This window comes from Helianthus annuus, chromosome 11, assembly GCF_002127325.2.
Source record: "Helianthus annuus cultivar XRQ/B chromosome 11, HanXRQr2.0-SUNRISE, whole genome shotgun sequence".
Classification (NCBI taxonomy): domain Eukaryota; kingdom Viridiplantae; phylum Streptophyta; class Magnoliopsida; order Asterales; family Asteraceae; genus Helianthus; species Helianthus annuus.
The window spans coordinates 42574080-42646168 of NC_035443.2; the positions used below are offsets into that span (position 1 = coordinate 42574080).

A 72089-nucleotide genomic window follows, 5' to 3' on the forward strand; every position below is an offset into this window, starting at 1 on the left:
CTCTCTTCTCTCTCTCTCTCTCGGCGATCTAGGGTTTCATGAGATCTATCACCAGATCCGTTTGAATCTATCACCAGATCCGTTTGATGAGCAGATCTAGGGTTTCATGAGATCTATCACAAGCTTTATCTGGCAACTTGGTAAGAACTGATACCGTTTAATGAATATATCTGGCAAGTTATGATGTTTGACGGTAGTTTCTATATGCTTTTCAGATGTCGAAGGCACCAAGGGATCCACAGATTTGAACAAGGGATCCACAGATTTGCTGGAGAATGGCCGGAATCAGGTGATTGTGTGTCCATTTGATTTACTCTCACAAAACTTTATCAACCTTTTCTCTCTCTCTCTCTCTGGCGATATGAACAGATCTGTAAGGATTTCACCAGATCTAGGGTTTTACTTCCATTCGATTTCAATTCCATGACCCCAACCTATGACGGTGTGGTGTGCAGTGTTAAAATCCGCTGATTAGGGTTCCGGCAGTGGGATTGTCGAGCAGATTGGTGGAAAATGAGACGAGCATCTGGCTGTAGATGGTGGTTGAGGTAGGTTCCAACAACCCGGTTCTGATTTATCGGCTGCATGTACGTTTTCTGACAACGAAGGTAATTCTAGCAATCTTTTTTTTTCTTATTTTTGTAGGTCATGTGCTTCAGATTTCGTTAGTTCTAGAAACTGATGTTCAAAATTTGTAATTTTGAGGTTTGTATTGCTGATTTCAATAGTTTAGAAACTGGTGGCGTGTTTGTGCTGGTTCGACAAAGCCAGAAAGCGGGGGCGACGGCTAGGGTTTCGATTAGTGCTCTCGGTCCGATGTTCTTCACGATAGAGATCCACTCGATATGGTAAAGATGGAATTCCAGCATTGCTTGGGGTTACAGGTGTGCTTGATTTGGTGGGGTTGAAGTTGAACGTTTACTTGAGTCCTTTATGTATTTTTCATTATTATTGTTAATCTCATGTATGCATTATGCAATCTACTACCTGATGTTCTTGATTCTTAACTGTTTGGTCTGTTCATGTCTTGATTTGCTAACATTACTTGCATGTGTTGAAAAATATGGTTGCAGGGGATATACTAGCAGCAGCTACCGCGGAGGATATTAATATTGCTGTGAAAGCAGCACGCAGAGCTTTTAAATGTGATGAAGGAAAATAATGGGCATCAGCTTCTGGGGCTCATCGTGCAAAGTATCTTCGTGCCATTGCTGCAAAGGTAAGGATTTTCTGGATGATATTCTAAATTTGGGCTCAGTTTGTTTTCTAAAGCTTTCAGTTAGTTACGCATAGGTTACTGAGAAAATGGATAAGTTCACTAAGCTTGAAGCCATTGATTGTGTAAAACCACTTGATGAAGTAGCCCCATCGTACAGCCATATAATCCTATATTTTCCAGCCCTAAGCCACCGATTGCACATACCTTAGTTTTCTTTTACATATAGATAATTTTTTAACTATTTAAAAATGAAGGAGGGAGACTTTTAATCACATTGCTAGCTGGTTAGAGTGTGATATACTTATCGCCTTTTGTGTTCATTTAGTGCAATGTGGGTCGCTTAGGTGGGTTGGGTAATAGGTCAAGACTCAAAACGATTCCAGATTACCACCTTTATTTGTGATTTAGTTATCTGATATTTCGCTTACAACGGAATTGGGAATAGATAAATCTATCTTTATTAATCTGGTTGTGACTTGTGAGATCTGATTTGGTCCTGTTCAGCAGGTTGGGTAATGGGTTCACGTTGAAACGGGTTATATTTCAGTATGGGTAGAAACTGGTCAGGTAGGGTTGGATTTGAAAAGAAGAAAGCATTTAGATTTTTGAAATGCATTAAAATAGACTTTGGGTGACCATATGGACGCATGTAGTTTGGGTAATGGATCAACCTGATTTCAGGTTGAAAATAACGTCATTTTTCAGTAAATGTCGAAACAGGCCAGTAAATGGGTCAAAAAGTTGTTTTACTAACTGATGAAACATGAAAAGGGCTGGTCAGGTTGGCTCCTTTTCTCTGTCAAAGGGTGTTTTTACGTCAATGGCCAAAACGGCTTATAAGTCGGTTCAAATACGAGTTCCAAAGATTTTAGACGCTTTAAAACATGCTTGAAGATTTACTGTATGTTTTTGTAAAATTTATGTGGGACAGTTTGTTGCAGCTTGAAACTTATAGAAAAGTAAAAGACTTAACTTTACAAGCGGACCATTCGACCCGTTATGAAGGTGGTTCAAATTCTTGCACATAGGCATAATATTTATCTCCCTTGAATTACTTGTGTCTTTAATCAACTGTATATCTTCTTTATAATAGTTAATAATAAACAAATCTGAACAGTTTTTCATGCACCTGTGGTCATACATGCTTCTAAACCGACCCCCGGGACATCTTAAATAGTTATAACGTAGACTTTATAGCCGTTAATAAGCAATTTTGAACAGTTTTTCTTACACCCGTCGTCATACGGGTTTCTAAGCCGACTTTCGGGACCTCTCGGTTAACAACTGACGTTTTAAATTGCAATGAAAACCTTTGGCTGATGTAGACTTTTTTACGTGCGTTTTAGCTGAAGTAATCAGGGATTTCAATGTGTTGGAGGATATCAAGTTGTGGCCCTTCAAAGTTTATACAATGGCCTGCTGACACACCAAAGATAGTCGTCATTTTAGTTTTTGGCTGAACTAATTTCTTCAATGGTCGTTGCTTATTTTAAAGATTCAAAGCATCAGTGCATTCTTGTGTTCGAAATAATTGTGTAGTTTATGAGTTCCGGGTAGGTCTGCAAAATAATTGTGTAGTGTGTATTAGATAATATAATGTTACTGGTTCTCCTGGTATATGTTTTAAGTTTAAAACTCCAAATAAATTATTAATTTATAAATCTCTCACTATATGTGTTTTGGCAATTGACAAAAAATGTATGCTTGCTTGCTGCATTTAACTCAGTCTCAGACTCACACATATTGCACATGAGCACATCTTTAGCTTTGTGTTTTGTTTCAACATTTTTTGTAGTCTTAGACTTCATGGTAATATGAGGTACTAGCTTACAAGTTTGACAACATTGATCAACTTGTAACATCGGTTTGAAACCCTTTAGGCCATCTGTAATGGTTAATGCCCCCTAAGTGGCGTTTTCCACTACATCAACATTATAATACCCTTTTAAAAATATGTAATGGTTAACGCTTCTTAATGCTCTCATTCATTATTACTTTCCAATTTTGTTTCCTCCGTTGGGCATTATACCAAAAATGCCCCTCCTTTTTCATGCCCTTATAAAGCCCACGAGGATGGTGTTGGGGGCATTATCAATCCACTTCATGCCCATATAATGTCTATTACTCATAGTCTTATGGGTAATTAAATCTGTTTGAAACCCTTTTTGTCCAAAATTTTTATCTTATCTATAATTAGTGTGTCAAGATCCTGTAGCAAGCTTATACTTCTAAGTTATCTATTTGATTAGCTTTTCTAAGAACTTTTTTAGAAATGAGAATTTGAGTATATTATACAAGGCATGTACCAAAGCTCTAACCATTGTGCTTGATTTTGGATATTTAACTAGCATATAATAAATTTACAAGAAAATTTGAATTCTATGAATCTGTTGTACATGTCTTTGTAAGACTTTCTTCTTTTTCTATATTCGTGTTAATTATATAAACTTAAATGAATAAGTTTAAATGAGATATGTGGTAAATAGGACTCATTTAATACATTAAAATATAACTAATTTAATTGGAGTACTTCAAAATTTCATGTGTTTTTTTTTTCAAAATGTACAAAAAAGTTCTTGTCGAATTACTAAAATCTGATTCTATGAAAAGAGAAAGTTGATATTATTAAAAGAATGCACAAAAGAAGAGTTGTAAGAGAAAATGAAATTCAACAAGTCTCCTCTTTAATTTAAAACAAGCAGAAGATAAATCACTTTAAATCTATGTTATCTAATCTTTAGATAGTAGATTTTAGAATTGCTTAGCCTTATATGAAACATAGATATTCAACTTAATACTTATGGCATAGATAAACCATACAGATGTTACGAATAAGAAAACCAAATGAGTATCTCAATATGTCGTCACACAATTTTCTTTGTTTTCTCCTAAAGACGGTAACCGACCGTCACACAATAACCACCAAACGCCATCACGAAACCACCAATTGCCGCACACCGCTGATTCTCCGCCGCCGAAGAAGGCCGCAACTGACCCTCACGTTCTGCTACATTGCCACCATTGTCGTCGCATGCCACATCAGAAACTACATCCCCGTACATAGCTCTAAACTCACCAGCCTAAGTGATATGTTTCCCGCCGCATTGCGCGGGTAAACGACTAGTATATAATGATTCTATTTATTTTTGTTATTCAAATTAACGAACTCTAATTATTTAATGAGCCTATCTTATAAAATAGTTGTGCATCTTACACAATAAAAACAATCATGCACATGATCTTACATTTTCAACGTTTTTTACACCATTGAAACAATATTTTGGTGTAGGATACAGAATGTGTAGGACTCAAAGACTTTTAAATAATTTTGCGACTCATAATAAAATATGTGTAGGAAACAAAATTTTTAAATAATTTTGTCACTTCTAATAAAATTTGTGTAAGAGCCAATACATTAATGATGGTGAAGGAGGAATTTATGGATGCATTAATAAGATTTGTGTAACTCTTTAAAATATTTAGTAATATTCTACATCAAAATGTCTATGCTACCCTTAGTAATTAAAACATTAATTAAAAGTGGACAAAAATGATATATTGATTCACAACCATTGATCAAAAAAATATATGGCCTAGATTAATTCATTTTTTCTTCTTTTAAGAAGATTCTTCTCAAATGAACCTCCCCATATATATATATATATATATATATATATATATATATACATATATATATATATATATATATATATATATATATATATATAGGCCAATTAAGTACAATACGGCTTAACGTACTGTTGGAAATTTAAATATTATGAATGGATATTAATTTAGTGAAATTATTATTATTTACTAGACTATTCATATGAAACATAAACTCTTAAGTAGAGTTTTTATGTCAATTTATTAGTTTTTATTAGAGTTTATGTCTCTAATAAATCTCTAATTAAGTACTAGACTCTTCATATGGAACATAAACTCTTAAGTAGAGTTTTTATGTCAATTTATAAGTTTTTTTTATTAGAGTTTATGTCTCTAATAAATCTCTAATTAAGTGAGATTTTTCTCTACCCCATGTCTTTTGTATTAAAAGTAGGCTATGTGCCTAACTTGATGGGTTTTCATATATAAAACTACAAGAGTAAGAATACAAGAATGGGACATAAAGTTAGTACCCGTTGCCTATGTTGAGCTAGTAAGCCCAGAAGGAAGAAGGAAGATATCGTTGCTTCTATGAAGACGAAGTACTTGATGACACATATGTTGGGAACATATAGAGATAAGTTTCTCTACATGACTCAACTACAAGTCTATTCTTAATTTCCAAAAGGTCTAACACTATGTTTTTATCCGGTGTTGTTGGTGCATACGTCTGTCGACTTCGTCTTGTATCGAGTCTTGTATGTTTGTAATTAGATCAAGGCACGTAAATCAAGAAATCATGTAATTTCGCATGAAGCATGTAATTTCGCATGAATTTGAACATGTGTAATTCTGCACGAAATTACATTGTAATTTCGTATGGAATTCTAATTTCGCATGAAAGTGATTTCGTGTGAACTGGTTCATGCGGAATTACGTTGCCTATATATAGTCATGATCTCATTTCATTTGGTACGAAATTAGAAAGGTGTTTTCGGAGCCGAAGTGTCATTTCGCTGTAAAACTTTGTCAATTCAATCAAAAAGATATTTAAAGTGAATATCTAGCTGAATCAAACTCATTATGTATGTTTCCGCCTTTCATATTGAGCAGAACGCCTCTGAACGACTCGTTTTGGGTCCGTACACGATCCTACAACTGGTATCAGAGCACAGGAGGAGGAATTCTACCGATTTCAGCTTGATTTCATCAGTTTCTCTTACTTCTACACCTTTTCTAAATTGAACAAGATTTCACGGTTAAAATGGTTTGAAATTCACACAATATAAGCGAAACAGTGTTTTAACAAAGCCTTGAGAGAATTGGACCTTAATTTGATCTAAATCTGATAAAATTTGTAATTTCGCTAGTAAATCAGATCGAAATGATGACATCAGCATAATTTCGTTTGAAACTGTTCCCTAATTTCGCACGGAATTACATTTTAGAGTTAATTTCGCTTGAAATTACACCTAATTCCGCGTGACATTGTAATTTCGTTTGAGTGATTCCATACGAAATTATAATTTCGCTTCAAAAGGTTAATTTCGTTTGAACCGGTGTATAATTTCGTACGAAATTAAGTTTCGTTTGGCCAGTTCATATGAAATTCCTAATTTCGTTTGAAACATCTAAATTCGTTTGAAGGCGTTTTTGCAGGTAATTTCGCTTGAGAAGTAATTTCGCTTGAAAGTTTCTGAGTTTGAGATTTGTTACTAAATCATGGAAGAAGAATTCTATAACGCATTTGCTACATGCCCGACTACTCCGGCTGCCATTGCTCAAAGCATGAATATGGAAAATGAAACCGGAACTTTACAAAAACCCCCGAAGCTTATGGGCATTGAGGAATATTATGGTTGGAAAGATCGTTTTGAGAATTGGGTTCAGGCAACTCACTTGAGATCTTGGGAATGTATTAAGAAGAAATATGTTAGACCATGTACTGAGTTGGGAGTTATCAAAGCAATTTCCGAACTAAATGACAAAGAAAGAGATATGTATAAAGTAGAAAAGATGATGATCAGTTTGCTACAACAAGCTATTAAAGAAGACATCTTCATATTGCTTCAACACGACAATACTTCATAATCGATCTGGGATGCGCTTAAAACTAAATTTGAAGGTAGCGAAAAGATGATTAGGAGCAAGAAAGCATTGCTAAAGAAAGAATTTGATTTATTTTCGAGTTTACCGGGAGAAGATACAAAGAAATTGATTGAAAGATATTGTCACTTAGTCCAGTCAATGTCATTGTTGAGTATAAATAAAGAGCGAGAGGAATGGGTCAACAAATTAGCTGAGGCTTTACCTCAGAAAGGGTGGGGTACGTATTTGATGATTTTAAAGAACAGTGGAGAATATGATGGGTTGAAGATTTCTCAGTTCATAGAAAAGATTGAAGGTCAAGATTTGGAGCAACAAAAGATTGCAAGAATGAACAATCCGAGTGCACAACAAGATGTTAAGATGTACTTCAAAGGGAATGTTCAGAATGTCGAAACAAGTCTGAAAATTCAAACTGCTTTCAGTGCAGAAAACACATCCGGATCAAACAATCAAAGTCCAAACTGTAGTAGTGGATTTTGTTCATACCCGAATGTTAGTCCAAATGTTTCAGCTTTAAGCTATCAGTCTTAAGGGTCAAAGAATGGAAATGGGTATGTGATACAATGCAACATTGCAATGAATCTTCCGGGTGGACAAAGTTTTTCTGAAGAAGTTGCAAAAGATCACATGGCATTACTTGCAACTATGCTAGAATCTTATGAGGGTTGGTTGCAGGAAGGATCGGAAATCCTATGCAGACGAAAGAGGATTACGATCAGATTGATGCTGAAGAGATACAGCTCATGGATATTAAGTGCTGCTTAGCCAGTGTCTTGAGGAGAGCAGAAAAGTTTAAGATGATTACAGGAAGAAATGATTTCTTAGATGCAAATGTTTCTACTTTGGGTTTTGATAAATCTAAAGTTACTTGTTTTCGATGCAGGGAGAAAGGACATTTTAAGAGAGAATGCAAAATCAAGAAGCAGGTGGAGCAAAGAATCCGTTTGGAAAAGATGATTACTATCGGAAAGCCATATATCAACAAGTTGCTAATCAACCACATCAACAAAAAGAACCACAAACTGCACATGCAAAAATGATCGAAGATGCAAATAAGAAAGTTTATTATGGTATCATTGATCAAGATGATGAAAAATTCGTAGATGGTTTCAGTTGGGATAAATACATTCCACCTGATTCAAAAGTTGTAGCTCTCATTGCACAAATAGTTCAAGAACCTTATCTGATGACAGAATGGATGAAAGTGTTTGCTAGTGATGAGAAAAGTCAAGAAGGAGAGTCTGTTTCATCAGATGAAAGTTCAAAAAGAACAACAGTTTTTGATCAATCACCATCTGATTCTGGTTCTTCAGATGAGAGTTCAGAAAAGACAATAATTTTTTATCAATCTCCAACTGATGATAGTAGTGATGATGAGGAAGAAATGCATATTAATACTGCAAAAATTCATTTATCTCCTGAAAGTTTTCAATTTTATTTTGCAGATCGTTTGGAGAAGCTAAAGGAGAGACGAGCGGCAAAAGAACAGAAAAAGAAGAAATGTGAAGGTGTTATTCAAAAGGAGAAGTTTGAACAAAATGAAGACGTTGAGAAGATTATTGAAACTGAAAAGGTGATTGAAGTTGAGAAAGTTGTTGAAGTGGAGAAGATAATCGAAGTTGAAAAGATTGTTGAAGTTATCAAACTGTGTCTTAAATGCTTGGAATCTTGCAAACAATGTGAAGAGAAAGATGAGAAGTTGAGTGAGCAAGACAAGATGAAAGAACAATTACTGTTCAATCTCAATTATGTGAAAGAGTCTTATAATGTGCTAAATAGAACAGTGAATGGTCTTCAAAAGACGAATTCTGAGAGAGAAGACGCATTAACTATGATGAATGCGGTAATGATGTCAAAGCAAAAAGCTATCAATCATTACATTGAAGAATGCGCAAAGTTGAAGAAAGAGTTGGAGACAGAGAGAATTGAAAATGAGAGAATTAGACGTTTACTGCAAAGTTATTCTAGTTCTGATTATTTGATTGATCGAATTTATCCAACTGTTGCAGGTTTTGAAGCATTTCAATATGAGAAATCGAAGAAGAAGGATACTGGTAAGAAACAGAGTGTTAGTGTAGGTCCCCTTGATGTATGGATCTTTCACAGAATTGTATATCTAACCTAGAGTGCGGAATCCTCTAGATCAGATTTGTTACAGAAACGAGTAGAAAACAGAATTCAATCAAACGGGTCTTCTATTGATTATCCAACTTATAGTTTACAATCAATTCAAGACCTCACAACCTCACAGCCACTCTCTGTGATCTTGCCTCAAGAACCCTAATTCGAATTCTATCACTCTCTCTAGACTTTCTCTCTCTAAAATTCTCTAACTTCTAAAACCCTAATCACAAAAACATGTTTATATACCACATGTTTGTGAACTGGGCTTCCTACATGGACTAGGCCATTTTCCAAGCCCATTACAACAATAAACTCACTAACCAATAAGCTAAGCCCAATACAAAATATCCAAAGACTAAATAATCCAACTATTAAGCTGTTGTCACAGAATATGCACCAACAGTTAGTTACAAGAAGTGTCCGCCTCCGATCTGGGAAGGTTATTCTCCCAGAAAACCAAATGAGAAGCAAGTCAAAAAGGCAGTCAATATAAAGTTAAAGTCCGATATAACCGATGATTTACCAGAAAACATTGATGTCACTTTTACATCGTCTGACACTGATCATGAGTCCGAGTTAATAAAAAAGGTGGTCGATCAGGTGTTGGATAAAGATGAGGAGTCTAAGTTAAAATCAGAGTCTGGAAGTTCGAGTTCATCGGTCAACAATTCAAAGACATCGGTTAAACGGGTTTATAGTAAAGAATTTTTGTTGTCAAAGTCTAATTTGAATGATGAAACATTTGAAGTTGCATATACTTTAAATGATTCTGACAAATTATACTCTGATAAAGAGTTTCCAATAAGAGGTGTCAAAACTGAACTGATCAAAAAGGTTTTCAAACTAACAGAAATTAATATTTCTGAAATAAAAGATGTACTGAACGAACTGTTATTTAACCTACTGTTTGCAGCTTAGGGACCGATTCCTACACCACAACTGCCTTTTGATCAACAAATTCCAGACGCATTTAACTTCACATTCCCTTCACTTGTGTCTAATTGAGCAAGTACAAAGCTAAATCTGTTTACTTTTTTTTGACCCACCAGGTGTTCGATCAAATGCCTCTATGAAGTGATTGTTTTGGAAAACTTGTTTTTTTTAGCAATCTGGTGAAGTGGGTATTGGTTAAGGGGATTTGTTCTTGTAATCCAGATTCGATTATGTTAATCTTTAATGTTTTGTTGGGTTGCTAATCTTTAACTACCAGCCATGGGGTAAGGGGTTATGTGGGCCATCATCTAGAGGGTGGGCAACTCGCGGTTGCTGCCCTCCTTCGTCTTGTATAGGGTTTTACTAGTGTTCTACCCCTCACAACTCATCTCGAGTTCGGTGAATTGTTTGTGTGTTTTTTCTTCGGTGGCAGCTAACATACGCGCATGGCTCCTACGAGGAGGGGTCGAAACGTTCAGTCAAGGGGCCCTGTGCAGGGCTCTGCTTGTGGTTTAAGGACCTGCCCTTTCAAATTTTTCCACGAATGTAAAGATGGCAAACCGGGGTCTGGGGGTTTTTTCCGCCTACTTGAACACATGCAAAGCATCCACCTTAAGACAGAAAACCGAAGGCTATCTTTGAAGGAGGTTATCTCCAAGGACTTGGACCTTTTTTTAGATGTTGGGGAAGTTCTTAGGGCAGCGGATAAATGGTTATGTGGAAGGTGCATGGTGATGCATGCACTTAGTAGAGGGTGCAAGCATGATGATAAGGTTGTATCGTTTGCCGCGGTCTCGGGGGATGTAGAAGATTTCATTGTTGGGATTCGGAAACCATGTCAAGTGGTGGTTGACACAAATCCACGTCATCCAGTAGGGCTTGGGGGTGATGTTAACCTCCTCGAGCGTGTTTTTTCCATCCCTATTCAGACTGTTAAAAGCATTCCCCCCAGTTGTCGGTTGGCGTTTGCTCAAGTTTTAACAGGTGCTTTGCGTAGAGTGGTGGCGGCGCCAGGATCGGTCGACAATTGGGTCCAATTGCTTTTGCTACCACGTTGCACCTTGCGGGTGGTCAGACCATCCTCCAGACAAGAGCGGAGATCAGGGAACAGGAAATCTCTGCAGTGTAGTAACATCTTGCACGCGCTTGATGTTTGGAAAGATGGGTCTGGGTTTAATGATTTGGTCTCTTCCCTATTAGATAACGTAGGGGAAGTGAGGGCTCCTAGGGAAGAATGCAGGAGAGAGGAAAACAATGAAAGGGACCCTAATATTAAGCAATGTCTTCGGAAAGTTAGGGATGGACATTTCAGGGCTGCGGTTAAGGTCCTTTGCTCTAGTGGAGTTGCCCCTCTAGGTGATTCGACCTTGAAAGCTCTTATTGATAAACACCCTGTGGTGGCGCCCCCGTCCTTGCCTTCCAACCCTTTGGCCCAACCCACTGTTGTTGTTGATGGAGAGTGTGTGCTCAAATGTATTCGATCCTTTCCTAAAGGGACGTCTTGTGGTAGGGACGGGATGCGGGCCCAACACCTGTTAGATGCTATTGGTGGCGATGGCTCAGTGACTTCCTCAGGTTTGCTTACGAGCATTACTGAAGTCGTAAACTTATGGCTTGGGGGATTTTGCCCTAAGGTGCTTGCTGAGTTTGTTGCCTCGGCCCCCTCACCCCTTTATTGAAGCCTGATAAGGGAATTCGGCCTATTGCTGTAGGGGGTATTTGGCGAAGGTTAGTTTCCAAGGTTGCGATGAAAAAGGTCGGGAAAGACATGGCCCAGTAACTGGGAGACTTTCAATTTGGGGTGGGTATGCCAAATGGGGCAGAGGCGGTGCTTCACAGTACGAACAGGTTTCTCAACTCCTTTCATGCAGATGGTTCCTTGGCCTTGCTTACTGTGGACTTCTCTAATGCTTTCAACACAGTCGACCGCACAGCCTTCCTCCAAGAGGTTCATCAGCGTTGCCCGTCAATCTATCGGTGGGTCCAATTTCTTTACGACCAGCCTACTAGGTTGTATGTTGGTAACGAGTGTATTGGGGCTACTACCGGAGTGCAACAAGGAGATCCCTTGGGGCCCCTTCTTTTTGCCCTTGCCTTACACCCTCTTATTCTCTGGGTTCAGAACCGTTGTAACCTCCTGTTTCATGCTTGGTACTTGGATGATGGGACAATTATCGGCAACGCGTCTGAGGTTGCTAAGGCATTAGACATCATCACCGAGGAGGGGCCATCTCTGGGGCTTTATCTCAACATTAAGAAAACAGAGGATTTTTGGCCGACATGCGATGGGCTGAAAAGTCAGGATGAGCTTTTCCCGAGAGGGATTGGTAGACCACAGAGAGGGGTTAAACTCCTTGGTGGAGCTGTTAGCCGTGATCCTAGCTTTATTGAGGAGTTGGCAGGGCGGCGAGCCTCGGGGGCGGTTGAGCTCATGAAACTCTTGCCCTGCCTTAGGGATCCCCAATGTGAACTCCTTCTGCTAAGGTCGTGCATGGGGGTTGCTAAGTTACTTTTTGGGTTGCAGACTTGTCAACCCCATTTGATGGAAGATGCGATATTTCGGTTCGATGATGGCCTCAAGGAGGCTATAGAAGACATAGTCGTGGGTGGCGGCCCCTTCTTTGGTGACCTCCAGTGGCGTCTGGCATCTCTGCCATTGCGCCTCGGTGGGTTGGGCCTTCTTTCAGCTCGAGATGTTGGGGCTTATGCCTTTGTAGCGTCTAGGGCTCAGTCTTGGGAACTACAGGATCATATCCTTTGATATAGTGGGGTCGTCGGGCTTGACTCGGATTATCAGCAGGCGCTCGAACGTTTAAATGTCTCTCTCCCAGACTTGGATATTAGCGGTTTCTCTAATAAGGACACCGCCCCCTCGAAGCCACAAAAAACTTTGGCGAATGCTCTGTTTAGCAAAATCGCTCAAAGCATGGGAGAAGTTTTTGATTTGTCATCCGGCCAGAAGGCGGTGTTTGACTGCCTGAAGGGTCCCCATGCTCAGGATTTCTTGACTGTCATCCCGATTGAGGGGTTGGGACAATGCATGTCTGCAGTAGAATACAGAGCCATTCTCAAATATCGGTTGATGATCCCTATGTACCCGGAAGATGAAACCTGCCCGATATGCCGTAAAGCTTGTATGGATAAATACGGGGAACACGCAGTTCATTGTAAAGATCTCCCTGGATTCAAATATCGGCATGACTGGGTTCGGGTTACTTTGTGGGACATACTAAGAAGAGCTGGGATTTATGCTAAGAAAGAGGCTCCTATGAATTTTCTCACGGACCCTATGGAAGGGAGATCTACTCTGCGACCAGCGGATCTGCTTGTCTTTGGCTAGGCTGGCGGGAAACATGCGTGTGTGGACCTTACGGGAGTTTCCCCTTTGGTTGGTTTAAGGGGAAACGGGTTTGTAGCTGGACAAGCAGCAAGAAAGGCAGAATCAAAGAAAGTGGATAAACACGCTAAAGCTTGCACAGAGAATCAACATGTCTTTGTCCCTTTTGCCTTTGATACATTTGGCTCCCTAGCGCCAGAAGCTATCCGCTTTTTGACCAGGGTCCAACGGGTTATCCACAGCAATTGTTCAACCCCAGGCGGGCAGGGGTTTGTCTTTGGAAGGTAAGGGTTTGCAATTTAGAAAGGGGTGGCGGTGCAGCTTGTTGCCCGTCTACCTTCTATTTTGATGTAACTTGGCAAGTTTTTTGATGTAATGACGATTTATGTTTAAAGATGTAAATCTTTCTGAAAAACCTAAAAAATACACCTCAAGAGTTCAACAACGTTTAAACAAGAAAAAAGGTAACAATTCTGGTTCTGGTTTTCAAAAGAAACCAAACCATAATGGTAATTTCAAAAAGAAAGGTCTAGGATTTATTCCATCTGAAAATCATAAAAATGAGAAAATTTCTAAAACAAATACAAAATTTGTTTCAGGGACAAGTTGTGAAGAGGAATCAAAACGCTCATTCTGGAAGCAATCAAAGAGAGAATTCCTTGCCAAGAAGCAAGAGAAATTGAAGAATGGAGCTTATCAAAGAAAGGAGACTAGAACCTGTTACAAGTGCAATGAAGTTGGTCACATTGCATGGAACTGTTCTCAAGCAACAAAAAAAAACAGGAGGTCTCTGAAAAAATCAAAGAAAAAGTTGTTGAGAAAAATGAACCACCAACTGACAAATTTAAAATTTTTAAAAATTCAACATACGAAGTTGGTGAGTGTTCAAAGACAAGTTTTTTTTATCAAAAAAGAGCTAAGCATGACAACCAAATGTGGGTTGTTAAGAAGTTTTATGAGAAACTTGGCGATGAATCTGATTCCACAAAGTCAGACGAGCCACTAGTTGAGGTTAAAGAAGAAAACTCAGTGCCTCCAATGGATGATGCAAATTTTCCACCATTGAGGGCTGAGAATTTTAAATCAAAAGTTGGGAAGGTTGAGATCTCAGATCAATTCCATTCTTAGAAGAAAGAATTTGATGTTGAGAAAGTGTTTAATGGAAATTTTAGAAAGATTTTTGGGAAAATGGTTTAGGGAAAGGTCAAAGGGGTAAAGGACTTTTATGAAACAAAGAAGGCAACTTTTTACCCAAGTGAAGTTGAAGAGGAAACATCCAAGTTTGTCAGGCTTGGATGGCAGTTTTTCACAAGTAAAATTCTGACTTGCCGGAGCTTCCAGGTGGGTAAGAGTGGAGCAGGAATCGGCATCATTCTTTATATCAGGTTTGATTGTATATACCTATAGGTGGTAATTAGTTGGTTTTATAAGTGATTCATCAAGGTCATTAGATTGAACTTGATGTAATCTTCATACAAGTGGTATTTCTGAAAAACAAGATGATGAACCCCGAATCTACAAGTGGTTTTAACAAAACTTATTTTCCGAAAAAACCATTTTGATTAAAACAAACTTAAGTGTTTTGAAATCATAATGGGAAAATAGTTTGTTGAGAGAGGGAGTTTTGATTGTTTATGCCAAGTGGATGGTGAATTGAAGCAATTCATACAATTATCAATTTTCTTGTACAGTTTGTTTTTCAAATTTCTTTAAATGGGTTTGCATTTTAGGGGGAGTAAGTTTTTTTTTTCAGAAAATCCAAAAACATTAGAATATTTGAAAAATACAAAAACATGATAAAATGAAAAAGAGTTTTGTTGAGAAAAGAGGAAATGATAGTACATCAGTGGATTATTACAACATGCTAAAGAATTGGAAAGTCAAAATGTGATAAACAATCTCACCGTGGATATGCCAGTAGGTTTTTATACATTTAGTAGATTGTTTTCGAGATATAAACCTAAATTTCAAACTTACTTATATTGTGGGGAACATTTCTTGGATATATGGGTAACCCCCGAAATCTTGTTTGAAAGGTCCCTCTTTCTGAGATACTAGGTCTTTATACTCAGTGATATCTGGGGTATTATCCTGGGACTTCTGATTTTGCGGAAGCAATGGCCTAGTCCCCGTATAATACTTTCTGTTTGCTTGAAATATAGCGCTGCCCTCAGTACAAAAATGATGAAACATTGCAAAATGCTAATCATGTGCTGTTGAAGAAAAGATTCTCTAAAGGGAACACACCAAAAGTCGAACCGTCATCTCTTTGCTGAACGAAAGTTCTGACCTGAGCTCTCACAGTTTCGCATTTAACCCTTTACAGATATCATCTAGGTATACTCACCTGTAAGACTGAATATTGGGATCTGGATACAGGAGTATATTCAAGTGGTGGGACACGCAAATAAGTTTAAGTCATTAAAACACTAATCTCGTATCTCGAAACAGTTGAACTTTGTGTGAAAATTTAAGTGGATCAGTATACTGACAATCTAAGTGAATTGTTTAGAACTTAAAATGTTTAAAGCTTAACGGTGTTAGTGTTTTGTCTCAAAAACTGATATGATCCTCTTACACAAACTCACAAAAATTTTGTTTGTAAATATTTCTTTACAGCTTTTCTTTATAAAAAATCCCAAAAAGATTTTCAGAGTGTTTTAGCATAAAATTTTTGAAGAATTCAAAAAGATTTTATTTTATCTTATTTTCGACAACTGATGTTGAATAGCTGATTTTCAAAATTCTGAGTGCTAAACTTGATGAACATTTTGTGAGGGGGAGTATGTGTTTTTAAACAAGCCTACATGTGGTTATCAAAAATTATCTTTGTTAAATCATTCTGGATGAATACCTGCAAGTGATATAAATTGTCAAATTTTAAATTTTAAATTTGTGAAATTTATTGGGGGTAGAGAATGTGCAGGACAGACAGGTTTCAGATTCTGATTTTGAATGATAGAAAGCCAGGTTCCAATACCTGAGGGCTCTGTAATTTCAAAAGGCTAGACTGTGATCCCAGCTTATCGAAAGGAGGAGTCTGTAGATGTCAAGAGCCAGGTTATGATTCTGGAAGCCTGATATTCACGCATGCTGATGATGCTGATGAACTTAAGGAATCAAGAGATCTGATCAAGAGAAAAAAGAGAAGATTGAAGATTAGACCAACATCCGAGAGGAGATTATTAGTTCTAGGGGAGTCTGTTGGTGCTGATGAAAAGAGAGGAGAAAAGATAGAAGTTTTACATTGTCTGATACTTCAGAGAGGGCAGACAGACTGATAAAGACTGAAGACGTTGAAGACTCGACACTTAAGACTCGTCAACATCCGAGGGGGAGTCTGTTGGTGCATACGTCTGTCGACTTCGTCTTGTGTCGAGTGTTGTATGTTTGTAATTAGATCAGGGCACGTAAATCAAGAAATCATGTAATTTCGCATGAAGCATGTAATTTTGCATGAATTTGAACATGTGTAATTCTGCACGAAATTACATTGTAATTTCGTACAGAATTCTAATTTCGCATGAAAGTGATTTCGTGTGAACTGGTTCATGCGGAATTACGTTGCCTATATATAGTCTTGATCTCGTTTCATTTGGTACGAAATTAGAAAGGTGTTTCCGGAGCCGAAGTGCTGCCGAAGTGTCATTTCGCTGTAAAACTTTGTCAATTCAATCAGAAAGACATTTAAAGTGAATATCTAGCTGAATCAAACTCATTATGTCTGTTTCCGCCTTTCATATTGAGTAGAACGCCTCTGAACGACTCGTTTTGGGTCCGTACACGATCCTACAGGTGTAACATCGGGCGCGTGGCCTTCTTCGGCAGTACAAACACCTTCGGCTGTTGTACCTTGGGAGACAGACGCGTCGTCTTTAGTAGAGACGTGAAATCTGTTTTAAGGGAAGCGTGTTGAACACGTGCCTCAGCCACAACTGTCAACATTTGTTTGTTCTTTTTGTAGGAAATTATTGTACAAGAAGACGTGGTTCAAGACATCATTGAAGCCCCTACACAACGGACTGAAAACACAACGAACCATACAAGTAGACGCGATTAAAGATCAAGTTGAAGACTTTATCTTTTGAAGATAATTGGTTTTAATCGATTATTTTATTAAATATGTTGTAGTTCATATTTATTTTCGTTTGAATTTGTACACGGTTCATGTACTACAATTTCCCAAATGTTTAAAGAGAGTATCTTTATTTTTTATTAGTTTTATTAATAAAATTGTGATCCATATCCTACACGTACATCACATACGACAGATAATTACGCACGCTCATTTGAAAATCACGCACGTTATAAACTAAAAAACCCAAATCACGCATGTTGGAAAGCATTAATCACGCATGATGAAAACATTAATCACGCACGTTTTCGTATGTGATGTACGTTAAGCCATAATGTATTTTACACTTTTCCTATATATATATATATACGGAGCCGCTAGAATGAAAACCACCTCGAGTTGTAAGAACCGCGAGAACTACACCCCACGGAGCGCCGTTCGCCATGATTTTTTTTACAAGTAGATGTGTATATTATAAACACAGCCGTAAAAAATCATGGCGAACGGCGCTCCGTGGGGTGTAGTTTTTTACACCACAAGTTTGGTGAAAAAAAAGAAAAAAGAAAAAAAATTAAAAACACCAAACTTGTGGTGTAAAAAACTACACCCCACGGGGCGCCGTTCGACATGATTTTTTACGGCTGTGTTTATAATACACACATCTACTTGTAAAAAAAAAAATCATGGCGAACAACGCTCCGTGGGGTGTAGTTCTCGCGGTTCTTACAACTCGGGGTGGTTTTCATTCTAGCAGCCCCATATATATATATATATATATATATATATATATATATATATGTTAAAAATACTTTAACGAATGACATGTAGGATAGAGAGGAAAAAACCAAAAAATGGATGGCTTCAATGAATGGCATGTGTTCTCTTATTGTTTTCTTTTATTATATAGTATAGATAGATATAGATATTACACTTACACATATGTAACTATTACAAATATGTAAATAGACATTCACTTTGAAGAAAGTGATGATCAATGAATATTTACATAACATGTAGATATTATGTTTACATGTATATTAAATATTTACATATATATAAATAGATATAAATTCAAAGAAATTGATGATCAATACAGATATTTACATATGTAAATATTATACTTACATGTATATTAATAATTAACACATATAAAAATAGTTTATCACTTGAAAAATGTACTTACATGTAAATACATTACATATCTATCTCTTATACTAAAGCAAAATAGTGTTGACTATTTGACTTTGATGTGGCAATTCTCTTTGGTCAGAGAATTGGGATTTTAGGCGCCATTATCCTCTTCTCTCTATTTTCCTTCAGTTTCCTTCAGTTCTCTAATACGCTTCCTTTATATTATATATGGAAGGTTGAAAACTTATTCAATAATCGGAAGTTTTTTTAAGAAATTATGGAACCGTTTCCAATTCTATCGCCTATATCCAAATTATTGCTTTTAATCGGATGTTTCAAACGATCACTGAAGAAGTGTGCTCTGTTTTATGTTCATCATCAGACTTCGAAATACAAGGATCGGTAAGTTGGATTCCACCTCTGTATGTGATTTTTTATTAGAAAACCCCAATTTTGTTGTATTATTTGTATGTTGTTGTTGATGTTAACGGATCCGCTAATTCTTTGTGATATGAGATTTTAACCAGTTGATTGTTGTAATTTGTCTGTTTATTGATGTTCTTATACACCGTAATGGATTTCTATTTGTGTCTGTTTAATTCTCTTTTGTTATTTTTCCAGTTCATTCATTCCATCATAAACCCTAATCGCTTATTTTGATTATGTAGACAGATTTATGTTACCATGTTGTTACAGAGTTAGAAATTTTAATAAAACAGACTTTTTGTTCTGCTTTTTTGAATATAACATTGTTCTAATTTCAATTTTTTTGTGTGTATTTTTATTTTCTTTGCAGATATGGAAGTTGGGTTTCTAGTTCATATAACGGATCCGTATAAATCTGAGTTGGTTAGGAACTCTGCTTTATTTTCCAATTTTATTTTGTTAGATGTTATAAATTTTAATTTGTTTTTATGTTTATATCTTTGCCTTCTGTTATAACTATATCGTTATTTTTGTTTTCAGGAATTGCCTAAGCGGTATACTCCATTGATAGTTGTTGCTAATTATCATGTAGGATGTGTAGATCTAATAACAGATAGTGGTTGTAAGTGGTCTGTTGTTATTGAATCGAACACAAGGGGGGGTTTTTATAATTCAAGGTTGGGTGACAGTTATTATAGTGCTTGCTGTTGAGCAGAATGATTTGATAGTATTTGAAAAAGTGGATATAAAAATATTTAAACTGAAACATATCAAAGGCCACCACGGTACATATGTCAATCCTATGTTCTATTGTGTGATGACGGATACAGAATCAAAAGATCTGGTATTATTCTCATATGTTATCTATTTGTATTGTATTTTTTAACTTATTTTGTTTCATTATGTTTACTAAATATTTTTTCTTCAGCTGCTTCATTCCGCCTTCATGGATAATTATTTCAAGAATGATCCCTTGGATTGTCGTTTCACAATACGTTTTCGAAACAAATTTGTCTGGACGGTATACATCGTACGCTGTTTTGGTACCAACTATAGTATCGTTGACTGGATACACATTTCAAATGATCTTCATCTGGAAACCGGGGATTTTGTTATATTTCAATTATTGGGATATAATGATTTCAGTATTTCAGTTTTCCACAAGGATGGTTTGCATCGTATCCATCAACAGCCTTTAATAGTAGAAGAAGTATTTGAAGTTCAAGATTATGGTATTTTAGAAGATGAAACACATTGTTTGTCGGTCTTGGTACCGTCTGATGTTGACGATCCTGATTATGAAATTGATGTTGAGTTTGAAGATTCTGAAGTTGAATCTGATGCTAACCAACATGTTTCCGCAAAGGATGTTGAAGATGGTATAGTAGAATCCCCTATACATGTGGGTGATTTTTTATGAATGAAATGTGTTTTAACGAACCGTTTTGTAAGTTTGTTCTTTTAATAATTTTTTATCTGTTTTAGTTTTATACGGTTGACTTAATTGGTTACTAATATTGGTTTTTGTTTTTTAAATGTAGATATTTAAAAATGATTTTGCTACCAACGTTAACCTAGCCGACATAGAATACATGACTGTTGTCTCTGGAAATGGCTTTTCAAAGACTTTGGCTCTCCATTCCGACACCGGTAACAAAAAGCTTAGATATTCATTTAGAGGTTGGACAACGTTTATGTGCCAAGCTGGTTTGGAGAATGGATATCTTTTTCTACTTCGTTATTATTTTAGTAGTGCTACCTTGATGATTACCTACGCAACTTAGGAATATTAATGTTTTTATCATTGTCATAATGTCATGAACATGTATCTATCAGCTAAGTTATATTTTGATTACACCTTTTAAGCATAATGGAAATGATAATAAAAAATTCTTTTGTTTATTTATGCATCAGTATTTTTTCATTTCATTTTGAAGTTTATTTTGTTCTATGTTTTTCGTTTAACCATAATATATTACTATTTCTCCGAACAATTTTTATTTACCGATAATGTGTTGGTTTACAGTATCTTAATACTATTTATACAGTATCGTCCTATGTTAGAACATTATGACATCTTTATACTACGTCATTTGATAACATTTTTTGGTCAGAAGTTGTTAATATTACATATTAAATTTATAGTATCATGCTGTATGTTTGATATATATTCTTTATTAACGAAACAGAATATGCCCCCGTTTGTGTCCAGTTGGTTTGTTTACATACCTATAATTAGCAGAATAAAGTTATTGATTTTAGTGCAAAGTGTGAAAAAATTCCCCGCTGAAATTTGTGTCCTAACTTTAATTGTTTATATTCTGATTTGAGTCACTGAGGATGTAATTTTTAGGTGAATGATGTTGATCAGGGTTGCACATTATATCGACTTTGCGCCTGAATGTGTGAGAGATCATATTATAGATATTGTTGTGCAGTGATATACAAGGCTGAAGAACATTTTTGTTATGTTGGTTTCGGGATGCGTGTCGAAGAAGGAGGTCAGTGCTGAAGTTGCTGCTGCTAAGGTTGTAGAATGCTGGAAAGCTTCTGTTTTAAGTAAAGCTAAAAAAGGAACTTCAAATTTCAAAGGAGTTTAAGAAGGTGGTTAGTGGCATTTTAATTTAGCATAGTTAAAAACTTCAAATGTTTGTATGTTGTATGTGGCATTTCTAATGAAGTGTAGAGGTGTAAGCTAACATGTATCGATGCAAAACTAAGCAGAGATAAGTATTTTGATCTGCTGGATATATAAAAATTCTTATACTTTGTTTTTTACTCTCAACTAATTCATAATGTGGAACAAGACATGATATCAAGTGCTTTGTTTTGATAATTGATGGTGGTGATGAAGATCTGGAATTTAATATTGAAGCAAGTGATGGTGAGGAGGATGAATCTCACCCGGATGTAGCATGTAAATTTGGTTGACGTTGCAAGGGAAATTGATGAAAAACAACTGACACGATGGAGATAGTAGACATTCTTTTAGCTTTGGCAGAGGTGTTAATATGACATCTTTATACTACGTTATTTGATAACATTTTTCTGTTAGTAGGTGTTAATATGCCATATTAAATGTATAGTATACTGTTGTATAGTTGATAACATTTTTATTATATGTTAATCTTCATAAGTGTTTAAATTAACCTATTTATGGACATGTAAACTGATTGACTGTATTTTTAGAAAATGCTATTCTTTAACATATTTCCATGTTTATGCTTTTTTATAATTGATTTTTTAGATATTTTAATTTTGTATAATATACAATGTTTCCTTAATTAACATTGCATACCTATTATAAATATTGTTTAAACATTTCACATTTATTTCATTCTTCTCTACTCAGAAAATTATCTATCAATTTTCATAAGCCTGTGTAAGAATACCATTGAGTGTTCTATAAGAGATTGATTGATTATTTATTACAATGTGTTAGTATATATTGTTGTGTTTTGTTTACTAACTAGCCTAAGAACCCGCGAGCTTCGCGGGTGGCTTAACAAAATAAAAAAATTCAACCAATTTAAAACTATAAAACGTAAATCGTGCTTTGTTAAACCTAATGTTTTGAGACACTTTAATACGTTCCAAAACTACATCAACATAATGTTCGTTTCAGGTTAAACATTGCTAAACAAAACATAGTTAATAATTGTTCCAAAATTGTTACCACATATAGGATAGCGTTGGTAACGATATTATATGTTTACTTCTAACGACATCTTTCAATAAACACATCGTTCAGTGGTCCGGATTAAGAATTTGCAACATGTTTTGATCCCTAAAATATCGAAGCAGAAACTCAGCTCCATTTTCCAACCCAGCTTGCAGCATGAAGTTACGCCATCCTCTGAAAGCATACCGAGGTATCCCACGTGCCGTTTCCTGACGGATCCCGAGTGTCATTGAAAAACCGTCTTCAGTTTGAAGCAACATCTCATCAAGGACCGAGAAATCTACATTTGCTGCAAAGTCCTTTGGGATACGCTGCATTAAAGTAAGGAAAAATAAAGAATTTTAAATAAAAATATAAACACTGAAAGGTTTACATAATATAAAAAAATAAAGCATTTCAACTATGAAACACTTACAAAACGAAAAGATAGACACCATCTTAGTTCGTATACGTTGCCTTCATCAACAACTGCCGGAATGTGTGGAACGTCAACCACGCCTGCTTCCAGGACAGGATCGGCAATAAAGATGGGCACAGGATCAACGTCTACATACTCATCTTCCGTGTCTTGATTTCCCGTGTCGAGTATGCAATCTTCACTAACATCCATTTGTTCCGTGTCTTCCTCTTCTTGAACACAAACACTATTTGCAAACTCGGGAAAAACATATTGTATTCCATTGGGACGGAAAAGCATAATGTTGAAAATGCGTCTCGCAACCAACTCAAAAAAGATGACATCACCTGATATGAGATGAAGATCTTGGGTGATTTGTGAGAAATCATGAATGAAGTAATCGGATCCCCAAAGCCTATTCACTTTAATAGTCCACATGTATGTACTACCAAAACGAATTGAAAAGTTATCGTCCAATGTGTCTGCTTTGAAATACATGTTCATAAACTCCTTTGGCAACCACTGAATACACAATAAATGCAATGGTCAATAAAAAAATTGAGTTGGTTATTTATCATAAGTAGCAAAAGTATAACTTACCAAGTTAGCGTTCTCGGGAAGTAACATCTTTACATAAAACTTGTTCTTAACACAGGAAAGACCATCAGCCTTAAAATGAGTGAACTTTAGCTTGTGATCATCAACTACATGCAAAACAATAACATCGTTATCCTCTAGACCAACATCACGAACCATAGCAGACCAACCATTCGAGAAACAATAACCATTAGCAGTAGATTTAACACAAACAGTCCACTCATTGCCCTCTTGATTTGTCATAAGTACAGTACCAATCGGATAGCCCTTCAAGTTGTCAAACTTATTGTACCATAAAGGAAGAGACTGTAAATTAAAAACAGGGATTACATTAGTTAATGCTAATACGCTTGACATATTAAAAATTAGCAATAAATTAAATAACAATTACCTGTTCGGATTTTGAGGAGTCCGCAATAAGAATATAAAAGCCACGGTCTAAATAAAAGTTTAGGACCTCCTGCTTAATGGATTCAACCACTGGTACGGCAAGGTCGGGACTAAGAGACTGAAGACCATTAGTACGGAACAGTTTAATTTTAAAGACATATTGATCAACCAACTCAAAAACAATAACATCGCCAGATACTAAACATAGATCATTGGAAACTTGAGTAAAATCAACAAAGAAATGGTTCATATCCCAGAGTCTACTCATACTAACGGTCCACGTGTGGTTTTTGTCAAAAACAATAACAAAATCGTCATACAGATTATCACCGTTGAAATGCTCTTGCATGAAGTCTCTCGGTACCCACTGCAATTGATTATAAAACATTGAATAAGTACAAAATGTAAATCTTTACTTAAAATAAAAATATATGTTTAAAACATACCAGATTTTGGTTCTCAGGGTATTTCATAACAATGTGGAACTTTGAACCATGATCCGGGTGTGGATAACTCTTAAAATGAGTTATTCTAAACGTCAGTACATCCATAAGTTCAAATACAACATAGTCTCCAATGTCTACTTCAAGAACATTTATAAGAGTTGACCAACCGTTTGACAAACAATAACCGTCCGTAGACTCCTTGATTTTAACATCAAATATTGCTTTATCATCAGTTATTAAGAAAACATTACCAACAGGATATCCATCTAATTCATTAAACTTGTTATACCAAGCTGGTAAAGGCTGCAAGAATCATTTAAGTGATTAAATAATAAAAAGAACATATAATGCTACTTAAACGGTTCCATAAAACTTAGATTGTTACTTAACAATATAATAATATATAACACGTTATGAACAAACGTATAACCTGTTCTTCCAATTTTCTGTCCTCGATGTAAACATAAAAACCACGTTCCATATCTGTAAAGATATTTATAAAGAACATTCATATATCTAGATTACAGTTATAAATCCATCGAAAAGTAAATTAGAAAGCCAAACAAATGATATTAAGGCAGTATGATTAACATTATTGGTAAAATTGGAGATTTATAAATGCATTCATGCCTCTTTTGTATAGTAAAAGTTACTTTAATATAATAGACATAACATTAACTGATTTAATAAAATGTTAAAAACGTCAAGTAATCGTCAAATATACTTTTAACATATGCACTGATCAATCTTAAAAGACTTAAGTGGTAGCAAGGGCATGTAATAAAAGTCAATAAAAACAACAAAATACAGAGTATACCAGTATATTAACCTAAATTGGAAAAAAAAACATCATGAAACAAAACTTTAATAACAGAAGGTGATGAGAAATACAAAGATACATGGTATGGTTCAATTATTGTTCAATCAGACAAAAATTAATTCATTCAATAGAAAAAAAAACTTAAAAAAATCACACAGAATAGTTGGTTATCATCAAAATAGAACAACTTAAACAAAAATAACACTAAAGATGTGCATATCAACAAAAGTTAATTGCCGAAGATTTCGGGTATATGAATATAAATCCAAACATAATGAAAGCAATCTGTTAAAGATAATGACTAAAACAACAACATTAAATGAATAGAAAGTTACAATAAACATTATGACCTAAAAAATCAAGATGCAAAAAGATTAGGGTTTATAACATAAACCGTAAATAACTTTAAATCAGTTACTAAATCAAGAATCAGAGCTTCACAAAATATAGAATCGAACCTGTAATAAACTTACCGGAGGCAAAAACGACGAACTAAATTGCGAAGATGATGAAGGCGATGGTAGATAGATAAACCGTTTAGAGTTTAAGGAAGAATGACGGTATGAAAATCCCCAAAAATTCATCATTATAAATTATATTAAAACACCGATCTTCGTAATTTTGGAATGACTGATGTGATTATGTATAGATTGGAGAGATGCAATGATAATTTTTGGAAGAAAAATAAGGAAACAGGGAATTGTAAGCGTGGTTTTTTTAAATGGATTTCAAAATACTAAAGAACATGAAGTTATGAAAGACTAAACCAGAAATAAGGTTTTCACGATATATATTTATATATGTGTATATATAAACAAAAATTAAAATTAATGCAAATAACAGGAGTAATAAGACAACAAATGCCAAAAAAATGTTATTATTTTCAAATCGTTTATTAAAAAAATTTACATTCAGTAAATATTCATGTTGAAATTATACATATTAAGTAATAATGAAAAATCATAAGTCGTTGAATATTTCTTTATACACAACATTAGTTGTTTTATTTGTAGGCTTCCCATCTTTGTCCAGTATTAGCATTTTAACACCGTCTCTTGTTCTAACTCTCGATAACGCGACATACAACTGACCATGGGTGAAAACCGGTTGTCTTAGGTACAGACCAACTCTAGAAAGTGATTGACCTTGGCTTTTATTGATAGTCATAGCAAAGCAAACAACAACCGGAAATTGCCTTCTTTGAAATGAAAAGGGAATTTTCTTGTCTGAAGGTACTAAAGTAATTCTGGGAATATAGGTTCGAGTACCAATGTTAGCTCCAGATATTATTTCAGCCTCTATTAAACGGTTATACAACTTTGTAACCTTCAACCTTGTTCCATTGCACAAACCATTTTTTTGATCAATGTTACGTAACAACATGACTGGGACACCAACTTTTAGCACTAACCGATGATTCGGTAAGCCTGAAACCTTAAGACCATTGAGAACATCCGGTGTGTATAATCTTTCTTGTATTGAACTTACATTTTCAGTTGCACAAAGACGGTCAGAGCTTAGATACTCTCTTTCTTCACCGGGAAACAACGCTAACAGCCTATCGTTAATCTCGTTGACAACCTCGTTCTTCGGCGCAAGTATAGCCCTATCACTAAAATAATTAGGACTATTAAAGTTATCGAGAATTGAAGGATAAACAAATTCGATCAGGCAGGAAATGGGGTCGGAAGTATCATTGATTATAAGATTAGATGGCACTTCAATTGTTGCTTCTCCATCATTAGGACCACCAACATTTCCCTCTCCTATGTCCAAAAGCCACTTTGCAAAACTATTTATTTCCTCAATCTCGGATGGAGATCTTCCAACGGTTAACCTCATATTCCTTGACAACGTTAGCACCTTACATTTACTCCACAAATACGACGAACTTAATGATGCGTTCACCGTCTCTTGTCTTCCACCATTTCGAACAACGGGAAGTACTTGTCTAAAATCTCCACCAAAAACAATAACCTTACCACCGAAAGAGGTTTCAGAATTTCTCGAAGTGTCGAAATTGAAGATGTCATTCATCGTGCGGTTCAAGGCTTCAAACGCATGTTTATGGACCATAGGTGCTTCATCCCATATAATAAGTTTGGTCTGATGCAACAATTTAGCAACATCACTATCAGCTTTTATATGACATACCGAATCCTCATTAAGATTCAAAGGAATACGAAATCTGGAGTGTGCAGTCCTGCCGCCTGTCAATAACAGCGATGCAATTCCACTCGAAGCAACATTTAATACAATTTCTCTTTTTGACCGAAGTGCAGCAGACAACGTCTTCCATAAAAAGGTTTTCCCGGTGCCCCCGTAACCGTAAACAAAAAACATCCCTCCAGTGTTACCATCAACAGATTTCATTATCTCTTCAAACACTGACCTTTGTTCTTCAGTTAACATATTAAACAGATTAACATATTCCTCTGCGAGACTTAATACGTCGTAAGTACGCTCCTCGTTAATCAGACGATTGTCGAGATCAGATAAGGAAGAAGAATCTGGAAAAGGCATTGTTGAGAAGTTGCGTAGCGATGAGCTATTCATACGTAAAAACTTTTCAATTTCCAACAAAGCGTAATTTTTAAGTTCATCGTCTGGAATTGATAAACCTGTTAGATGTTCAAATACTGATACAATGAGTATGATATTTAAGTTAAACCTTGTATGAAAAAAAATTAAAAAAGCAAAATGGATTTTATAAAGTTTGATAATGTACCTTCAACACGATGTAGTTTACTATATCTGTAGATGAAATCATCTGTCATGTATTTCCACGTGCTTTCCCATACGATCTCCGGTCTTGACATAGTATTGGACAATAGCATCATGCCAAATAAATTTCGTATGTAAGAAGCTGTTGCTGTTTCATTTGCTTCTTTAATTGCTTCGATGTACTCTTCGTCATCATCTAAAAGACCAAGTGCAAAACACGCATCTCGAAATGTATCATGTACATGACCATTAACAGTTTTGATATCGTCATATGACTTAGGTCCTTTGACTTTGTTGAGCAAGATTCTTAAAAAATAAGCTTCTCCAAGAGATGGAGCAACATTATGAATTCTGCCAATTGTGTTACCTTTTTTCCGAGGTTGCCAACAACGGTTTTCAGTCTTCCATACATACCAAGTTGGAAACTGGACATAAGTTAGTGTACGCGCCAAATGGTCATCAGGGTCTTTGTTCCTTTCCATCCAAGACAGAAACATAGAACACTTGACAGATGGCCTGTTAAGAACATAATTGATGTCTTCATCTGCTCCAAATACAACCGGTTGGAGACCTGGAAGATGGAATGGAAGCCTCATAACAGAAGGATATCTGTAATTTACATCGTAACTAAAAATCCTCCATGATGCCTCGCATGCTGAGATATAGCGACAGTCATAATACTCTTTAATCTCATCTTTTTCATGTTGTTCATTATGATTATCACTATGCAAAACAGCAACTGTTGCTCTATCCGGACCTTTGTTGATATACTTAAACAAATATTTAATTGACCCAGCTTGGTTGCACCACTCAACGTTTATATGTGCCTGATACTTTTTCAATAACTTTTTGTTGTATGGTACAACACTTCTATTATCTAACTCGATCCGGTTTTTGACAACTGTTATTCCATCATCTCTCCTTCTGTATAATGGGAAACCATTGGCGTCAATTGTCGTAGTATCTTGAAATCTTTTAGGAAAGCCTTTAGAACACTGTTTATCAACCATACATGGGTAGCTCATATTAGCATTACCACACGGTCCATGAATCATAAAATCCTTCACAAGCGTATACAACTCTGGGTCATCATCTCTGTTTGGAATTTCTGCACATATGAACGGATCAACTTGGTCAACAGTGGGAATTTTAGCTTCTGGTTCCATGAATAAGCACAAATGCGCATGAGGCAAGCCACGTTTTTGAAACTCAATTGTATAAATAACTGCATAAAAATAATTTAAAATCAATAAAAGCAAATGTAAAAAATATATTTAGTAATAAAGGATTGCAATACGTACTTGCTGCTGCTTTTCCAAACATATGACATTCCTTTAAATCTTTACAAATTGCATCCAGTTTGAATTTAAACAACCTTGACAGGATATCAGGCCTATCTTCTGGATTCAGAGTGGTGTCTTTAAGATACCGTTTTACCTCTGGCCACTTGGGATTGCATGTAATGGTTATAAAAAAATCAGGATAACCAAACCATTTACATAAAGCCATTGCATCTAAATAGTTTTGCATCATATATCTAGCTCCACCGGTAAACGAAGAAGGCAATATAAGAGGTGTACCAACATTAGATATATCTTGCTGACCATTATTTCTCAATTTCCGGAGACTTTCATAGGTATCAGATCTTAGATTTTTTTGTTGAAAACGTATGTAGTTTAGTCTCTCGCTCTCAATCATCGTATAAGCATCAACCAAAAATTGTTGGAAAAGTCTCCTTGAATTTAGAATCAGAGAAAATTGGTTTACTCTATCTTGAATACGATACGAAAAGAACTCTCTCATCGTACAATTTGGACGCTTCTTGTTGGTTACATCTACGACACCTCTATGAGGGATGTCAACTCTGTAACCATCATCTCCATACGGGAAGAGAATTGGGTATTGAAGAGCAAGGTAAGAAGGATGTAATTCACTAATTCGTTGAAGAGTCCCCGAGTTAGTTTCAACAACAATGTCTCTGTTCTCAAATGCGTTTTCAACATCTCCAACAATTAGAGCAGCAACCTCGCCACATGTTGGTAAGTTATACATTCGACCATCCTTGTCCCTTCTTCCAATAAGACGTACCTTAAGAGTAAGCTGCGGATCGTCATGAAAACAATCTCTAACCATCCTGTAAACTTTAACCAATACATTATCGGAGTCTAACACAGACTTGATATGTTGGATCAAGTGACGATCAACTGAAGCAGAAGATGATGTATCCGACTCCTTAGATCGACTGTTTTGACAAAATTTTTAAAAATGAAATATTAATTATTAATTCAGAAACAATTGAATCAAATTATACTGTAAGATACTTACCTAAATATAGAATCTCGGTTGGAAACTTCGTTCTCTGTATCGTATATGTATAGCTGGCAAAACTTTGGTTTATTGCCATTCTCCGGCAACAGACTTCCAATACTATGATAGTTTTCACCGCTAATCCTGTAGCAAAATGGGCCATTACCTCTATTAACAGTCGGATCGACCTTACCACCCATAGATGTGAAAGCGAACATAGAATTATAACGGCGAATGTTTTTCAAAAAATGCTTGCTTTCATTATCCAAAGACGTAAACAGTTTCTGATAATTTGGATGCGCATCTTTATAATCGGGTAGCTCTACTTTAGCATATCCACAACATAAAAAATAACTTGTCTTCCGATTATTGGTTCTGCCTCTCGCCGTTTCTACTTCCCAAAACTTTGCATTGCATACTTGACACGTAATACACTGGTCCCCATGATCTAAGTAATCTGTAGATTAGCAGGAAATAAAAATAAATGAAATTAAGCGATGTATTTAAAAATAAAAAAATGGTATACAAAATAATGTCGACAATATGTAAATGAAGCGACTACCTGGTGAAACACCTTTGTAAGGATCTACATCTAACGCTGCATCTGTAGTCAAATCAACCATTGGAATAGGAGATGTAATTCTTTGTCTGCCTAATAACTTAGATTTACCAGTAGATAGCTTTGGAGACGTTTTGCGTAAAATAGGAGTTGTATTCATTGTTGTTATGTTTGGAGAAATAGAAAAGCGACGGACACTTGTTGAAAGTGATTGGTTGTTTGAAGCAGATGGGTAATCACCTAGACAAAATATCAATTTAGAAAATCGGATATAATATTACTTGTAAATATTAACAAATGTATAAAATTACCATTTTGTGTGTTACATTGAAAGGACCTTGTAATAGAAGAAGATTGTAAACTGTTCATAGCCCTGGATTTGCCTTGTAAGATAGGAGATTTTTTACTATCTAGATAAAGTCTCCTTAATCTCCGTCTCTCTTTAGTGTAACTTTGATAACTTTGCGTGAAAACAACTGATAAAATAAAAAAAAATAAGTATATTGTTTTAGACATAAATATGTATAAAAATAGTTAAGTATGCAAATTAAAAAAAAAATTGAAAAGCTTAATGATAATATATAATTAAACCGGGCGAAATAGTAGATGAATGTCGTGAAATATTCGGAGTGTGTAGTAAAATGGAAGAAGAATTAGAAGTCGACGATTCTTTTGTCGTAGAACCCGGTAAAACGTGTGATACGTTAGATCTTTTACTATCCAAATACAGTTTTCGTAGTTTACGCCTCTCTCTGCACTCGTCTTGTGTAATTACCGGAGTAAAAACTGTATTAGCATATAACACCAAAGAAACAATATAATAGCATTAGTTGTATAAAAAAAGTAACTATATAAAAATCCATTAGGTGCAATGAAATTTTATAATAATTTAATTTTTCGTAAAAATGTTATCATATTTGACATATATAATAATTTTAGACATATATACGTTTTACCAAATAGTTAAGTATACAAATTTAAAAATTATGAAAATTTTAAATAAATTAAATAAATAAACCTGGCGAAATAGTAGATGCATGATGTGAAGTAGTTGGAGTGCGGAATAAAGTGGAAGACAAATTAGATGTCGACGATTCAATTTTCTTAGAAAGCGGTAACACGTTTGATACATTAGATCTTTTACTATCCAAATACAATTTCCGTTGCTTACGCCTCTCTCTGCACACGTCTTGTGTAATTGCCGGAGTTAAAACTGTAGTAACATGTAAAACAAATGAAACAATATAATACGATTAGTTGTATTAAGAGAATTAGTATATCAATCAATAAGTATAAATAAAACTTTGTTAATATTTAAAGATTGTATAAAAATGTTATCATACTTGATATATGTTATCATGGTAAACAAAAAATTATTACCTTCTAATAATTGATGCCACAATAGGTATATAAAAAATTAAAAAAAGATATTAATATATAAAATAGAAAAATGCAGAAATAGATATAAATATATGGCTAAAAATGATTCTCAATGCATGGAACCTTGTGCTCAAATATGACATACTGATATGCATAAAAATTAGTCAACATTTACTAATTGCTTCTACGTCGACCTCATCATGATTTATGTATATATCATTAAAAAATCTTATACTTTCATTTACTTTCATTAAGGGTTGAAAACTTCCGGCTAACATCTGCATTCTGAAATTGTGCATTATACGGTTCCCAAGTCTACGAAAATCAGGTAACATAAATCCTTTAAATTCAATGTTGATGTTCATCTGTAATTATCGGATTCGATTTATTTGATAAACTACCAAATCTGGATAGCAGAAGGTAAACGGAACTTGTTTCATTGACAATTTTGTTTTCATTGATTTAGTTAACATACATGATGTTGTAAGTGTATTTGGTGCATACCTGTATTCTGCTATGAAAATAACTGATTTAGGTTGTGATTTGAATATAATGACATGCAATAAGACATAAAGAATACAATGCACACCAGGTGTTTGAATAAATGTCTATATGAAAAATGTTGCAGTTAACAAAAGAATCATTTTTTAAAATTAAAAAGACAAATAATAAGTAGGAGTTTTATATGATTAGGTAGTGAAGTTAAGTTGTTCTCGGATATGGGTTTAGGGGGTAAAAAGAAATGTAATAAGAATGTTTGTTAGGAGTAATTGTTATGTTATTGGGTTAGATGAAATGTAAGAACAAAGGTTGTTAGGATTTTACTTATAATGACTTTAAAGTGTGTGAAGATAATGAAAGTTAGAAAATTAACAATACTTTTAACTAAATACAAATGATTGGATTATATGTTATGAGTTTATGTTTCCTTTAAAATATGTCAACCTTTTAACTGTTTCTTAGCATGGCCGGAGTAGAGAACAATGTTGTGGTTATATCGGATTCTGAAGAGTCTTTGGCTGATTCAGAAGAGTTTGATGATGATGACGATGAAACTGGTCCGCTGATATTCATTGTCCCATACACCAAACGGTTTGTAAGTTGATACTAAATTATATGTTCGTACATTTCTAATATGATTACATAATTTGAATAAGTTTGGTATTTTTTAAAATATTTGACATTAATATTGGAAATTGGTAATATGTTTTGAAACTTGAAGCGCATACCAGTTGAGGTAGCACGGATAACAGGAGTTGACGAAACATTGAAAGTTAAGATCGTCAACAGGGAGAATGTCGAGACAAAACATGATGTTAGGGCGGAGCCAAATAAAAACAGTATAAAGTACGTTGTCAAAGGATGGGCGAAATGGCTTAAGGATAACAACATAAAAGATGGTGATCATTGCAAGTTCCAGTACTTTCCACATATTGGTGTTTTGTTCCTTGCCAATGTTTTCGGCTAGTGGTAATGTCTGAAAGTTGGAACGACTGTAGAAGAATAACATATTGTTCTTTTGGCTAATGAAGTAAGATAGCGTAAGTTATGTGGTGTTAAAAGTTGTAAAGTTTTTGTTAACATGTGTGATCTTTATGTATGTGTTAAAAGTAAGGTAGCGTAAGTTACGATCTTTATGTAGTTTGGACAGCTACTATGTAACCGTATTTATATATATATATATATCATGTGTTGTACTTTTATTTTTTAGCTTATATTTAATATTTATTACATGTTTTGTACATTCACATGAATTGAATAACATAAAATCGATATACATTGGTAAATAAATGTTGAAGAATAAGAAAATAAGTTAGTAAATGAGAGAAGTTCCATACCATTGGTAATGTCTGAGAAAGGACTTCTTGAGGTAATAGCGGCAACATCTAAATTAAAGAAACATAACATAAATCATAGCACAAAATAGTAGAAATGAGAGAAGTTCCATACCATTGGTAATGTCTGAGAAAGGACTTCTTGAGGTAATAGCCGCAACATCTAAATTAGAGAAACATAACATAAATAAATCATATCGATATAGTTATTCTAGTTATACAAAGTAGACAAACATGACATTAATCAAAAAAGTGTTACCTGTTGAGTTGTTTATGTTAACTTCATTACTGGAGATAAATGAAGATCTACGCTTGCATTTACTTGAAATGCCTATCATTGAAGTAAATAAAATGAATTACACTATAATAAAAATCATTAATAAACATAAACAAACAAAGGAATGTTAAAGATAAATCAAATAAGAAAACCTGAAGTGTTTCCCTGGTTTGATTGGTTTCGGGAAGTATTGGAATCATGCTTTGACCGTTTATACATTGCGGAATAAGCTTTTGGAATATCAAACTTATCGTTTGTTCAAATTGAATTAAAATACCATTGGAGTGAAAGGGATGTACTCATAGCACAAAATAGTAGAAATGACTTGAAATGAGATGAAGAGATTTATATGATGTAAAAATTCTTTTTTAAGGAAACGTTATTAATGTTAATATTTAATGATATTAATATTCTTCATTTTGGAAAGTCAACAGTTTAAATTTTTTTTTGGAAATAATATATATAAAACCGAATCAAGTTACCATATGTAAATAACTTACCAAAACAAAAACTTTAATACAAAAATTATGCTTTAAATGCATCGTATATAAATTTGGTTTATATGGCAGCATTCATACATTAGAACTTTAATAAAAATATTATTCTTCTTTTTTATTAATAATATAATCGGGTTAAAAACATTATTAGACTTAAAAATAATGGATATATAACATCAAACAATAAAGTATCGTAAAAATATATATAAGAAAAATAAGTATAATTAACAACAATTAGCAAAAATAAAATTGTAACCAGAAATAAACAACTAAACCACGAAACAATCACGTTCATATAAATTAACCACAATAGTCAAATCATTGTCAGAATCCAAAAAAATCCCAACAAAAATATCCAAAAAAATGAAAACAAAACAAACGATGATATCAAATGTTTGAATTATAGATTACTAAGCTTCTTTATTTGGAATCAGAATAACTTCATCGACACCACCGTCTTTACGCATCTTTGATGAAGACTGGGAAGAAACAGCATCCACGTCATACACGGTATCCAAATTGCGCTTCAAGTCACGTTCGCTGTTCGTATCCAAGTCAGCATCCTTCTGATCAAACGATGTTGTAAAGCCAACTTTAAAAACATTCGAGCTAGGGGTTACATCGTCTCCCGTTTGGGATATGGAATCCTATAAAAAGAAAATAAATAAATAAGTAGGGATGAGTTAAAAATATTAATTTATTTAACAGGTAATGAGTAAGAATTAATTGAAACATAAGGTATAGTATAGTAAACCTTAACAGGCAAATCTTCAGTACGATTTGAATCAGATGGTTCGACACTGAAGGCTTCTTCATCAATAGGCTGAATTTGTATAAAAAAAAATAACCAAAAAATGATAATAATTAATACACAAAAATTATTGACAACTTGTAATAATAGTACAAAGGTAAATTAGAAAAAATATACCTGAATAGTGTCAAAATGTTTATCAAGCTCGATAAAACGACAGGGTTATTAGTCATCTTGGAGACTGAGTAGCCATCAGACTTTTTGGTAATGTTAAAAGAAGAAACAGCAATCTTGAACGCAAACTTCATATTGAGTAAAGAATTAAGCTCATTTGGAAAACTTCCTTCGTTTGCTAACTGTTGAAAAAGAAAATATACTTTACTGTTGTATGTTGTATACTAACGAAAAAATATGATAAAAAGGAAATTTTTATTACGTACTTCAATGTTGTTGTCTAAAAGTTGATTAGCATTAACCTTCAAAAGCTTTGTCACCTCACGCTCGAACAATGTCAGGCTAACAATACCAGTACAATCTTGCACACGTATATAAAGCCTAATTCTGCAAAATATATTAATGATATTTAATTATCTTGAAAAAAAACTTAACATGGATAAGATTTACCTTGGAACTGATGAAACGTTCTTTGTATTACAAACATCAGTCTTGCATTCCAAGACAGTGACCTCTTCAACACCATCAGTACCATCCTGCTTCTGTTTAACAACAGTAGTTGTTGAAACCTTTTTGTTGCAGGTTGTGCAGGCGTTGTAAAACCACTCATTGTTCGATGCAAAACTCTTGATAGTGCCAACAATGACAACAAACCTCGTCTGTGTTTAAGATATAGATAATGTATAAAAAAATAGATAAAAGAATAAATATTAAAGATATTTATATCGGTGTTACCGTATCTATTGAGTTTAACGACCCAATGGGATAAAACGTCAAGTCAGATAGGAACTCTTCAGTGACAGTCTTCACAACAGGAGAACTTAAGCCAGAATAACTGGAAGAAATCTCGGGAGAAAGTCTCTCGATAAATCTAATAAAAAAATGTCAAAATAATTATTTAGAACATTATTGAAAGTAATACATATTAAAAGTAAAACTATAAAAAAATGTAATACGATTGCAAACCTTTTCTTGAAATCCATTATCTCTTTCACCTCAGAGTTTATCAAGACTCGAGTTACATTATACAAATTTGAGACATACATATTACCTGTTTCATTATTACAACATAAAAATAAAAGTCAAAGTTGTATAAAAATCAATATGTAGTTTAATGAAAAGTCTGAATGTAGGTATAGAATATACCTCCCCAAAATCTGTACTTCCCAAACTGAACAACAACCACAACATTCTTTTCGTCCTTATTGTTTTTCTCAAAATCCAAAATCTGATCAGCATAACAACCCCATAACGTGACGTAAATCTGATGGTGTCTAAAAAACAAAAAGTAAAGAATTAACTTGATAGTTGTAAAATATATAAAAAACGGGAGAAATATATAAGTAATATAAGGTATATGTATATATATATAAGGATGTACTGCAAATCTTCCAAAATAAAGGTTGTCTTCTTCTCGTCTTTGCCGTTATTATTATCACTCTTATCATCTGACGGAAGACACTTGACAACAAAACCGATAACATCTAAACATCACAGAATAATGAAATTAATATTACATAAGATATATAATATTAAATTTATTAAAAATTAAGAAAAATTAAAAATAATTTACCAATAGGGCTTTTGAAAGACTTGCTATCATCTAGAGGGTCATCCACAATAGAATCAAATGGAGAAAAGTCAAATCCCCATTCAGCACCAACAGGCTCATTGCATTCTTGGACAGTAGTGTTGGGATTTAGATTGATCTTGAACGAAGTATGAACATATTTGACTTTTTGACGATTTTCACCCATCGAAGGGTTACGAATGGTTAAACATTGATTTTCTTTCAGCAAATGTTCATAACCAGTAGTGTTTTTCTGTAAAACAAAGGCCTGCATTTTCGTACCCTGAAAAAAAAAACAGTTTTATAAGTAATTATAATCTGAAACTAAATATTTTTTATTCAAACAAAAGTATGAGTTGGTCTAAAAAAAACCTCCTGGTCCATGAATATCATGTCGTAGCAATAAATCTTTCTAGGATTATTGAAAGTAGGTCTTGTCCATAGCCTGACAATGCGGATTCTGATGGTGTAATCATCAACATTAAGATCAACATTATTCAAAAGTGTGACAGCAGCCTGTTCCATCTCTAAAATAAATAAAAAAAACAGTTAAAATATGTTAGTTGATGATGATATAGAACAATAATTGAAGAAAAGAACATGAAAACATCCTATGTATGCTGATGACTAAAACAACTTAAAAATAACTACATCAAAGACATTACAAATTCAAAACTCATACCAGAAGATATGTATATCGAAAGAGACAACTTCAGTAGTTGTGATGTGTATGAATAATAACAAATGAAACTAATTTATATAATAAAATGGTCACTTAATTATGGTAGCAATATTATTTATTTATCTTAATTATAATTGATAAACTTTACTAAAATTAAAAAAAATTACATTTTTATAAATTATTATGATTCAACAGTTTCCATAATTAACTAAACATTTACTAAAGTAAAAATTTTCGACTTTGTTCAAGCAATTAAGAGAAAGTTGACTTTCTATTGTTAAAAAGAATATTAATACTTTCTTTATGCTAATTAAATGTTATATTAAAATTAAAAAGTTTATAATATAACAGGTACAAACTAAAATGCAAGGTTTACAGATGAAAATGAAAAACATACAATATTCTACAATCTAGAAATAACAACAATATAATCTATGTGCAGAAAGTAAGTTGATAAAATCATGAATAGGATCGTGGTTATTTTAAATCATGTTAAATGGTTAAAATAATAAGGTATTCTATCCATATCAATCATTTATAAATATGCTTGACTTTAATGTTTAAAATTTTATTTTTTTATATTTTTTTAAAAACCAAAAAAATATAGAATACATTAAATTATCACAATAACAAAATATACATTATACAGTAATGTTATTATAACAACTTGAACCGTGAGTTATATAAAAACTATATAATTTGTAAACATTAATCAGTTAATATTGGAATATATCAGCTTCTTTTATCCTTATAAGTAGTTTGTATATTGTTTTAAATACATCATTAATGTAGTGAGATTAAAAAATAGTAATAACATACATTGAACTTTAAAGACATGGCATATAGTGAATAACATAACAGTTAAGATATGAAAAATAAAAAAAAAAAACCTTGAAATTGAAAACCAAAACCAATGTTAAAACCAAATAAATGGATAAGGCAAAAAACATGCCGTAATTGTCATATAACTACTTAGTACGCTTAACGTAAGGTACAACCCTCACAACACTCAAAACCTGCTCATTTTCATCAAAACAATAGTGAACCTGGTCACGGACCTTAATCCGAGCGGCTTTCATGAACTTCTTCCAACAGGTTAAAGCGTATCGATAACCACGACCGTTGGATCTTTTTTCACGTCTTGTACCGTTGGTAATTTGCAGTGGAGGATCCATATGCAAAAATCTTATGTTCAAATCCTTTAAGCCTTCATCAAGTCTAGCCTTGCGTGAAACAGGATCAGGGATTCTCTGCATTGTTGTAAAAATATCTTTAACAATAGATATGATTATTTATCTTTATATCTTTATTCTTTATATCTTTATAGAGTAAAATAAAATGAGATAACTTGTTTTTAAGGAGTTTGTAAAAGTATATTCAAACTTACAAAATAATCTTCACCAGCCATACGAACAAACGTTGTAACACAACCATCTATGTGTTCATCAGGTTCGTTTTCAGCATCTAAGGGTGGAACTTCAGCCTGAAAAGTAATAAATATAATTTGTAATCAATTAGCATGTTAGCATATATATATAATGTATAAATTGCTATCAATATGTAATTTACCTCATCAGCATCTACATCAGGATAATTGATTTCAACACCGTTTTTTCAAAAAACTTTTAAATAGAAAAAATGACCAAAACCTTTAGTAAATAACAATAAACAACCAACCTCCAACTGAAACAGACTAACAATTACGTCCATACCAACGGTAAAACCGACTTTACCGTCGTATGTTACAATAGAAACGTTAAATGTTTTGTTGTCTATCATTACAGTAGAGGTTACGTCATTTGAGGAATAATCGTAACTTTTGGGCAAAGTACTTTGAGGGATGTCCTGTAGGATGATACAAAAGGAAAGAAAAAAAGGTTAATATTAATATAAATAAATTAATAATTCTACACATTAGGAAAAAGTAATATATGAGTTTATCTTACATAAAAATTACATGACGGAGATAGCATATATGTCCAGAAAGAGCCACGACTAACCCCATCAATGAAACTTGTTAATTTAAAAGTTGTAGGATCTAGTGGATTAAAAACTACCAAACACCCTTTGGTTAGTCCCAAGTGTATTACAACATTGGACCAACCATTAAAAAAAATATCTTCCCTTTAGAAGCGCTTAAAAAAACATTAAAGACACTGCCATCTTCAGTGTGTATCGTAACATTAGTAGGGCCTTTGTCAACACCCCATAGTTTAGACGCAGCGTCATCTGGTATGGCCTAATGTAACAATAGAATGGAAAAACGAATTATAATTATACTCAAAAGGTTTAAAAAAAATTATAGTAAACTTTATAAAATAAAAAGAAAAAAACTAAACAAAAACTCAATAAAAAATTATTCACCTACCATAATAACTTGGTCTGCTCGACTCATTTCCCTACAGAACCAGGGTGCTCTGTAACTGAATTAGAATACAATACAAAAACAAATGTTAATAAAGTAAAACATGTTTAGGTTATTGCAACAAAATAAGTAAAATGAATACAAAAATACCTTGATGAACTATCACCCATAGTAAATACCTAAAATACAGTTTACATAAACAAACGACATCAGATAAATCATTATGCATTCAACGTAGTTACAAACAAAATAATCAAATTATGCAATCAAACATAAATTTCTGTAAACAACTATCTTCATAAACATAATGTGGAAAAAAATTATGACAACTAATTATATAATCATATTATGATAGCATAAAAAATAAACTGATTACACATTACAATCTGTTTAATAAGTAGTTCTATAACACAAAAAGTAAGGAAAATATAAAGTTGAAAAACCAATATAAACATATTAATTCAAAACAAATTGTTAAACCCCCAAAATCAATTCATTTTTATATGCAAAATCGGATATAGACTGTTGAATCAGAATCACAGAATTATTAACAATTACAGATCAAAAAATCAAATAATATTAATATACAAAAGTTAAAATTATAGAATTCAAAGTTATTCAGCATCCAAATCGGGAATAGGGTTTGATACAAAGTTGAATGAATGAAAAAACAATATAAATTAAGATAATTCAGCAGCATGCATCGGGTTTAGGGTTATTCATAAACATCGTATTTGTAAAGGTAAACATAAATTAAAACCCCAAAATCAACAGATTTATCAATGACAATCATATTTAGGGTTTATTCAACATAAACATAAATTTAAGAAAGTAAAGAAACGAAGAAACACAAAATAATGATTAAAGAAGAAATTTAACATAAACAACTTACGGATTTGTATATCGATTTCAGAATCTTCTATGAATCGCCGATAAAAGAAAAAGTATGCGTCGATGAAGAAGCAGAACAATCGAATCCAATGATTATATGTAGATCCAGCGATTTTCATTCTTATGTAAGGAAACCAAATGTATTTTGGGAAGATGATTGGAGTGAAGATGAAGAGATTTCTTTGTGAAACGGTGGTGAATTAATTAGGTTAGAGAAAGAAAAAGGAAAATAAAAGAAAAGTGAGGATTCTTGGTTTTGGCGGTCATTAGAAACAAAAATGGATTAGTCAATTGCCAAGTGGCAAGTAATAGGTTAAAACTATGACAAATGGCTTAAAATTATTTTGCTTTATTAGAAGTAGTAGATCTTTCCTTTTAATTTTATGCAGAAATGGAACAACCTGCAATCACACTATTGAATAATTTGGACCTCAACGTTGATAACTACACCATCAGAATTCACATTGTTCGTTTGTGGACAAGAGCTGATTTCAATAACGCTAGAAAAGTTTATTGCTATGATATGATAGTCATGGACAGTGAGGTAAGCGTTCATAGACTTCTGTTTTAATTTAATAATATATACCTATAATTTTTAAAGTACATATTTTTTGTATAAAATAATGCTGTTTTTGGTCAGGGAACAAAAATGCAAGCTTTTGTTTTAGCTAAAAACGCAACTGAATATCAACATCTTTTAGAAGAAAAGCGTTGTTTGACAATTCGAGATCCTTCGTTGGGTGAGAATCGTCAGAAGGTCAAATACGCTCACGGTGGTTTAAAGATTAATCTTAATAACAACACCGTTGTTGAGGAATGCCACGAGGCTATTGGTTCTGAATAGGGTTTTGATTTTACTCCGTTTGATTCTGTTGTGGAGGATCCAACAGATGACAGCAAGTTTTTTAAAAGTCCAATTGGTATCATATACAATTAACACTATATAATACAACATAACACATATTTGTTTTGTTGACACTATTTATATTTTCCTCAGATGTAGTTGGATTTGTGGTCAAAAGTTTTCCCTTCGAGGTAGACATGGAAACTAATAATGGAAAAAACCAGAAGAAAGTCACGTTTATGATTGAAGACTTGAAGTATTTATTTAATTTTTTTTCACTTTTATTCCTGATAGTATTATCTTTGTTATGATATGTTTTCTACACTAATAATTTTATTTTTTACTACCTTTAATGTTCAGCAATAAGCAGATCTTTGTGACACTTTGGGACAGTTATGCGGATCAAATAATGGAGTATGAGAGCAGCAATCGAGGTGAAAAAAATGTGGTCGTAATCATTCAGTTTAGAAAATACAAACTCTGGGGAGGTATCATATTACTTTAAATCTATTCTGTATTTTCTTTACTGTTTCAATTTTAATAACTGTTTAAATTAATCACATTTTTTATTATTATGTACAGGACATTTGTCTGTATCTAATTTGTATACCGTCACCTGAGTCTTTATTAACAGTGATATTGATGAAGTTGTTGAGTTTAATGCCTTACCCAGATACTTCATCTTTAGATAACTTTCGTTGCCGATTGATTAACGAAGAGCTTGCATATGACAGAACAGATTTACAAAATGTTTATGAAGGTCAGGTGAATTTGTTAACGGATGAACAACGTTCAGTATATGAAGAAATTATGAACGCAATTGATGGAAACAATGGAGGAGTATTTTTTGTTTATCGTTATGGCGGAATTGGAAAAACATTTTTATGGAAAACATTGTCTGCTGCAATTAGGTCAAAAGGTGAGATCGTATTAAACGTTGCATCTAGCGGAATTGCATCATTGTTGTTGGATGGAGGAAGAACGGCGCATTCTAGGTTTCATATACCTTTGAATCTTAATGAGGATTCCGTTTGTCACATTAAACCTGACGATGATGTAGCTAAATTACTACAACAGACCAAACTCATTATATGGGATGAAGCTCCTATGGTTCATAAACATGCATTTGAGGCTTTGGATAGAACTATGCATGACATTTTCAATATCTCTAATTCATGCAGATTTGATGTTCTGTTTGGAGGTAAGGTTATTGTTTTTGGTGGTGATTTTAGGTAAATATTACCTGTTGTTCCAAACGGTGGACGACAAGAAATTATGAATGCCTCATTATGTTCGTCTTATATGTGGAGGAAGTGTAAGTTGTTGACTTTAACTCGAAACATGAGGTTAACCGTTGGAAGACCTACGTTTGAAGTTGAAGAGATCAATAATTTTGCAAAATGGTTGTTGGACGTTGGTGAGGGAAATGTTGGTGGTTCCAATGATGGAGAAGCAGCAATTGAAATACCACATGAGCTTTTAACTGACAGCTCATCTGACCCAATTTCTAGCCTGATTGATTTTGTCTATCCGTCAATCTTGAAAAACTACAATGATCGTAATTACTTTAGTACTAGAGCTATACTTGCGCCTAAGAATGAGGTTGTTCACGAGATTAATGACAGATTGTTGGCACTGTTCCCAGGTGAAGAAAAATAGTATCTTAGTTCTGACAGTCTATGCCCTACTGAAGATGGCAATGCGAATCAGCAAAAAATATACTCACCCGACGTGCTAAATGGTCTTAAAGTATCTAGATTACCCAATCATAGGTTAGTGCTTAAAGTTGGTGTTCCAGTAATGTTGTTACGAAATATTGACCAACGAAATGGTTTGTGTAACAGTACAAGGTTAAAGGTTACAAAACTTTACAGCCGTGTAATTGAAGCTGAGATAATTTCAGGTGGAAATATTGGTTCTCGGACATTCATCCTAGAATGAATTTGGTTCCTTCAGACAAAAAGATTCCTTTTGCATTTCAAAGGAGGCAATTTCCAATAACGGTATGTTTTGCGATGACGATCAACAAAAGCCAGGGCCAGTTGCTATCTAAGGTTGTTTGGTACTTAAGACAACCAGTTTTCACACATGGTCAATTGTACGTAGCTTTATCCAGGGTTACAAGACGAGATGGAATCAAGTTACTAATACTTGACAATGAAGGCAAACCTACAAATAAAACAATGAATATTGTAAATAAAGAGATATTCAATGGCTTGTGAATTTTTTATGTTTATCATCTATTTATCTTAGTTCACGTACTTTCTATCATTTTTGTTTCTATTCGAACGAACCTGTAATAAAGTATTTGCGCATTAAAGTATAAATTGTTTTTTTGTTTAGCAACCCGTGTTTTGCCATTTGTCCTTTTATTACCCATCTTATTGCCAATATAAAACCGTTTTTTTTTTCTGTTAGTGCTAAAACCTTACTTCCCGTTTCCTTTTTCATATCTTCACCTTCATCATGACATCTCTCTATTCCTTTGAAATCCTTTCAATTAAAATCACGCCTACAATTCCCCTCTTTCCTCTTTTTTCCTCCAATTTATCATTGCATATCTCTAGTCTATAGCTAATCACATCAGTCATTCCAAATTTACGAAGATCTGTGTTTACAAGATTAAGAAGATGAATGAATCTTTATATTATAATACCCTCATTCATCATTTCTCGAACAATCCGTCATTGTGCTATCATCATCTTCATCGGCGTCTGCTTTTGTTACAAGTTTCTACGGCGATTTTGCTTCTGGTAAGTATATCTTTGCACGATTTCTATATTTACGAACTTATGATTTTTGATTTGGTAAATGATTTCAATGTTGAATGTAATTTTGTTCTTAATGTAATTTTCCTCCTAATTTTCGAACCTATTTGTTCTCTATCCGACTGTCCTTAGTGTAATTTTCATCCTAATTTGTTCTAAAGTTTCTAATGTTCAATGTAATTTTCCTTAGATTCTTGGTGAGTTTTCATTGTGTAACTATATGAGCATAGATTAAACCGATTCAAACACAATAAAGTTAACTATATTTTTGTGTGTTCAAGTAATCATAAAACCCTAGACACAAAATTTTGGTTTTTTTTATACGTGATTTTTTTTATCTGTTATTGAAAACTTTTTTGTTTTTTAATACCTTTATTTATAATCTTTGTTACTTTTTTTCTATATAATAGCAAATCTGTGTATAAGTTCCGAATTTAATCGTTGTCCTTTGTTTTTTGAGATTTTTTGCTTTAACTGTGATATTTTAACTTTTTTTAATGGATATCATAAACTTACATATCACTGTTGTTTGTTCTTTCACATATCGTTACTCTGTTTTTTTATAATTCAATCATTAATGTTAATGTGGTTCTTAACCGGATTATCGTTATCTTAATGTTATTTTGTTCTGTTCACAGTTATGGAGCGTGGTTTTTTTGTTTATATAGAGGACAAGACTAAAATAGAATAGGTTATATGTTTTATTTTCATAACTTATATCGTTACCTAACAAATTAACTGATATAAAGTCTATCTTACATGTTGGTTGTTTTGACGATTTTACTATTCTCATTGATCTTTACAGCTCCTCCCAACTTGGTACAACAGATTGGATTTAAAGGGCTACCCGACCGGTACTGTTCTTTTGTTTACAGATGAATCTGTAATGTTTGATGTTAATATCAAGGAGTCTACAAACGGTTTTTGTCTTTCGAACGGGTGGCCAACTGTCGTCAGTGTACTTGGTATAGAAGACGGAGATTTTGTTGTTTTCCAAAATATAGATTCATCATCATTTAGAATAACTCACTTCAAAAGTTATCTACACACGGTGAATTCTTCAAAGTTCCATATTGTTATGTTACATCCTCAGTTAAGCAATCTGATAAGCTTTAAACGCTGTCTATTATGTTTGAAAAACCTTTACATCTTATAATTATTAATATATTTTCAATCTACTGCAGTGGTTACCCAGGGAATTTATGCAACATCATTTCAATGGTGATAATTTGTTTAATGATTTTGTTATCCTGTTTGGCGAGGATAAGATGTGGAATGTTAGCATAAGTAAACTTTGGGATATTAACCATTACATTGTTGATTTTTCTCAAATTGCAAAGGATCTCTGTTTAATAATTGGTGATTTTTTGGTTTTTGAGCTGATTGACGATCGGGTTTTTAGAATTTTACTGTTCTGTCCTAACGGTCTGCAGTCACTAACTCCGGACCGTGCTTTACCAGTTGTCCAAATGGTTAAGATTGAGGACCATGGTAATGATGATGTATCCTTTGAAGAAGAAGTTGTTTTGGAAGATAATGTGGTAAATGGTCCTCCTGATGTCCTGGTTGTAGAAGCGGAGCCTCCATTAGAACAAGAGATTTTAGATGTTCCACCAGTTGTTGACCAAGCCAATGATTACGAACTGACATGGTATCTCACTTTTCGTTTTGTAAGTTTCTCAGTTTCTACATGTGTTAACTTAATATTATGGATTTTTTTTAGAGTTTTAATTGTTATTAACCGTTTAATTATGTACTTTTATGCAATTGTAATGCAGCGTTTCACGAAGGCCTTTGCCATGAATGTTGATTTATCCGTCCTTGATGAAATGACAGTTGAAACTGAAGACGGATTTTCAATGACTTTGGAGATACGGGAAGAAACTGCACATGGCAGGATTCGGTATGCATTAAGAGGATGGCAGAACTTTATGCGGCAAGCTGGTTTGGCGGATGGTGGTCAGTTTGATCTTCGTTACAACAGAAATCTGAATAGGTTGCTCATCTCTAACCACAACTTCTAACGAATGTTTGTGTTGTGGTTAATACATGTGGTAAACAATTATCTCCCGGTAGTAATGATGTTCAACGTTTTTTTGTCATCGTACAATGTTTCGACATTATTATGATCCTTCTATGTATTTTGTTATGTAGAATTTTCGAACAGTTTGTTTATATGGTATCATATTTCAATGGTATCTTCTTTGTATGTTTGATGTTCCTTTTTAACATGAACATCTTTTATTGTACACATTAGAAGAGATTTCAATTTTTAAACACATTTTGTGGATTCGGCTCACTTACAACTTTTTGGCACAATGTTCGTTAGTAGCTTTTCTAAGATGTATTGGTGTGTGTTATCTATGACTCAACTTTCATGTGTTAATGTATATTTAGATGTCAACACTGCCGGGTCAAGTCTTATTGGCCAAAAGGCATGAAAACATCATGAAGATTTAGTTAACAAAAACTTAATATGTAATGAACATTAGGGAGACGAAGTATTGGGATTTGTTCAACAGTCACAAAATATTATGGTTACGAAATCACATTTTAACGCTTAAACGTTTATAATTTTGTATGTGTTTAGTTGGTGTTAAGCCACCCGTGTATTACACGGGTACATAGACTAGTATGTATTTAAAAGATTTTACACATATGTTAATAAGTGGTTTAGAAAAACATAAAGTACTTTACACAGACGTAAAGAATTTTACATATATGTAAATACACGAAACATATGTAATCTGTGAAATGAAGAAAGAACATGCTACTTTGTAAAAGAGAAATATGTTAATCGAATAAAATGGTAGGCCTACTCGAAAGTGACATTTGTGAATCTATGACTAACAAGAAACAAACAACAAATGATTCACGGAATTAAAAAAACTTATGAAATATATGTAAAATTTAAATCAATGTAATATATCTTACTAGATAAAAAAAATGAGCAAAACATATTATAAGTTGGTTCAAATTAATAGGAATGTGTAAATCTATGTATTCGATAAAAATTAGTGTGAGGAACAGAAATCAAAAAATAAAAACTTAATTTGGAAGTTTAGTAATTCATACAATAAACGTAAATAAAAAGAAGATTCCTAGCAACATGAGATAATTTAGGAGATTTGAAATCATGTTAAGATTTAAAAAAAGACAAATGACGTTAATACCCTTAGATTTAGTATTTAAAAATTTTATATAGGATAAAATGAGTGGCTATAAATAGTTTTGCAAGTTTTGATAATATATATAGTTTTGCAATGAACTCAACCCTTAACCTAAATTCTTACTTAACATCTCATATAATTACTCATCCTCCCTTAAATCACGTTCTCCTAAATTCTTAATTAACATCTTCTATAATTATTCATCCTCCCTTAAATCACGTTCTCTTGATATTTCTTTAGCTCTAATTCCACAGTAACTCCAAATCTCTATGAATTCTTTTTTTTTTTTCAATCGATAAGCAGTTCCAAATCATGTAAGTTTCAAGCTTTTTGTCATTTTTATTCAATAAACAAAGTATGCATGTATAAGCTATTAACTTTTTGTTATTATTTGAATTTATAAAGATGTTAGACATAAATGGCAGTTCATCGAACCTTTTCTTGCTCATGATTTTTCCTTTTCTAATAAAGATGCTGACATAAATGGCACTTCATCGAACCTTTTCTTGCTCATGATTTTTCCTTTTCTATAGTCCATCAATATTTTATTCATCATTCAATTTTAAATTGAAGATTATTTTGTAATTTTCTTAATGATTTACATAAATGTCATTAAACATTTAGTTAATTTAAACCAATAACGAGTTGTAACTATTTATATATATATATATAAACTAGGTTAGAACCCCATGTAATACACGGGTTGAATAAATGTAATTTTATATACCAAATAATAAAAAAATATATCTTTAAAAACCTCGTTTATTACACGGGTTGAATAAATGTAATTTTATATACCAATTCATAAAACAATATATCTTTAAAAATCTCGTTGATTACATAGGTTGGATAAATATAATTTTATATATTAAATAATAAAAAAAATTATATCTTTAAGAACCCCGTGTATTGTATGTGTTGAGTAAATTTAATTTTATATATAAAATAATGAAAAAAGTTACATTTTTAAGAAGCTCATGTATTATATGAGTTGAACACATGTAATTTTATATACCAATCAATAAAAAGTTATATCTTGTTATATCTTTATAAACCATTTGTATTATACGGATTGAATAAATTATAAATCTAATTTTATATACCACACAATAAAAAAATTATATTTTAAAAAACCCGGTGTATTACACGATTTGCATAAATATAATTTTGTACAGTAAATAATAAAAATATTATATCTTTAAAAAACCCCGTTTATTACACGTGTTGAATGAATCTAATAAAAAAATATATCTTAAAAAAATCTAACAGATATACTCGACATATGATGGATGAGATGATTGCGGTGATGATTCTTATAAAAGTACAGAACCAATAAACACTGATTAATGTTTTTGTTTACCCCTTATAAACATTTATAAAATAGGTTCTATTCTTAACTACTTTAGTTTAATAAAATAAATAAATCATTTACATTATATTAATTTATATTTAGGGTATGTTTGGCACAGAGCTTTTAGGAGCTTTTAGGAGCTTCTAGCTTTAAGCTTTTAAGAAAAAGCTCATACTCAATAAAAAGTCTTGTTTGATTGAAGGAGCTTGAAGCTTTTAGGTTAGGAGCTTTAAGTTTTTGGTTGAACGCTCCTACTAGTAGCGCTTAGAAGGAGCTACAAGCTTTTAGAGAAAAATGACTATTTTAACCACTAAAAATAAGGAAGTTTTTAATGCACCAACTTTCTAAATTTTTAGTTATATCCATTTTGATCATTTTATACATTTTATTAAAAGCTTCAGCTACTCTACCAAACACCAAATATATCTAAAAAGCTACAGCTACTAGCTACCAGCTACAGCTACAGCTACAAGCTTCCAGACACCAGCTACTTTTACCAAACATACCCTTAGTGTACGTCTTTTGTTAATTTCAGGATAAATAATTTTGAAATCAAATAAATATTTCAAAATATTATATTATCTCCTATACGAATTGTTTAAATTTATATTCAATTTAATTTTATAATTATCTTTTCATTAATACTAATTATCTATAATTAAGTAGGATAGAGAGAGAAAAACTAAAAAATAGACGGTTTCAATGAATGACATGTGTCATCTTATTGATTTCTTTTATTATATAGTATAGATATAGATATTACACTTACACATATGTAGGTATTACAAATATGTAAATAGACATTCACTTTGAAGAAAGTGATGATAAATATGAATATTTACATAACATGTAGATGTTATGTTTACATGTATATTAAATATTTACATATATGTAAATAGATATAAATTTAAAGAAATTGATGATCAATACAGATATTTACATATGTAAATATTATACTTACACGTATATTAATAATTAACACATATAAAAATAGTTTATCACTTGAAAAATGTACATACATGTAAATACATTACATATATGTATTTAAAAGATTTTACACATGTTAATAAGTGGTTTAGAGACACATAAAGTACTTTACTCAGACGTAAAGAATTTTACATATATGTAAATAAACGGAATACATATGTAATCTGTGAAATGAAGAAAAAACATGCTACTTTGTAAAAGAGAAATATGTTAATCGAATAAAATGGTAGGCTTACTTGTAAGTGACATTTGTGAATCTATGACTAACAAGAAACAAACAACAAATGATTAACGGAATTAAAAAACTTATGAAATATATGTAAAATTTAAATCAATGTAATATATCTTACTAGATTAAAAAAAAGGAATGAAGACTGAGCAAAACATATTATAAGTTGGTTCAAATTAATAGGAATGTGTAAATCTATGTATTCGATAAAAATTAGTGTGAGGAACAGAAATCAAAAAATAAAAACTTAATTAGGAAGTTTAGTAATTCATGCAATAAACGTAAAAAAAAAAAAAAGATTCCTCACAACATGAGATAATTTAGGAGATTTGAAATCATGTGAAGATTTAAAAAAGGACAAATTGACGTTAATACCCTTAGATTTCATATTTAAAAATATTATATAGGATAAAATGAGCGGCTATAAATAGTTTTGCAAGTTCTGATAATATATATAGTTCTGCAATGAACTCAACCCTATATATATATATAGGGAGGGGCTCATGCGAGAACCACCCTTATTGTGAGAACCTTGAGAACCAATGTGAACACAACTTAAAATAGCTAAAAAAACCTAACCCCACCCCCCACCCCCCACCCCCCCCCCAAAAAAAAAAAAAAAAAAAAAAACTAACCCCCCTCCCCCAAAAAACCTAACCCCCCCCCCCCAAGCTAAATGCTAAAAAAAACCTAACCTCCCCCCCCCACCCCAAAAAACCTAAACCCCCCACCCCACCCCCACCCCCCCCTCCCCCCAAGCTAAAATGCTAAAAACTAAACCTCCAAAAAATCTAAAAAAAATCTAAAAAAATAAAAAAAAATTTTTAGATTCAAAAAAAATTTTCATGTTAAAATCGCTACTTTTAGAAGCAAAATTTTTTTTTTTTTTTTTAATTCAAAATTTTTTTTTGTGATTTTTAGCTATTTTTAGGCATTTTTGGTGTGTTCACATTGGTTCTCGCGGTTCTCACAATAATAGGTGGTTCTCGCATGATCTTCTCCATATATATATATATATATATATATATATATATATATATATATATATATATATAGGGGAAGGTTCATTTGAGAAGAAAATTAATTTGAGAAGAAAAGGAACAAAGGGTATAATAGTAAAACATTAAATAGTTTTTTTCTCATCTCATTTATGATTGTTTTTTGACTAATTAATTAGTCATAAAGACTATCATCCTCCACATTAATTTTTTTGCCTACACGCATCAAAATTTATCCTACACGGTTTGAAATTTATCCTACACATATTAAATTTATACTACACACCTCGTAATTCATCATACACATCTCGTAATTCATCCTACACTTTAAATTAATTTTCTTTTGTTCTTTGGAAAAATATATTTTTTGAAAATAAGTTACAAATTTAATATAGTTAGTTATTAAAAAGAAAGACTACCAATTAATAATCTATTTAAGTTTACCAATATACCCCTACACTAATATTAAATGCAAAAATTAAATGAAGTAAAATGAAGGGTTCTTATTGGTTGAAATATATTCTTTTTTATTCTTACAAAAAATTTCTTCTCATTTGAACTCTCCACTATATATATATATATATATATATATATATATATATATATATATATATATATATATATATATATGGAGAGGATCATGAGAAAACTAGATATAAATGAGAAAACTAGAAAACTAACTAAAATCCACTAAAAAGGAGGGGGAGGGAGACTTTTAATGAAGGAGGGGAGACTTTTAATGAAGGAGGGGTAAAATTGGAAAAAAATATATAACTTTTCACACATTTCCTATTTCTCCATACGTTATCATTTTAAAACAAAAATGGCACCATAAGATCACAAATTTTCTTATCTTTCATTAAAGTATATTCGAGCATATTTTTTATGACATAAAAAAAGATTTATGGTGTCGTCTTGTTTTCAACACTATTATTATAGTAGTGCACATGTGCAATATAACATGTGCTACAATTGCATTACATGCTTAAAATTAGCTTTTTGAGTCTAGTTTAGCTTTTAGGGTTAGTTTTTTTGGAGGTTTAGGATTAGGATTAGGTTTTTGGGTGGGGGGGGGGGAGGTTAGGCTTTTGGTGGGAGGGTGAATTTAGGTTTTTGGGGGGTGGGGGTGGGGGGGGGTTAGGTTTTTGGGGGGTGTCGGTGGGGGGTGGGTTAAGTGGTTTAGGCTTTCCGTATTAGTGCACATGTGCGGTACAACAATTTTTTTTTATTTTTTTTTTTTGAAAATTTTTTTCATACATAAAAAGTAGCAATTTTTCTTTAAAAAATTGTAAAAAAAAAAATTGGTATTTTTTTAGGTTTTTTTAGTTAGTTTTTTGGTTTTCTCATTTAAACTAGTTTTCTCATGATCCATCCCATATATATATATTTTAATTATTTAATAAAAATAATTCGAGCGAAACCGAGCGATCGACGAGCGAGCGGGCCTTTGCTCATGCATGGATTGAATTTGAATCGAACCGATCCGAGCAGCTCATTTACAAACTGAGCGAAAATCGAACGAGCATTTTTCGGGCATTTTTCGAGCGATCCTCGATCGTTGAGCAGTTTGGACAGCCCTAAGTACATATGTGTTTAAAATTGAGAACTAAGTACGGTGCGTGTATGTTTAATAATGTGCACATAAGTATAATTAAAAATTGACAATATACACATATGAACAACTAAAGAAAAGAATGGAGAAAGGTCGTTTAAAAAAAAAGAAAATTGCAAAGAGAAAATGAGTGTTCTAGATTGGTTCTCATAACTCTCAATTACCATATTATTCTCTTAGATCCTTACCCCCTTTCTATATATGCGTGTGTAATATAATCAAAATATTCGAACCTGAATTGAATTGAATGGTGGACACCGATGGCAACGGAAGTTGTGAGGTTGAAGACTAGAGGGTGTTTGCGATTGATTTTGGAAATGACTTATTAACTTGTTAAGCTAATAAGTCATATCCAAAAGCCTGATTTAAATTGGGGGCTTTTTCAAATAACTTATTGACTTCACTAAATTAATAAATCATTTTCAAACTTAATCAAAACATCCCTAAGAGTTATCAATGTTTTAGGGTTTATGATTGATATTTGAGTAGGGGTTTAAGCAAAACCACTTACAAACATTTTGTTGGGTGGTTATGACTTTTTTTGATGCGTTTTAGAGTTATTGAACATTTTAATACTTTTTTTTCAAAGGTTTAAAAATAAAACACTTTCAAAAAATAAAAATGGACCGCTCAAAGAACTGTTAGTAACACTCTTAAATTACATTATCCTTATCAACAACTTTATATTAAATAAAAATGGATCATAGTTTAACGTAAAAGTAACTCTGTAAGTCTTTGAAAGCATGGCATATAATGTTGTATATACTTAGCAATCACAGTATCTCACAACTTTATATTAGATAAAAGTTTTAAATAGAACTTAAATTTTAGGGAAAAAAAGAAAGAAAGAAAAAGATAAATAAATAAACTAATGAGGCCCAAAAGCTATCCAAAACCTGTGCCATAGTGGGAGGGTCCCTGGCTCCATAACCGTCACATAGAGCATTGACATTTCCACTATTTAAGTCTTCATTCATTTTCACTGGTTAACATGTAATTGGAAATTACTAGTTTCAAGTTTGGAGGGTTGGTTTTAATTAAAAATTAGGAAGTATGATTGATTTTTGTTTAATTATACATTATATTTCTTGTCGGCTAGCACACGCTATATTGTTTTCGTTAGAGCATTAAATTACTAGTTTCAAGTATGGAGGGTAGGCTTTAATTCAAAATTAGGAAGTACGAATTATACTAATGTCGAATCCCCTAACCCCGGTTCGAGATTGAAGAGGCTCGTCAACATCCAGAGAGATCTTGCTTAACGTCTGTAAAAGAGAACACCGTTAGCCTCGTCACGGGGGGGGGGGGGGGGGCAGGGTTCCGTGAACAAGCTCTGGCGTGAGAATAAGTAAACTTGCCGGAGAAGAAAGGTTATTCTGGCGTGATAGAGCTGTCGGAATGTTTGGTGTGAATCCAAGGATTCGAGTATTCAATGATATACAGAAAATGTTCAAAGTAAATGCTGCTTGTGTGTGAGTATTAGGGTTATTCAATGCTTACCTTGGATGATCATGGAGGCAACTTATATATAGAGATAAGCTTATCAGTCCCCTTGGATCTTCCGGACGACCCAACGATCTTCTAAGCGCCAGCCGGCCCTCTTCTGACAGCACTAAACACGCGTCCCCTTCTTGCCGGAGAGATGGTCTTGACCATTAATAAGGTCAGTACCAACCTCGTACTTCTCCGTCTGCTATTTTCTCTCTCTCTCTCTCTCTTGTTGCAGGCATTTAATAGCTTTGCAAGGATGACGAGGTGATGGATATATCTATTCCCGCTTTTTTATTATGCAACTCTTTGAGAACAAGAGTTGGGCCTATTAAGGAGCCCAATGGAGCAGCCCAGACGAGGAGCCCAATCAAGGGGCCCTCGTCGACAAGTCATCCATAGTCCAAGGCCATGGGTTTATGCACATGGGCCTGGACTGTATTGCCTACAGCGCTGCGTCTACGGGTGGGTCCTGATGTCATGTAGATGCGTCACCCTTGATGATGGCTTATTCCACCGCCTTTAAATGATCTGACGATCATGGGGAGAAGATGTTATCACGTGGGTTAACTCGGACAGTCACTTTTAAACCTTTCACAAGACGGTTACCGCCCTCTTGATTATCCCATCAAGATCCAGCAAACCGCTCATTGTCTTTGTCCATTTCCCTCTTTCTCTCTACTTTGTCTTCTTCATTCTCCCTTTCATATTTCTTTGACAATGAATCGCAAGGGTCGGCCTTCAATCCGTCCCATCGTTACTCAAGAGGAATTGGATTCTTTTTTTGCATCTTATCGCATTCCATCCAACCTTTCACCGCGTCTTCCTGGTCCTAACGACCCAGCGACTTGTTCGTCGGACAGGATCGTGATTACACCCCTTCCTTTTTGTTTCGTGGTGTTCGTGACCTATTGTCGTCGTTTAAGATGAACTGTCTCAGACACTACACTACGTGATTCACTTTTCTCAACTGCATCCTCTTGCTTTTCTGAGGATCGTTCATTTTGAAATATCTTGTGCCACTGTTCTAGCGATTCTACTGTTTGATGTCTGGCAGTAATTGGTTCACATTCGAAAAGAGGAAGGATAGTGTTTCCTTGCCCTGTTACTCTTTCATGCTGATTTCAACTTACCCGAAAGAATGGAAGAATCGATTCATTTTCGTCTCTCTATTACTATTATTTAAACTCCTTCCCACCAGGGATCCTGCCGCTGTTATCAAGGACGATGTTCCTCCCTTGTCTGGTGTTGAGGATGCATTGTAGAATTCGTGCCTTCAACTTTTTCGATGGCATCCTGGCAATGGGGGGTTTGAGTCCCTTTTATCCAACTCGCCCTAAGTCTTTCTTGAATGGCAGGGGTAAGTTTTCTTTTGTTGGTGTTTTGGCTGGGTCTTGTTATTTGGGATTTTGTACTGCTTGTCTTGTTGTTCTTATGCTCTTTCTTTTGTGTAGAGATGTCTTTGTGGAACCTGATGTGTAACACCCATCTCATTATTTAAGATTTTAATATAAAATACGCATTTTCAAGCCAAAATGCGTAATTGCATAACTTAGTTATAAAACTAAGATTACATAGTTAAGTTGTTCTAAAATTTACCAACTGACTAGTTTAAAACATTCCACATATATTTAGTGTTTACAAAATAAACATCATCTAAAACAAGATTAAATTAGCGCGAAAGCTTCAAAAGTTTGTGTTCGGTTCTTGATTCCTTGCTTGATCAGCATCCGAATTGAGACTACTATCACCTAAGGTCAAAACCACAATAAACGTTAGTTTTGACAACAATAAAGTGTATATAAACAGGTTCTAGTATCAAACAAATGAAAACAAAAATAAAATTTCGATTCTTGGTCTGTCGCGCCACGCGACATACTCCTTTGAATCCTTCGCGCCCCGCGAGCTCTCTCGCGTGTCGCGCCAGAACTAAGGTACCCTGGCGCGTGCCGCAGGGGAACCCGTTTTCCAGCGGCTGCAAGTTTAATCCCTGCATTTCTTCCCAGCTCCGAATTTTTCCATATTCTCAACTTTAAACTAGCATAACTTTTTACCTTCTTGTCCGTTTTAGTCGATTCTTTTTCCTACGCGTCCGTAATAAAAATACGGCTCTAATCATTCAAATTTCACACACCGAAACCTGATTTATAAACGACTTGTTCATAAATCCATATTTCGATTATTCGATCCGTTTGTCATATGGCATATTCTTCATCGTTCATTCTTTTGATTTCTAAACTTAATTACCCATTCCCCGGGCTTGTCAACTTTGGCGTGTCATACCATTCTATGGCTTCATGCACGTAATAAAATTCATGCGCGTTTTTAATAGTTCGAGCATACCACTTGATGCAAATTTTACAAGTACATCGTTCTAGCTATTTGACCCAACATTAAGGGTTCTTCGAATCAACTTAGTGTATCCATTACATGGCGATACGCGCCTTATCACTAACATATTATGCGACTTTCAAATCTCTACATACATCATCGTTTTAAAACATAGTTTTGACCTGTTTGTTTTGCCGAGTGAACTTCGTCACTTCTAAGGCTTACCATCATACACTAATTATTCAAAATTGACCCGTTTGATCTATCGAGTGAACTTTGTCACTTTAGTTATACATCAAACACTTTTATCACACTACGATATTACTACCAAGCTATAACTAAACATTTTAGTACAATTGACGAAACTAATAGTTACGTACTTCAATAATTCATCGTCATTGATTTCTAACTAGAATTACCTATTCCCGGGCTTGTCATCCTTAGTGTATCACCTCCATTCCATGGTTTACGCTTTTATAACTTAATTTAATGAGTGACATGTAAGTCACTTCGAACACTAACATTTCGACCATTATTTTAACCCATTCTTTATCTAGTGAGTTACATCACTTTATTACATTCCAAACAAGACTAATTAAACAATATTATCAATAAACGTATATCATCAACTACTTATTTTGACCCGTTTGGTTTGTCGAGTGAATTCCATCACTTCTTAGACTTACCAAACGCAATTGTTTTTGCTATAACAACATTAAACATATCTACGACTAAGCTTGTCTACATACATGTAAAGAGGCGTCAAGTCGTGTACCTTTAAAGCGTTCCCTTCAAGCGTGTGTCCACTCCGGCTTGTCCGCTTGAAGACTCGATTCCTTTGCCTATAGAGTTCAATCAACGGTTCGTTTAGAACTCTATTCATGTCATATAACGCATAATTCACAACATCATTTAAATATGCGTTTTGTTCCGAATTTCAACATTTAGTTTTCTCTTAGGCATTTTAACAAACACATGGGCATTGTTTTATAAAACCCATTATCAAGTTCATAACTAACTATTTAGCCCAAATTAAACATTTTTTTTGCAAGTTCATTATATCTAGTATGCATAATAACATCTAGATTCACTTCATGTAAGTCAACAACACTCGTTTAAGAATCAAATTCTTAGTGTTCTTTATATTTCTACAAAACCCATTTTATGCTTAGATGGGTGACCATGAATTTCACAATTATGAACATCAATTCAACAAGTATTTGACTAGGGTTTACTCTTAGACATGTTTTCATCACTAATTTCATCCGAACATCAATCATGCAAGTTCAGATTTCGATTTCACAAATCTTCAAGAAGTTGAGATGAAACCAAATTGTGAATTTTGACATACCTTATGATCACTTCACTGAGATGATCACTAATTCATGCTTAGATTTGATGTGCACAAAATGCAACATATAAATTACATCAATTATGGCATAAAACTAACCCTTTTTTAGCACTAATGTTGGAAAAAATGTGTTTTTGTCTTCCTTTTGTATTTTCAGGATTAAATGAGCTCAAATGAACAAAAGAAGCAAAAAGGCAGCTAAATCTAACATAAATACAAGAAAAGGAACAAACGTGGCATGACCGGCCCCCCGACAGCATCCTTCGAAGCAAAAACAAGAGAACAGAAGGCTGAACACGCCCTGTGCTCAGTGAGCACGGGGGCGTGCTCAAGTGTCAGCAGAAAAGACAAAGTTGTAGAAGCTTCTATCGCCCACCACGGGGCCGTGCTCAGCGGACACGGGGCCGTTGTCAACTATAAGATTCGCAGAATCCAGGCAAATCTTGATAGTACAGATACGCTTCTGCACACGGGGTCGTGCTCAGCAGACACGGGGGCGTGGTCAACTAATGCAGACAAACTGCAATTAATGAAGAAAGAGAGAAGGATGGACACGGGGCCGTGCCCAACGGGCACGGGGCCGTGCCCGAGCTTCTGTTCAGCCTATAAATATGAGTGCTTGGATCACTTGTGATGCGTGTGTAGTGTAATATATTTTAGGTGTATAAATTTATGCCCTTTTTTACACTTTTTAGTTAAGTTTTAAATTTATAAAACACGATATTCACTAACACTAAACACACATATGGGCAAGTGCACCCATCGTGGACGTAGTATAGTGTTGGTAAGATACCGAGGTCGTCCAAGGACACAAGAGCTTTTAGTACCGGTTTATCCTCAACGTCTAATCAAATTAAAAAGTTAGAAAAAAGGTTTTTAAACTAGAAAAATAAAACTAACTAAAATGCTGAAAATTAAAATAAAAATAAAAACAGATAGACAAGATGAATCACTTGGATCCGACTCGTGTGTAGTGTAACCTTTGATTATTTCCGCACTTTTGCACATTTTAAGAGATTATCTTAGTTATTGTAGTAGGCCCCTCTTTTGAAGGTGACGTTACCCTCAACCCTGTAGTTTGAGTCAGCAAGGATACAATCCTAAAGGGTCGGATTATTGAAAGATAATTAATTAAGTTATTAATGCATAATGTGGTAGGCCCCTCTTTTGAAGGTGACGTTACCCTCGGCTAAGTAGTCTGAGTCAGCAGGGATACAATCCTAAGTAGGCGGGTTAAAGTTTTAATAGTAGTTTAACTTATGAGGGGATCAAAGAGTTTGGACCCCCGCCATCCAATACCGGTGGGTATTGAAGGAGGTCCTACTAAATTTGACCCAGGTCCTTTGCAGGATCTATTCACTGAACAATGGCAAGACTCATACCAAACCGTTCCCTTAACCCCCGAGCAGGTAGCCAACATATCTCCATATAGACCATGGAGATATGAATGGTGAAAATCTTTTATTTTATATAGACAGTAAAATAATGCCAAGACACCACGGACAAACGATAAGGAAGAATCACCTTCAATATAAGAAACTAGTTATTAAAGTCATTAATACATAACCAAATAAAAAGTGCGAAAAGATTAAAAATAAAAAGTATTACACTAATCACTTGTCTTCACCAAGTGATATAAGAGACTTAGGCAAACATGGCCTTTGATTGTCAAGAACTCTTACGATTAATCTTGGATCTCGAGACGACTCACACACTCTATGATGAACAATGGACGATGGTGGTGGATGATGGTGTTGTGATGGTGGTGGGTGGTGGGTGAAGTGTCAGAGAGGTGGTGTGCCAAGGGATGAGTTGCAAGTGATCCAAGCACTCCTATTTATAGGCTGACCAGAAGCTCGGGCACGGCCCCGTGTCCATCCTTCTCTCTTTCTTCATTAATTGCAATTTGTCTGCATTACGTGTCCGCTGAGCACGACCCCGTGTGCAGAAGCGTATCTGTACTATCAAGATTTGCCTAGACTCTGCGAATCTTATAGTTGACCACGGCCCCGTGTCCGGTGAGCACGGCCCCGTGGTGCGCGATAGTAGCTTCTACAACTTTGTCTTTTCTGCTAACACTTGGGCACGCCCCCGTGCTCACTGAGCACGGGGCGTGTTCAGCCTTCTGTTCTCTTGTTTTGCTTGGGAGGATGCTGTCGGGGGGTCGGGTATGCCAAGTTTGTTCCTTTTCTTGTATTTATGTTAGATTTAGCTGCCTTTTTGTTTCTTTTGTTCATTTGAGCTCATTTAATCCTGAAAATACAAAAGGAAGACAAAAACACACTTTTTCCAACATTAGTATTAAAAAAGGGTTAGTTTTATGCCACAATTGATGTAATTTATATGTTGCATTTTGTGCACATCAAATAAACCCACACTTGAATCTTTGTTTGTCCTCAAGCAAAACTCTTTATAATGTGGCTTTACACTCTCAAATGGAATGGGTAGAAGAGAAGGTTTTTTGGGCTTGTCATAGAGTGTCGGGATTTCCAAGATTCTTTATTAAGTTTTATTTTTGTTTATTTACAATCCTATTCGTCATGATTTATTAAAAACGTTTCATAAGATAAATTACATATTAGGGCATAACATGCCTTTTTAAAATTCCATTTATATACAAGTTCACATACCTCACGGGGGATCACTCAACACTCGGCCGAATGTGTATTTTTAGTCAATCACTCGAGAGCGGCATGGAACTTACTCCTACCATAAGCTTGCCAAGCAATCAATCATCCTCCTTTTTAACTATACACCTTTGTAAATATCAAGAGGGCTTTTGGGGTGAAGGGTTAGGCTTGGGCTAAAGGTGGATGGTTGGGTTAATGGTTAGTAAAAGGGCGAAAAGCGTAAAAAGCGTCGGTTTTCATAAGACTCGATATTTTTCAAAACTTTTTATTTTGATGAAGCATTTCTTTCAAACAAAGTTGTTTTTGATACACTTGTTTGTTTATTTCTTTGACTTCATCCTCCTTTTTTTTAGTCATAAGAAAAACCGAGCTTTGTTACTAAAATAAAGGGTTTAAAAAAAGGGTTTAGGTGGGTAAAGGGTTTTTAAATTGGGTTAAGAAATGAAAAGGTTTAGGCTCAAAGGGGTTCACTAGGGGGATTTTGGGTAGGTGGTAAAAAAAAAAAAAGAAAAAATAATGGTGAAGAAATAAAAAGGGTTAGCCCTAATGCCTCCATCATTTACTTACTCGGGTTTAAGTTGGTAAGGGCCGGGAATGTATCGTCGTGGCAAGTTCTAGAGTTGTAAGAACCAAGCGACTATTCACACAAGAAACGAAAAATGAGCATTTAGTTTAAAGATATGTATTTGTATGCTCAATAAAGGCTCAAAACTCACTTTTGTGGGAATCGGTTTTTTTATGTGATCAAGTATATATAATCAAATTTTAACTAAGTTTGTCATGTCGTTTCATAATTTTCTTATGTTGGTTCTTTTTATCACGACGCTATCGGCTGTAAATTTGTAAAAATATAACCTTTTTAGAATCTTGAAATTCCCAACTTAAACCTAGACAAGTAAAAAAAAATGAAAAAAAAAAAAAATTTTTTTGAAATTTTTTTTTTTTTGAAAAGAATTTTTTTTTTTTGAAAAAAAATTGGGGTGATTAGCGGTTCCAATAGAGTTTTGTGTAAGGCTTGTTAATTAGGACTTGCAAGATTCAAAGTTTTAGCATCCCCCCACACTTAAATTACACATTATCCTCAATGTGTCCCAAAAATAAGTTTTTAGGTTGATTGAATGTGTAAAAAGGTGTGAAAAAGCAAAATTTTAAGTTACTGGGCGTCTGGACACGACCCCATGGTGTCCGAGCACGACCCCGTGTTCAAGTGCCAGTAACAAAAGTTTGTAAAAAGAAACAGAAGCCTGGACACGGGGGCGTGTTCAATGAGCACGCCCCGTGTCCAGTTACCTGAACTGGGCATTTTCTGCAGATTGTGCAGCACGGGGCCGTGTTGGGCGAGCACGGCCCGTGCTAAACTTGCTGTAACGAAGAAAAATTTGTCGGATGGCCCTGTTTTCGTGCATGGGGCGCTGGTGCAAGTTTCCCTTATTATCCTTCACCATCCCGAGTGTGTTTTATTCCTGAAAATTAAAACTAAACTAGAAAACATAAAAATTAATCTAAACTAAACTAAGGATAGTTCCGCGGAATGCCTCCGTGGTGCGCCACGTTTATAAGGGTCCTTGGCTAGACCCAAAGCCTGGTCATATGTTACCCAAGCGGGATGTTTTGCATCCCATGCTACACCGTCGGAGAGCATCATCCAAGCTTGAGTCGATGACCTTCATGTAGTTGACCGGATCTTCGTCTTCTACTCTTTTTCCAACCCCAAACTTCACTTCCTCTTCCCCAAACTTCAATGTTAGTGTTTCTTCATTCATGTCTACCACTGCTTGTGCTGTGGCTAGAAATGGCCTCCCTAGGATGAGAGGGACTTCAGCGTCTTCTTCCATGTTTAGTATGACAAAGTCGGCTGGGAAGACGAAAATTTTCGACTTTGACCAATAGATTTTCAGCGACACCTTGTGGATATTTGACGGATCGGTCGGCAAGTTGTATGCTCATCTTTGTATGGCTTGTTTTTCCTAGGCCGAGTCGTTTGAACATTGAAGCGGGCATGAGGTTTATGCTAGCCCCAAGATCGGGTAGTGCATTGCGAATGGGGGATTCACCAATTGAGCAAGGAATCGTGAAGCTTCCAGGATCAATCTTCTTTTGCGGGAGTTTGTTGAGTAGGAAGGCGGAGCATTCTTCGCCTAAGTTAACTAATTGCAATGATTCAATTTTCCTTTTACGGGTGAGGAAGTCCCTCATAAATTTTGAATATTTAGGCATTTGAGTTAGGACTTCGATAAATGGAATATTAACATGCAATTGTTTTAATAAATTTTCGAACTTTGTGAATTGCTCATCGGTCTTTTGACGAATTAACCGACCGGGGTATGGAACCGGAGGAGCCTTAGTAGGCTCTTAAATTGGTGGAGAAGCCTTCTCTTGTTGGGGCAGAGTTGTGATTCTTTCAGTTGGCAGTGGTGGAGCCTCTTCGGAACCGACGGTACAATTTCTCAATGTTATGAGATGGACTTGTGCTTTCGGGTTGGGTTCTGTATTACTTGGTAACGCGCCTTGTGGTCTCTCGGAGAAATTCTGAGCTATTTGATTGTTTTTCAATGTTCTGTATACTAGCTTGTTGATTTCTAAAATTCGATTCCAATTGTTGAAATCGATCCGAGTTCTTCTTTTCGGCGTCGAAGATGAGGCAAGATACAGTATCTTCAAGCCTCTCTCGTCCACCTTATTGTTGAGAGAAATTTTGTGACTCGTTTCTTGGTTGTTGAAAGTTTGTTCGTTGGTTTAAATTTTGTTGGTTACCACTATTGCCGGGTTCTCTCCAACCAAGGTTAGGGTGGTTACGCCATCCTTAGTTATAGGTACCAGTTGGAGGACCCGACGGCCTAGGTCTATTATCAATGTAGTTTACCGACTCTGTTTGATCATCTAACTCTTTCATACAACTCCAATTTTCGTGTGGCCCACCACACCCTTCACAAGCCATGGCCGAGGCAGTTTTTGTCATTTCTAGTTTTTTTTTTATTTTTGATGAAAGGGCCTCGATTTGGGCTTGTAAAGAAGTGCTTTCAACAACCTTATGTGTCACACCCCGACCACGTAAAACAACAAATCGTGGCGGAAACGTCGGGGAGTGTTGTAACAGAATCATTGTTTCACAACCATGGATCAAATAGTTTTGTTTTATTGAATTATTGAACTCAATGTTTTGGTACAATTTTGATAAATACAAATAATTGTTTCTCAGTTTTAAAGTCGCTAAGGCACAAGTCCATCCTATGTGTAGCATGCATCAACAATCATCACATAGTAGTACCTGAAACATATATGAAAATAGGTACGTCAGCATAAAAATGCCTGTGAGTAACATAGGATTTTATGTATTAGATTCATGGCTTTGGATAATGGAGGAAAAGGTTTTATGTTTTCAAAATAGCCATGAATCCAATGTAAAATGTTTTGTTTCTGAAAACGTGTCGTTTTGGAAAAGGGTTTATAGTATATACAAAATATACTTTGGTTTTGGAAAGTTTGTATAAATAGTATAACAAAGTATACTTTAGTTTTGAAACAGTTAATAGGTAGTATATCAAAATAACAGACTCAATTCCTCGTAACGATCAGTGTAGGCTCGATGTTCACCGCTGTATTGTTTGAGATCATCAAATTCCCGTTCTAAAGCCCTAAGCTCATGACGAGGACAGAATTCCTTCATCATTAGAGCCCGAAGCTCTTCCCAGGTTTGTGCCATTGCCATATCGGCACCTCGATCCCTCATTATGCCGTTCCACCATGTGAGTGCTCTTTTCTGGAACACACTTGACGCGAACTCAACTTTTCGCTCGTTTGGGCATTGCACATGACGAAATGTGCTTTCAAGACTCTCAAACCACTGTAGGAGTCCCGTGGCCCCTTCAGACCCTGTAAATGTGAGTGGCTTAGCTGAGTTGAATGTCTTAAAGGTGCACTGAACATTGTTATTGTTATTGTTTGCCTGATTTATCTGGGTGATAAGGTTCCAGAGCACAGCAGCGAATTGCTGAGTGATTAAGGCTGCCAAAGCGGCATCCTGAGCTTGATCACATCGAGGAGGCATATTCTAAAAGAGCAAGGAAACATGAGGGAAAAACGAGTGAGATGTCATTGGATATTCAAAACTGGATGTTAAGAATATCGACAAAGCATAAGGATTGTGACCATTTGTTCGTTACTTAAAACAAACAAACGACACTGTGACAAATCAAAGTAAATGGGTCAATATAATGTATCACTAAAGACATGCTCGCCTATAAGTGAACACTCAGCCCAAGAGTTCCCAGGTAAGAGTGACTTGTCCGATACTGCGGATTTGTACGAACACTCTAGCCTTAGACAGAAAACTCAGGGTACAGGCATTCACCCTTCCAGTTTGCACGTGTTCACATTATTTAGACCCAAACTTTGAAGAGATTTTGAAAACACCAAAGGCTTAAAAGCCTAAAAACAAATCATCTAAGGATAGATGACTTCTTGTGATGTTTTGAAAAATTTTGACTCAAGAGAATGAATTGTGTTTTGTTTTTGTTAATCACCTCAGGATAGGTGAAATGTATTGTTTCAAGACTAAACACAAGATAACTTGTGTTAGGGTCCTAGGAAGGTTATAGTCTAGGTCAAAGCATTACTAATAACCTAATTCCCTATAACCATTGGCTCTGATACCAACTTTTCTGTCACACCCCGACCACGTAAAATAATAAATCGTGGCGGAAACGTCGGGGAGTGTTGTAACAGAATCATTGTTTCACAACCATGGATCAAATAGTTTTGTTTTATTGAATTATTGAACTCAATGTTTTGGTACAATTTAGATAAATACAAATAATTGTTTCTCAGTTTTAAAGTCGCTAAGGCACAAGTCCATCCTATGTGTAGCATGCATCAACAATCATCACATAGCAGTACCTGAAACATATATGAAAATAGGTACGTCAGCATAAAAATGCCTGTGAGTAACATAGGATTTTATGTATTAGATTCATGGCTTTGGATAGTGGAAGAAAAGGTTTTATGTTTTCAAAATAGCCATGAATCCAATGTAAAATGTTTTGTTTCTGAAAACGTGTCGTTTTGGAAAAGGGTTTATAGTATATACAAAATATACTTTGGTTTCGGAAAGTTTGTATAAATAGTATAACAAAGTATACTTTAGTTTTGAAATAGTTAATAGGTAGTATATCAAAATATACTTTAGTAATTAAAATAATAGATTAGGTAGTATATCTCAAGTATACTTTATTTTAAGGATAAAAGTATTGGTAGTATATCAAATTATACTTTGGTTTTGAAATAAGCATGTCAACTATGCTTTAGTTTAAAAATAGCATATCAACTATGCCTTTGGTAGTATATCAAATTATACTTTAGTAATTAAAATAACAAAGTAGGTAGTATATCAAACTATACTTTAGTAAACAGTAGCATATCAAACTATGCTTTGGATAGTATATCAAAATATACTTTGGTTTAAAATAACAAGGTTGGTAGTATATCAAACTATACTTTGGTAAATAGTAGCATATCAAACTATGCTTTTGGTAATTAACAAAGTAGTATGTTAAAACATATGTTGGATTTTGTACTTAGTATATCAAAATATACTTCGGTAGACCACATTTGAGAGTACATCAAATTGTACTTTTGTAGTATATCAACATATACAAAAAGAGTGTGATTTGGTATTCAATCAAGCCTTAGTGTATCAAACTACACTTTGGAGACTATAGAAATACCACAAAGGCAATTTCTATTTGGTTAAAATTTGGTTTCTGACATTCCATACAACAGGAATGGGGTGTCTAGTGCTATAGCGCTATATCATACTACCAATCGGCTGGGTGAATGTATAAAAATAGGTACAATCCAACAATTTAGTTTTATAAGTTTTGGAAAATCAGTGTTTAAACCATAGGTAATCGTTTAATTTATCAAAAGAATATGTACTTAGCATGTATAATCATGTAGTTTAAAATCAGGAAAATAACAGATAGGCATATATGTTTCACCCCAAAACAACTGAAAACAGTAAAAGAGGGGACTATGTACTCACTTGAGATTGCAAGTATCCTTGATTAAGTGTCCTAACAAAGCTCGGGAAATCAAGGAATCAAGTGGCACCTAGTATGGATCATTATGTTAAACAATCGGATCCTAAATCGGGAGATAGGATGTAATGAAGTTCTATAAATCAAATGAGTATTGCAACTCATATGGCATGATTTAATAGACCTAACATTCTGATTTGGAAGTCTACCTAAGTGCTTTTGACCCGTTTCGACCCATTATGGTAGTATAAGCCCCTATAATGCGTCGTTTGCGTAAAATTATGCGTGGATGGTTAACTATGTGCTATGTCAAGTCTTACATGCCCAATTATCCCTAAACATGTTTCTAAGTCAGATTATGTGTCAAAAATATGTTCACATAGTCAAAATACGGATTTTAGCTTCAAAAGGGTATTTTGGTCATTTCCTATGGGCATACAAGCTAACTAGCATACGATTAACCAATCTTATGTGATCGTTAGGTGTAACCTCAGTGGTTATTCCCTAAGCAACTATGATCACTAAGCAAGCTTGGTCGGATCCTAAAGATCGACCAAACGGGTCGGGTTCGAAAGTATAAACGGTTTTTTAGACCGCTTACTTTACGACCCTAAACAAGCACAAACTAATAGTGTCGAGTTAGACATGTCAAAACATGTCTAACCTACTGATTTGGTATCAAAACAAAGTGTTTTAATACCCTAAACTAGTTCCGTTGCAAAATGCGTGCTAAAACGCATTTTGACCGAAACTTTGACTCGACACTACAACTCGTTAACGTGGTAATCAGTAGTTATAATCACTAAGGATTATAAGCAACGTGATTACAATCACGTTGCAAAGTTCAACCGAACTTTGCGTTGACCAAAGACTGGTCAAACTGATAGTCAAACACTTGTTTGACTATTTAGACTAGAAAGCAAATAAAAGAATGAAAGAAGGCTCACCCAAGTCCTTGCTCTCTTTTCTACAAAGAAAACAATTCCCAAATCAGCTTAGGAAGCTCCCAAAGAAGATGAGAGGAGAGAAAAGAATGAAATGAGCAAGGAATGAGGAGAAATGGCTTGCTATTTATACTTGTTGGTGATCAACAAGATCATTCCATGTGTTTGTTTGGCCACCAAGCATGAAATCTCATCCATACAAGTGTTAGGAGCAGGTGCAAAGCCTTGGAGAGGTGGTAACTTGGTTACCACACAAAGAATTTGCATAAACAGCCCCTGAATTAGCAACAGATTGCTAAAAACAACTTTCTGGTCGTTGGCATCTGAGGCGGCCCGCATAAGAAATGGGGAGGGGCTTACGCGCCCCGCCTGAGCTCCCCAGATCAGCAAACTTTCAATTTTGGCAGCTTTAGTCCCTGCATGCATTCGAGTCCATTTCAGGCCTTTTTGACCCCCGTTAAGCCATTTTCAAGGCTCTACAAGGTCAATAAAGTTTAGAGGACTCAAAATATGCTTGGAACACTCTTGGATGTCGGCTCATTTGGTCGTACGGTCGCGTTGTTCGTTAAATTACGATGAAACTCAAACGGACGCGAAAACGAACCAAATTAAGCGACGAATGGATTTTTGCATGCCGATCACTAAAATAAAAATATTTTAGTGTGTACATAAATTTTGGATGTCCAGATGTGTCCAGAACGTAAGATATGCGCGAAAATGCAAACTTACGCCGTTTTTAACACTTTTAGTCCCTGTAAGATCATATAAGCATGTTTTCGCACACCAAACCTATCAAAGCTTATTTCTAAGCCATGTTTAGGTTATATATGGTATGTTTAACTTATGATCAAGTTCTGGACTGTACGTTACCTTACGAATCAGTATAGTTTCGAAGTTTGACGCAAATAGTCCCTGCGATCGAATAAACTTGGTTTTGCCATACCAAACCTTCCAAAACTTATTTCTAAGTTATGTAAAGGTCATTTAAAGTATGTTAAGCCTATTTCACTATTCCGGAGTGTTTGTCACGCTAAACGGATTACGTTTACGCACCAGTGCGCGTATAACTTTCCAGAAAGCGATTTAAAGCTCGGATTTGAACAAGAATTGATATGTGCAAAGGATACACATATTTATACAAATCCCATGTATGAAACACAATGTTTCATAGGTTTGGAATTTGTTTGGTGTTCGTGGTGGCACAGGTGTCACAGTCTCCCCTACTTTAGGAAATTTCGTCCCGAAATTTAATTCTAGAGGAAACTTGTGAAGACAACTGTGATTGTTTCACTTTCGAATGAATCCTCCATTTCCCAAGTAAAACTCTAGGTCACTTTTGGATTCTTAGAGAATCTGATAACTGCCAAAATGTCGTTGTTGCAATAACAAAAACATGGAGTTTCGAGTAATGGATAGGAGGAGGTTTCCTATGAAGACTATTATAGGAAACTTGTGTGTGCTCGAAAATAGAGTCAGAGATTGCAAAATAAAATGACATTGGCCAAGGTCCAGGACTTCTGGTAATTTAAATAAGGTACTTTCGCAATGTAATAAGGAACACTTATATATAGGAAGTACCAGCGGCGTATCCACCATGCCCTTTTTACATTGTTCCCGTCTCGTTATTCTCATCACTATAGGTCTTACATATGACAAAACTTGCTGTGGTTTCTGTGCACTGAATTCCATAATTACGTATGCATCCATAATTACGTAATTCCTTGCACATTCCGCACAGTTCATTCCATAATGTGTGGGGTAAAATCAATCAAATAAACATGCAATGATTTGACTAGACCACCAAAGGATCTTTTTAACTAGATCAATGAACGATCTTTTTTAACCAGATCAACACATGATCTTCCTTAACTAGACCGTTGAATGATCTCTTTAAATAGACCACTTAAAGGATCTTTATAACTTGAAATCAAATAAGTGTTTTGAATCAGCACTTTGGAATCCAAGGTTCTTACTATTTGCATAGAAGCCCCTTAAGGATTCAAGACAGTACTTTGAGTATCCTTCTGAGAATCTAACATATGAAAATATGGAAGATTCCACCAGGACTCAGATAACGAGCTTTAGAATTTCACCTAAACACAAAATCACCAAATTGTGTATTCGTTAATTTAATTATTAGCTCGATTTCGAATTAATGTATTTTGAAGTACACTAGAAATCCAATCACGGACTTCAATTAGTACTTAAAACATCCTCAAGAATCTAACTATGAAGATAGGAAGATCTTATAAGGATTTGGAATTTGTTTCTATCGTGTTATAACATTCGTATTAGGATATATAAAGAATCCAATTAAGGATTTACGACAGTACCTTTATCAAATCAAAGATTTGAAATGGTACTTCAAGTATCTGATTAAAGATTTGAAATTTGTACCTGTACTTTGTTTCTTAAAAGAAACTAGTACTTAGGATTTTTTTTTGGGGAGATCACAAATGATCATAGAATGAAGGAACCACACGAGTAGTTTGTTCTGGAAAGAACATGGTTCTTTGGTGTCGGTATTGTAGGGGTATGTCAACACACACACAATCGTATCAGTTTTGGAAATAAAATTGGAACAACCATTTTATTTATAATAACTGAATTGTCTTAAATGTCAAAAGATAACAAACAAAGGAAATACAAAAGACTAATTGTTCACTGCTGCATTGTCGTTCGCGTTTGCCTCGTTTATGTTAAATACTCGTCCGCGTGCTGGATTTGCATTAACAAGTCTTGGGCAGTTATTCCGGTAGTGAGTAAGATCACCACAGTTATAGCACGATCCAGGTGGAAACTGTGCTTGAACAGCAGCAGGATTTGCAGCATTCTAGTTTTGGATAACATGACGACATGTGTTGACCAAATGCCCCAATTGCCCACAGTGGGTACACTTGTGACACGGTGTTTGATTCACATGATGACGGTTGCATTTGTTGCACAAGGGTGCAGTACCAATATAGTTCTTCCTAGCACGAGGCTATGCTGGCTGATTTGGTGCAACCTGATCATTCTGAGCGACTACTGCGAAGTTTTGTGAAGCCTTACGCTTCTTCGACTTCTTAGAGGACTCGGTCTATTTATCCTTTGGTTTATCTTGTGCTGTCTTGTCAGATGGTTTCGGATCGCCTTTTCGGAAAAGCTTACCCTTCCTGATTTGAGATTCAGTCAGGGTGGCAGATAGTTCAATGGCTTGTCTGACGGTAGTAGGGTTGCTACCAGTAACAAAATCCTGAACTAGGTCAGGAAGGCCATCGATGTACCTTTCAATTGCCTTATCCAAAGGCGTAACCATGGTAGGACATAACAGACTCAATTCCTCGTAACGATCAGTGTAGGCTCGATGTTCACCACTGTATTGTTTGAGATCATCAAATTCGCGTTCTAAAGCCCTAAGCTCATGACGAGGAAAAAATTCCTTCATCATTAGAGCCCGAAGCTCTTCCCAGGTTTGTGCCATTGCCATATCGGCACCTCGATCCCTCATTATGCCGTTCCACGATGATTGCTCTTTTCTGGAACACACTTGACACGAACTCAACTTTTCGCTCGTTTGGGCATTGCACATAACGAAATGTGCTTTCAAGGCTCTCAAACCACTGTAGGAGTCCTGTGGCCCCTTCAGACCCTGTAAATGTGAGTGGCTTAGCTGAGTTGAATGTCTTCAAGGTGCACTGAACATTGTTATTGTTATTGTTTGCCTGATTTATCTGGGTGATAAGGTTCGGGAGCACAGCAGCGAATTGCTGAGTGATTAAGGCTGCCAAAGCGGCATCCTGAGCTTGATCACATCGAGGAGGCATATTCTAAAAGAGCAAGGAAACATGAGGGAAAAACGAGTGAGATGTCATTGGATATTCAAAACTGGATGTTAAGAATATCGATAAAGCATAAGGATTGTGACCATTTGTTCGTTACTTAAAACAAACAAACGACACTGTGACAAATCAAAGTAAATGGGTCAATATAATGTATCACTGAAGACATGCTCACCTATAAGTGAACACTCACCCCAAGAGTTCCCAGGTAAGAGTGACTGGTCCG

The 72089-nt window shown here is 34.5% G+C and overlaps 4 protein-coding genes across 4 annotated transcripts; 2 read left to right on the top strand and 2 right to left on the bottom strand.

The window, feature by feature from the left end:
• Nucleotides 1-11798: 11798 nt before the first annotated feature.
• On the top strand, nt 11799-12752 carry LOC110923948. Its single transcript, XM_022168000.1, has one exon. It carries the CDS (start codon nt 11799-11801, stop codon nt 12750-12752), a length of 954 nt encoding a protein of 317 aa, XP_022023692.1.
• Nucleotides 12753-26252: 13500 nt separating this feature from the next.
• LOC110923947 lies at nt 26253-31042 on the bottom strand. Its single transcript, XM_022167999.2, has 5 exons — nt 30886-31042; nt 30342-30780; nt 29318-30258; nt 28021-29241; nt 26253-27913 (listed from the first exon to the last, which is right to left on the bottom strand). Exons 1-5 carry the CDS (start codon nt 31040-31042, stop codon nt 26253-26255), a joined length of 4419 nt encoding a protein of 1472 aa, XP_022023691.2.
• A 2089-nt stretch (nt 31043-33131) lies between these two features.
• On the top strand, nt 33132-33965 carry LOC118483793. The gene is made up of 2 exons (XM_035979390.1): nt 33132-33358; nt 33485-33965. The coding sequence occupies exons 1-2, from the start codon at nt 33227-33229 to the stop codon at nt 33728-33730; spliced, it is 378 nt and encodes a 125-aa protein (XP_035835283.1). The 5' UTR covers nt 33132-33226; the 3' UTR covers nt 33731-33965.
• A 1316-nt stretch (nt 33966-35281) lies between these two features.
• On the bottom strand, nt 35282-41275 carry LOC110871914 (replication protein A 70 kDa DNA-binding subunit B-like). The gene is made up of 17 exons (XM_035979869.1): nt 40564-41275; nt 40417-40471; nt 39995-40287; nt 39618-39893; nt 39436-39531; nt 39107-39298; nt 37739-37893; nt 37370-37649; nt 37178-37280; nt 36943-37070; nt 36763-36847; nt 36532-36667; nt 36247-36455; nt 36063-36183; nt 35800-35978; nt 35649-35694; nt 35282-35518 (listed from the first exon to the last, which is right to left on the bottom strand). The coding sequence occupies exons 7-17, from the start codon at nt 37889-37891 to the stop codon at nt 35282-35284; spliced, it is 1677 nt and encodes a 558-aa protein (XP_035835762.1). The 5' UTR covers nt 37892-37893; nt 39107-39298; nt 39436-39531; nt 39618-39893; nt 39995-40287; nt 40417-40471; nt 40564-41275.
• Nucleotides 41276-72089: the final 30814 nt, after the last annotated feature.

Coding starts and splice junctions, on each gene's coding strand:
- LOC110923948 (XM_022168000.1), top strand. CDS start 11,799: ATGCCAAATGGGGCAGAGGCGGTGCTTCACAGTACGAACAGGTTTCTC.
- LOC110923947 (XM_022167999.2), bottom strand. CDS start 31,042: ATGAATACAACTCCTATTTTACGCAAAACGTCTCCAAAGCTATCTACT. Junction 30,781..30,885: donor TTACAAAGGTGTTTCACCAG/GTAGTCGCTTCA, acceptor GCTAATCTACAG/ATTACTTAGATCATGGGGAC. Junction 30,259..30,341: donor AACCGAGATTCTATATTTAG/GTAAGTATCTTA, acceptor TTGTCAAAACAG/TCGATCTAAGGAGTCGGATA.
- LOC118483793 (XM_035979390.1), top strand. CDS start 33,227: ATGGCCGGAGTAGAGAACAATGTTGTGGTTATATCGGATTCTGAAGAG. Junction 33,359..33,484: donor TCCCATACACCAAACGGTTT/GTAAGTTGATAC, acceptor TGAAACTTGAAG/CGCATACCAGTTGAGGTAGC.
- LOC110871914 (XM_035979869.1), bottom strand. CDS start 37,891: ATGGAACAGGCTGCTGTCACACTTTTGAATAATGTTGATCTTAATGTT. Junction 36,668..36,762: donor ATAATGGATTTCAAGAAAAG/GTTTGCAATCGT, acceptor TTTTTTTATTAG/ATTTATCGAGAGACTTTCTC. Junction 36,184..36,246: donor AACGTTTCATCAGTTCCAAG/GTAAATCTTATC, acceptor TATATTTTGCAG/AATTAGGCTTTATATACGTG.